General features: G+C 40.3%; 1 protein-coding gene across 1 annotated transcript; it reads right to left on the bottom strand.

The window, feature by feature from the left end:
- Positions 1 to 4184: 4184 nt before the first annotated feature.
- Positions 4185 to 51874, bottom strand: XPO7 (exportin 7). The gene is made up of 28 exons (XM_075556557.1): positions 51781 to 51874; positions 41707 to 41853; positions 39060 to 39153; positions 38172 to 38338; positions 37177 to 37242; positions 34165 to 34269; positions 31741 to 31906; positions 30703 to 30776; positions 28985 to 29104; positions 27296 to 27442; positions 26191 to 26363; positions 23250 to 23443; positions 22438 to 22543; positions 20253 to 20388; positions 19691 to 19764; positions 18494 to 18577; positions 17585 to 17645; positions 17137 to 17245; positions 16108 to 16214; positions 13780 to 13868; positions 13006 to 13113; positions 11159 to 11241; positions 10387 to 10601; positions 10018 to 10156; positions 8517 to 8677; positions 7543 to 7641; positions 6688 to 6815; positions 4185 to 5768 (listed from the first exon to the last, which is right to left on the bottom strand). Exons 1-28 carry the CDS (start codon positions 51817 to 51819, stop codon positions 5675 to 5677), a joined length of 3285 nt encoding a protein of 1094 aa, XP_075412672.1. The 5' UTR covers positions 51820 to 51874; the 3' UTR covers positions 4185 to 5674.
- Positions 51875 to 72089: the final 20215 nt, after the last annotated feature.

Consider the following 72089-nt stretch of genomic DNA (forward strand, 5'->3'; position numbering starts at 1 on the left):
CGCTGGTATTTCAAATATCAGCAGGGTCACCCAAAGTGAACAGGTTTTGGCAGAACTATCAGACTAAGCACAGACTATGTAGAAGGAATAGGCTGTCCACTTTTGGAGGAATGAGCCACTACAAACTCTATGGGTAGCATCAAACCATTTTCAGTTACTGAGAACCTGCTGAAAAGAAGCAGAACATTAAGACAGTGGTAGATGAGCCCCTCAGAGCAGAATGCACTCAAAATATGACCGATGAAGAGGGCGGCCGTCTCAAAGGTGAGTAGCCCACAATGACATGAATGGCGTACAGCTTACAGTAGTAAAGCTTTGGGACCTTCATTTGCTGCTGCTGAGGCACGACCCAAAGTGAGAAGAGCTCCAACCATCACTTAATAAGAACTTGGAATATGTGAAGTACGAATCTGGGAAAAATAGAAGCTGTTAAAAAATGAAATGGAATCCATGATTGACATTCTAGGCCTTAGCTGAAATGGACTGGTATTGGCCATTCTTAATCAAAATCATATGGTTTATAATGCTGGAAATGATAATACAATTACTATTCAAATTTATGCAGCAACCCCAAGAGCTAGTGATACAAAAGTTGACGAATGCTACCAATGTCTTCAGTCTGAAATGTATCAAAGATGCAATCAAGATGCATTGTTAATTATCGGCAATTGGAATGCAAAATTTGGAAGCAACGAGGAAAGATAAACAGCTGGAAAATAAGGTCTTGGTGATAAAAATGAAGCTGGAGATCTCATGATGGACTTCTTCAAGACTTGTTCATTGGAAATTTGCTATAACAAAAGGTGACTCACTATACCATGTGGACTTCTCGGGATAGAATCCATAGAAGTCCAATTGACTATATCTGTGGGAAGACATAAAAGAGAAGCTCAATATCAGTAGCTAACACCAACCCAGAGCACAACTGTGGGAGAGACTATCATCAATTACTCCCATGTGAGTTCAAGTTGAAATGGAAAAATATGAAAGTCCACAAGACCCAAAATACGAACTTGAGTACATTCCACCTGAATTCCTGATTTTCAAGAACAAATCAAGAACAGATTTGATTCATTGAATACTAATGACAGAAGACCTGATGAGCTAGCTGTGGGAGAACATCAAGAATATCATTCATGAAGAAAGCAAAAGTCACGAAGAGAGGAAAGAGAAGATCCAAGTGGATGCCAGAAGAGAATCTGGAACTTGCTCTTCATCACAGAGTGGCTAAAGCCAATCAAAGAGCTGAACAGAACACTTCAAAGGGCTACTCAAGAAGACAAAATGCAATAAAATGAAAGGTGCAAAGACCTAGTTAGAAGAGCAAAAAGGGGGAGCATGCTGATCATATTTTATCTTTTTAGCATATTTTAAACTGAAAGAACTAATGAAAAATCCAAGCCTTGATTCGCAACATTGAAAGATTCTATGAGCAAAATATTGCATGATGCAGGAAACATCAAAAGAAGATGGAAAGAATAGTCAGTACAACAAAAAACTAGTTGACAGAGGACCATTTCAGGAAGAGAGCACATGAGCAAGAACCAATGGTTCTGAAGAAGTCCAAGTTGCACCAAGAGCATTAGTGGTTAGCAGGCTCCAGGAATGAAAGGACACCAATGGAAACGTTTCAACAAACCGAAGCAGCACCAGCTGTACTCCTGTTTTGTGCCAGAAAATTTAGAAGACAGCTACGTGGCAATTTAACGAGAAAAGATCCCTATTTGTGCCCATTCTGAAGAAAAGCGACCTAACACAATGTTCAAATTATAGAACATTATCATGAATAACACACGCAAGTAGAATTTTTATGAAGATCATTCAACAATGGTTGCAGTACATTGACAGGGAACTGCCAGTTCAGGCGAGATTCAGAAGAGGGCAGGGAACAAGGGACACCACTGCCGATATCAGACGGATCTCGGCTGAAAGAGAATACCCAGGAAAATGATTACTTTTGTGGCGATGCTAAGGCACTCGACTGTGGATCTTAACAAATTATGGACAGCCTTGAGATGAATGGGAATTTCAGAATACTTTATTGTGCTCGTGCGGAAGCTGTGCATTAATCAAGAGGTAGTTGTGTGAGCAGAACAAGGGCGTCGTGCATGGTTTAAAATCAGGAAAGGTGTGTCCCAGGGTTGCATCCTCTCACCACAGTTATCCTAACTGTATGCTGAGCAGATCATCAGAGGAGTTAGGTTGCATGAAGAATGTGGCATCAGGACTGAGGAAGGCTTATTACCAACTGAGATTTTCAGAGGATACAACCTTGCTTGCAGAAAATGAAGACATCTTGAAGCATTTGCTGATGAAGATCCAGGATTGCAGCTGTCAGTAAGGATTGCAGAACTCAATGTAAAGACCAAGATCCTCACAGCTGGACCAGTAGGTAACATGACAAATGGAGAAACGATTGAAGTTGTTGAGGGTTTTGTCGTCTTTGGAGCCACAATCAATGCTCATTGATGCGCAGTTAAGAGACCAACAACGCATATCTGCTGCACAAGACCTCTTTGAAATGTTGAAAATCAACAGTGTCACTTTGAGGACTAAAGTATGCCTGACCCAAGCCATGGCATTTTTAATCGCCTCAAATGCATGTGAACGTTGGTCACTGAATAAATAAGACTGAAGAAAAATCAATGCATTTGAACTATGGCGTTGGCTTAGAATTCAAAGTATCACAGACTGCCCGTCTTAGCCAGAATGGTTCCTTTAGAGGCCAGCATGGCAAGACTGTCTCGTGCACTTTGAACGTTAGCTGGAGGGATCCTGTTCCTGGAGAACATCATGCGTGGTAAAGAGTGGGGGCCGTGAAAAAGAGGAAGGCGCTTGACGAAATGTACTGACTGAAATAGTGGCTGCAACAATGGGCTCAAACAACAACGAAGAGGTGGGCCCAGGACCGGGCAGTGTTTCGTTCTGTTGCACATGGCTTCCCTAGGAGCTAGAACTGACAGTGGCAACAATACAAACAAGTATTTGGGTCAGGAAACTAACTAAAGATACAGTCTAAGGCATATGGTGCCCAAGATCGTCCAGAAACTCCTAAATAAACACATTTTGACTGACTGAATAAAACCTCCCACAGGATTTATGAGGAAATCAAAGTATAAAGATAACTGAGTTTAACATTAGGTTGAATTACAGAAATTGCTTATTGACCATTTTTGGCCAAAAACGATGTCTTCTTTCCTATGACCTCCTCGAAGTTGCCAATCACGGAGAACAGCGGTACCGCTTGAATGTCCCAATGGGATGAGGAAGACTTTTCACTAAGGCACCTCATTTGGACTGGACCACTCTCAGGGCTGTACTGACACCTCGTTGGTGAGCATCCTGCCTCCGCAACTGCTCTTCAGAAGAGGGCTGGGGGAGGGAAGCTCTTCTCCCATAATCTCTGCGAGAGCTAGTTTTAGTCTCCTAGGGTTAGACTATTAGGTTTCTGGAGCATATCAAGTAAGCCTCACAGTTTTCTATTTCTGACAAGCTTAGAGCAGAAATTTCACTAAGATAAAATTTGTTTTCCTTCTGGCTTATTATTTTTTCTTGCCTTTGAAATAATTCAGAAGTGGAATGGTTCTAATACCATCCAGCTGACTAGAAGACCTGATCAAGACAGTAGAACATCTGCATGACGCAGACAAGAGTGGCACTCCAACCTCTCATTTAAATCTGCGTTCTGGTACAGATACTTATGTGAACCCCAATGCTTCTCAATGCTCTTGGCTTCTGGACTACAGAGCAGAGGGATCAGTAGTCGTCCCTGTGACCAGAGTGTGGCTTTGCTAAATCTGGGCCGTGAAGTGTGCAGAGTAGGCTTTGAATTTGTTAGGGTCTAATGAGAAATCCTGGCCCACATCGGAGATGTCAGAGCACTGATAAAATAGAGCTTTCTTCAATGACTACGTCTCTGCTGGTATAGCCGTGTAACATGGAAGGTAGTTTTAAAAAGACCAGAAAAGTAGCTCCTTTTTTACAGCTGCAGATAATAGCATGTGGTATATATGTAATATTTTCAAGGTAACTAGGTCAGACTTGTCCAAGGAGAAAGAAGTTAATCTTGTAAGGTTGAGGGACCCCTGCTATCCCCAGGTTAAGAATACATGTTTTCCATATCTTCATGTGTTTGGAGTTAGACATGTCCCTGTAGAAACACTACACTTATTGCTGAAACCAGGTCAGTAGAAACCATTGAAGTTTATTGGCGGTCACAATGCTTACACCGTATGCAGCAAACACCCTTACAAGTCTATCTGCAACCTGATCACGCAAGATAGGATTCACCACACAGTCGCCAGAGAAGGGGGGCGGGTGGGGGACGGGACCCAACAGACTCGTTTCTTGGGAAATAAAAAGAAAACCTAATTTGTGAGTGTCCCATGGGCAAGAGCTGAACTAGAGATGCGTACAACTAGCAGCAACAATTGTGGAAAAAGTACAAGGCAAATAGCTTTCTCCATTAATTTTCCTCTGTAGGTTAATTTTTTTAATATTCAAAACATTTATTACGATTTCCATTTTATAAAAATGTATATTTTTTTAAAAGAGGTGGGATGTTAAATACTTCATGCTAGGCAGACCTTGTTATTAAGAACCCCCTCCACTGTAGTCACTTCCTCCAGTTCATACATTCACGAGTGCAGGGCATAGATAAATATCCACACACACAGCCACACACACTGCCTCAAGGGCTGGGGAAGACGAAAAGTTATTGGCCACACACAACCAGGCCTCTGACGGAAGCATCCAAGATGTTGCCTGCAGAGCAGCTAACGGGCTTACTTTTCTGGCCCCACCTTCTTCACAGAAACAAAGAACCTTACATTTATAGGTTAAAATTGGACCTTAAAAGCATGAGGCATCTGTCTCAGGATAAAAGTGGGAAAGAGGATGAACATCCTAACCCCCAAAACTTTCAGCTGCAGTCGTTTGCCACTGCAAGAGGCCAGGGGACCCAGGGCAGCGTCTGTGGTACAAGGGGGAGGGGCGCTGCTCCCGCATGGCTTAGAGTTCCTAATAACAAGGGTTAATACAGTAACAGGAAGTGATTAATTTCTGGGGCGAGGAAAGGGCAATAAGAAAAAATATACATTTGGAATTTTAACTTTTTTTTGTTTTGCCTCTCTACACTTGTGTCACTAAATATATCTCTGCACTTTCACACATCCTTGTCCAGTAAAGCTTCAGGCCACCAGAATACACATTTTCTTCACTCGCACACACAACCCCTCACATCAGCATTGATGCACTAGACTCTGTAAAAATTTTTCAGTCACACTTTTTGTTTTAAACTTGAGTCAATATAAACCTTGTTCAAAATGTTATGAAAAAATGTACATGTTTATACAAGGCAGGTTGTGGCAGGACACTAGGGGTCTCTCCCCCTTGGGTGGCCCCAGGAGGAGGGGGCTGGAGTCTCATGTATTTGTGTCTCTAGCTCCTCCCACCACCCTTCCCGCCAAATCCCCTAGGAACCAACAGTGCCCTGCCCCCAGTGAGTGCACTCACACCCCAAATCCCTGGGGAAACAGCTAGTTGACCATCACCATCTCCCCCAGCCCCTGGAGGAAGGAGCCAGGGTCAGCAAGGCTCTCTCCTTGGTAATTGTTCACCCCTCTGGGGCAGACCAGAGGGCTGCTGCTCTGTACAGGTAGAGTCCCAGGAGGTGTCAGCTCATCATGTCATTGCTATTCACGCCGTAAGTGGAATTCTTCATCGAGTCGTTGACTTCTCGACGGAATGCTGACAGGTTCTGGGTGAACCTGCAGAAAGGATGCATGTGGGTTGGGGGAGTACGGTGAAGGGAAGTTCTTTGTCTCCAACATTCTTAGCAGAAGTAGCTACCGAGAAGCATAATTCAACTGATGGGCTTTGTTCCTAAAGTCAGTTATTCTCCGTCTTACAGAATAAAAGGGGAAGCTAAGCTAGTTCTGTGCCCTTTCTACCAGATAACTTCTTGGCAGTTAGAAAGCTGGTTAAATCTGGGGCCTTGTGCTACAAATAAATTGCTGGCCCACTGACAGAGGTAGGAAGTCACCTTCACCAAGTAAGGCATTAAGAGAAGGAAGCTGTAGTACCTCTTCTTAATGCCTTAGGAGACCAATGGCTTACTGTACTGTCCAATATAGTAGCCAATAGCCCCATGTGAAGCACTGAAACACTGAGAAACAAAATTTTGCCAACATCCCCGCTGCTCAATCCAGCTACTGGGAAATGTTTTAAGTAGGTTTAGAACAGCTTTAATATGGAATCTGTCAAGTATAAATCTTATGACATCTAAATACAGATGAACTATTTCTAATGAAAATTTAGCATCTGAATTTAGATGTGCTACAAGTGTAAAACACACCCAAGACTTTGAAAACTTAAGTACAAAAAAGTTTGCATTCTGAATTAATTTTATATTAATTACACATTGACAAAGTCATATCCTAGACATATACATTGATTAAATGACATGTATTAAAATGAGTTTTGCCTGTTTTTTTTTTTTTTTACTTAAACATGGCTCCTAAAAAAATGGGAAGCCGCTTATATGGCTTGCTTCTGTATTGGACAGCATGGATTTAGGAGGTCTCCAAATCTGGATACACAGACTTTTCAAGACTCTCCTTGCTCCAATAGTTTTCAACATAACATATGTCCAGGACTTCTTGTCAGGACCCTGGTACACTCACTCACCTATCTCTGTTTTTTGTAAGAAGATTTCGCTCGATGCCTTCCATCAGGTTTTCGAAACACAGATGCATAGCCTGTTGCTTCTCTGGTGGTTGGCTGTTCACGATACTGTTCCTTAGGTCAGAAAAATACTGTGGGGCAAGGAGTAAGAAAAGGGTGAGGAGGAGATGTGAAAAAGCAGCTTGCCCTCCATCAGCTGCAGGATTGAAGAAAATGTTCTTCTCCAAGAGGGTCTATATATAAATTGAAGACTTTAAAAAAATTATAGTTCATTTAGGCAAGTACTTGCAGGAACATCCCTCTATTACAAAAAAAATCCCTGGTGATGCCATGGGTTAGGGTTGGTCTGCTAATCCCAAGATCAGTTCACACCCATCAGGCTCTTGGAGGGAGAGAGCTGAGGCGCCCTCAGACGCCCTGTGGAGGGTGACCATTGCACTTGAGTGCAATGGGGCTGGGTATGCAATGGGTTTAAAAACGTTAAATATTTAAAATTTTAAAACCCTTAAGGGTTATCTGTTCCAAATTCTTCTTTTATAGGAAACACGAGACCTTTTCATTTATTTCTGTTAATGAACAGCAGTCTGGAACTGGAACGTAGCAACTCTTAAGCTTATAGTATTACTCTCACTCTCCTTTGAAAGCACACCCTTTGCTACCCTCTCCTTCCCGCTTTGTCTGACTGCCGCATCGCTGACCTCCCAGCAGTTTTAAGTGATGTGTGCAGTGTGGATAGGAGATGAACAATGAATGGGTCTCTTCCTCCCCTGTCACCATTTTAGGGTGCTTCTATACTGGGTTCTTGTAGTGCCTTCTCACTGCTCCTGGCTGTGGCCATTCGGGATCTTGTTCGCCTACCTTTTCATTTAGGAGTATCAAGCCAAGAAGAGGCCGGGACATAGACCACTGATTTCTACAATCTTCAAAGATGATGATGTTCAGTACCGTTGACAGCATCTGGAATGGACAATTGAGGCAGTGACCTTGGGAAGTGTGTGGTTCAGTGGGTGATAAAATGACAGAGTCCAAATTAGGTGAAGTGCTTTTTTCTGTCAGGTACATCAGAAAAACAGATTATTAAGTTCCATATTGATCTTTTATTTCAAGGTCAGCTTTACTTCTCAGCTGTTTCCTTTCCTGTCTTTAGATGAGTTCTAGAATTTCATCTTAAGTTGGGTTTTCCCAAGTCACCCTTAGGTTTGTGGGGCTGGGTGGGGCCAAGGCGACACAATCTCAGTAGGCAGTGCTGCCCTGCAGTACTGCTCCGGACACTCAACTGAACTCCCCAGACAGGCTTACAATAGTTTGGGGAATGTGATTATTTTACTGCTTTGTAGAGTACACTGTGAACAAATAGGGATCCATTTACTTATCTATTTTTCTTTAGTATTATATTTAAGTTGCCCAGAACTTATTTTTGAAATGATACCACATACAAATAAACTGAAGTCAAGCACACAGTGATTTCCCTGTGTCTCGCACGCTGTTGTCTGTTGTGTGGACGATATTGCAGGCCATAGGAAGGAGGGCCATGGCCAACCTGGGCTCTGTTTTGGGCAGGAGGACACATGCTGTTTTCACGAGGAGAACAATGCTTATGAGACGGGCAAGGCAGAGAGGACGGTGTCTGTGGTTATGTGCCGAAGGATAATTGAGAACACGAGCCCCAGATTTTTCTATTTTTAATGATAATTCAGCAAAATCTAGAAGCCTGCTGCTGTGACTTCACCCGGGTGCTATTAACTTGAGTAGTCAAACTCAGCCACTTGCTCCGAGAGATTTCTTCTGCTGTAGGACGCCTCATGCTGCCTCTGAACCCTCAACTCCCTTACCTGCTGGATCATCTCTGGATGCTGCTGCATGATATGCAGAAAACGGTCACTCTCCTGATTGAGGGGCGTTGTCCTCTTTTTTGTGCTACGTGACAGCTGCTTGAAGAGGTATGTCACAATGTGGTCTAGGCAGGAGCAGCAGCCTGTGCACACCATGGTATCTGGAAGAAAGTGGGGCCAGAATGATGACATCAGGGAAACTGGGCCCTTAAAAGCTCATAGCTGGCCATCAGTTTAAAAACAACTGTTTTCCTACTGCCAAAGCTGCAGCCACTGCCTTTTCCCCACCTGGAGGAAAGAGGGAGGAAAATCCAAGAAGTGGGGAAACAGGCCCATGTCTAGTGGGTCATGAAAACATCAATCTCCACAACCCCAAGACCAGAACTAACGACCAGACTAACTAGAGGGTGCCTGGCTACCACCCCGACTGCTCTGCGAGGGATCACGTTAGAAGTCCTGGATCGAGTGGGAGAAAAACAGAACAACACTGAGAGACTCTGGCCTTCAGGTAGCCTTTAGGGCAACAGCTCAACCCCATGGCTCAATTTCCAATCAACTAGTAAGTCTATAAGGGAAGATATATAGTACTAGGGAGTTTCTACGTGCACACCTTAAAATAAACAACCATTTGAGATAAATAAAGTTTAGAAAGGTTGGGAATAAAATAATTGGAAACGGAATCACAAGAAAGAAGGACGCTAAGTGATACTACATGGTGGGGGGATTATGATTAACAAGATGTAACAAAATGGGTGTGAAGTACTGAATGGGAAACAGATTTGCTTAGTAAACCAACCAATTCACCAAAGTATATAATGTCACTGTGTATTTCCAATATATACTGATTACTACTTTTCAGTTAATTTTACCGTCCTAATTGTATTTTTCTGAGCCTAATATAAAAATTTTCCCCTACACACACATACTCCCTTTTTTTCTCTCTCTCTCTCTTATTGGAGGTAACCTGAAAACAAAACAAAAAAGACAGGAACTAGCTGGACTAGGATGAACAAAATTATGGAGCTATGTGCTTAAAAATCCTTCCACATTAGGGTTAGGGTTAGAAAATTGAAAAAAAAAAAAAAATCCTTCCACAGCTTCCAGTGCCCCCAGGATAAAGTCCAAATGCCGCAAGGCTCTGCTTCATAACCTCAAAACCTGTTCCTGCTCAGTCTCCACAGCTTCATTTCACTCCCTACTAACTCTTCTGCACATGGACTGTTGGCTTCCACTGCAAGTTGTTCTCTCTCCCTCTTTAGTATGTAAGTAGTGTTTGTTTCAGTCCCCAGATAAATAGCATCTTGTGGAAAGGAACTATGTGCTGTTTCCTTGGTGCCGAGCACAGTGCCTGGTACTTAGGAGGAGATCAATCAACTACTTTCTGGATAAAAATGTGCCTATGAGTTAGTTTTTTACTCTGTGTGTCAGCCAACTCCCCAAAGCAGTGATCTAGTCAGATACTGGAGGATGTGGGGGCAGCAACACAAATTCAGATGCTTACCAAGTGCAGTAAGTCCTTCAGAAATGGAAGAGAGAATATACATGATGACATGAGGTTCCAGGCTTGCTATAAAGTTCATATGGTCCTGTGTCAGGACTTCCAGTAATGAGTAATAAGACTGGCTGAGCTTGGGGTAGTCCTGCGAGGGAAGAGGAGAGAGACAATCAGGTTAGGCAATGAGTGCCCTAACAGTGCCGGGAACATTGATCTGAGACGCTCAGCTCCCTTTAGGAAGGGAAACAAAAGTCAGTATAGCACAAAGGATCTGGTTTAGATTTTTATATGAGGAACTCTGGGTCAAGGCCTCGGGTTAAAAAAAGGAAGAGTGAAATGAGGGGCTACATCCTCTCCGTGAAGCTGGAGGCTTACCAGGAGATCACTGTGGGGAATGGAGAGCAGCAGCTTGATGAAGGTCTGCAGAGCATTGTCCAGGGCATCGTCGCCATAGAGACGGAAGACTCCAAAATTGACGTAGCTCCCACTGAGTGCGGCCTTCAGCATGGAGAAGCAGATGGATATGCCCTTGAGTTTCAGTGCATAGACCTGATCCTTTGGGACCTCTCCTAGCGTGAGGATACGATTGCCTAAGTAGATGTATAGTATATAATTAGTATTTAATATATTATCTGAATTTATTTAATCATAGTATACCAGGGGCTTTAAAAAGCTTGTGGGGAAACTCCATTATCTCTCACTCCCATATCCCACAATTTTTTTTGAAGCTTTCTTGTCTACCAAAGGAGTTCTGGATATACAAAGGTACAGTGCTCAGCTGCTAACTTAAAGGTGAGTAGTTTGAACCCACCATTGGGTCTGTGCGAGAAAAACTTGGCAAGTCACTCCCAGTAAAATTCCACCTAGGAGACCCTATGGGGTAGAAGTTCCCGTTCTGTGGAGCTGTGAGGAGTTGGGACTGGCTCAGTGGCACTACCTCCAAGTGTGGACCAACACAACCCTCTGATTTCAGAGGCACACACATGCTAGCAGGCCCTCGGTGACAGCTGGTGCGCTGAGTAAGGAATACAACAAGACCCTGGGAGTGTCATCTTGACTGCAGTCAGGGTGGGTCTGAGACCCACACACGACTTATTAAGAAGTGGTGCCTGAGCCGGGGTCACTCTAGCCATGAAAACACACTTACCATACATGGTTATCATCTTGCTGGTCTCTCGGAATAGCAAGATGCCATTGGGGGATGAGACATCAAACTGCAGTCGCTGCGATCTGGACAGAGAATGAGGAGGAGACAAAGTTAGAGATGGGGTGATGGTATATTGGGGTGCTTCAGGTTTTCATTAGAATACCTTGGATGATTCTTGTGCACAATACCTATCCTAGTATGAAAGAAACCAAATTAGCCAAAGTTATTTAGTTAGTGATGTGCCTTTGAAGATCATCATGCTAGATTTGGGCTTTGCTGCTCAAACTGAAAACATTTAAAGGAACCAAAAAAGACGGCAGTGGATAAAATTTCTTAGAATTTCCTATTTTCATTTGATTCACTTCCTGGTCACACACTCAGCCCTTTAGACTTTAATTTACACCTCACTGTAGGGCTCAATGGAGTGAAGGGAAGAGTGCAAAGGAGATCACTGTTACATAAGAAAACATGTAGCTACAAAGGGACTTGGAACACTACAAATCAAATTTCTTTCATAAATGATCTTAGTGTTGAGTTCCTGCCCATTTGGTAGCGGAGAGCACCCCTTTAAAATGAACTGCATTAAATGGCCTCCAATTTGTAAGCCTTCAAACCCAGGTGGAGCCCTGTTTTTTGTTTCTTTCTCCCCCATATTCAGCCATCAGGGTCTACCTCTAAAACAGGCCTTGGATCCATTCACTTCCTATGTAGTCTCCTAGGCCAGAATGAGGCCTTTACAAAATGCTAAAAAGGAAATTTAAATCTCTTGCTTAAAATAATCCAGCAACTCCCCAGGATGTGAATAAGGGTATAGTGCTCATGACGAGCATACCAAGGTTCTGTTTGAACTGGCCTCTGCCCACCTCTCTGTCCCCAGTCCACCAGCCTCCTTCCCCGTGTCCCACCCCAGTGGCATCTTCCTGTCTTCGAGTCTCATGAAGCTCATCCCATCTTAGGACTCTTGCAGGTGTATTTTGTTTAAAACATCCTTTCTCCTCTACCTTTGTGAGGCCGCCAGAATTTTAGTTACTTGGACCTCGCTGCAATGCTTACCTCAGAGAGCCCTTAGCCTCCACTCTCATGTTCCTCTCGACTCTGTTGCCATGCTTTACTTCACCTGCCCCTGCATTTTACTATCTGCCTTCCCCACGGATTGTAACATGCAAGGGCGCAGAGGTGTTGCTTGGCACAGGGGCTAAGAAGCAGACAGCCCACATTCTGTTTTATAAAAGAATGACTCTTCTCAGGAGGGGCTGAGTACTGCTGTGACTCAACTAAAGCAGTTTAAGTATCAATTCTCAAGAGTCCCATGAGAGATGGGCACATCAGAAATTCTAGCAAAGACAAAGTGCTAGATGTTTCTTTGTCTCTTTCTTGAAAATGTTAATTCTAAAGCAAAGTATATTGCAACTCTTTTTTGTTTTCTTTGTAATCTTTACTGATCTAGTGGCAATTTGCCTAATGAAAACCTTTCTTAAGAAACATGTTAGAATAGATCTCATATCACTCTCAATTGTCCATCTAAATGTGAGAAACATTGCATCATTACCAAATGCGAACTTTTCCATCTGTGGGAAGGGAAATATGAATCTTGGTTGCCAAATGCACCTCTCATAAGAATGGATAGCTTGAGACCCTCTTTAAAATAGTGCTTTCTTTCCTGTAAACTGCTAAGCATATACTGGTATTTCAGCAATAAACACAAGACAGACTTTCAAATTTTAACAGCAGTGAATCTCATCTCCCACAATCTGCCTAAAAGCCTAGATACAGCAAGTCCTCTTAGGAGTTTCTCAGGGAAAAGGGAGGCCCGGCCCGTGCCCTTCGGATGTCTTCCTCTTGCTTACCGATTATGAACTAATTCAGCCATCAGCTTCAGCACAGGTGTGGTACAGGCTGGATCATGGTACCACAGCTCAATTGCCCGCTGGAGGATTGGCATGTAGGATGGGTATCTGTAAGGCAGTAGCTAAGGAGCAATTTCGGAACCTAGAATGGCTCCAAATGTAAAGGTACCAGTCAAGCACAACGATCACATTACAATTCTCTCAATTCCCGTCTCTCTTCTCTTGCTGACCTTGGGGTCTTTTTAGCCCAACGTTAGGAGTGTCCTTTAACCTGTAATAGGAATCCATGAAAACATTTTAATTTCTACAGTGCCTTACGTAAAGAGCACAATGTATTTGTTTGTATTTATCCTCACCCCTTCTGTAATGAATCAGCTATTTCCTTTAACAACTATTGAAGAAATAGTGACACTCAGATTTTAAACTTGTTCAACATGATAAAATCTGTCATAATCTATATCAGACTTTCCTAGTAAAGCTAGGGTTCAGCGGATTTCCTGCACAATAGTCCATATAGTACAGATGCAGAGGCACTGACACCTGGAACCCAAATGTGAAATTCGGAAACGACTACACTCATTTCCCAACCTCAGTGACCAGAGGAGATAACCTGATGTCATTAGACAGCTGTGGAGTGGTGGCTTAGGTGGCAGGCTTTGTCTTCTTTGCCTGGCTATACCTCCTACGTCTCCTCCTTGCCCAATGACTCCATCACCCACCCATCTACATTCCAGCTTAGGTTTGCTGCCTTGAGTTCCTTTTGAGTTAGGATACATCCATTCAAACAGCATCATGAAGCTGGTCTTGGCATTGAAGGCGAAAGCTATCCCTCTCAGGTCTCTTACCAGGCCAACAAGAGTTCTCTGTAGCAGAAGAAAGAAATATGTTAAAGCAGGAGAAAAACAAGCCTAATGGGGAGTTCTTCTATCTACAATCAAATTCTTCTTCCCATGATTTTAACAAACACTCCTTCCCAAATATTCTGAGTCATGATCTTCAGTGTTAGAACAAAATCTATAATAATAATTAAGAAAATGTGATGGTTCCTGGCCCATCACAACAGAACTAGAAGCTGCTAAAGTTTGAAGACATTAAATTGATAAACAAAGATGGGAGTCTACCTGGTACCTGTCCCTCTGCTTACGGTATCAGGGAAAGGACTGAGGCTTTGAGTCTTAGCGCGAGAACCCCTTTTAGAGAAGCAGCGACTAAGATGTAAAGTGCTCAAGTTCACGCTTCTAGGTGGCACAAGGGCCAAGATTAGTACTCCTATCATGAAGACTCTAAGCTCTTTCGTAATAAACGTGTGGGCTCTGCACAACACAGGCCACTCTTAAAAGTCAGTGGTTAACATGCTCAGGGAGGCTGCACATTCGGCATCCTTGCTCATTTATCACAAACTAATGCACGCCCATGCAAACTTCTCCTAGAAATATGTGATAAAGATAATGAGTAAATGATAGACATTTTCAGCTTTTCTCAAAATTTTGGTAATACACATCAGAGTGATGCTCAAGTTAAAGTTAAATGTGAATCTTTTAGACCACATCACCGTAAACACACTGGGGAGACATGCTTTTTTCTGAAAACTCAAAAGGTGATAAGATCCCTTACCCAAAGGGAAACATTTCTCATGATTGTCTACTCTAGTTTGCTCTCATTTAAAATCTTTTAGGCTAGGTTTTAAGCTATTAATAAGTTAATTTTGAAAATTGAGACACACATTCCTGTAGGAATTGCTGAGGTCTTGACAAGCCTTTCTTTGTACTGTGATTTCCTTTTGGTGTATTTTGGTAAGTGAAACTTGCTAACTAATTTTCCACCCCCTTAAAATAAAGACTTTTTCACAATGGAAAAACCAACCAACAAAAAAGACTTGTTAGAGAGAACGTGTCAGAAAGATGGGTGATGGCTGTCTGAGTAGTCCACAGCACAGGTGGGCTTTTTTTTTGGCTAATTCTATTTGCTTTATATGAAACTAATGGGATGGGGAAACAGGGCTGATATTCACTGACATCCCACAATCAAGACCTAGATGCTGATTGATACTCTATTTCTTATGTGCTCTACCATTAACTGTACCTCTGAATAGTATCCATCTGAAACACTTTAAGAAGAAAGAGTTGGACAAAGTGATGCTACTGCCTGATTTCCCTGATGATTTGCAGACGTGAGACAAAAAGTTTTTCCAAAGATGGAAAAAGAACTTTAAACCGTCAGGCACAGTCTAATGTCTTTTTCTGGCAATACCCCCATTTGATGGCCACAGTGTACTTGACAACACTGGAAAAAGTCCTACAAATACCAACATTCCAAGGTCTTCTGATTTTGGCACAGAGAGGAGGTGTGTGTGAAGTCGAAAGAGGAGGAAAATAACATCAAGATGTAACACGTCTGAGAGCCAGAAAACAATAACCAAAAAGCAACTTTAAAATCTCGTGCATACAAAAATTGAACAAATCCTTCTAAATCATTATTGTACCAAAGAAATCTTAATGAAAATTAGAAAATGTAATGAGCTAAATAAATGAAAATGTTCTACATCAAAGCTGTAGAGCACACAAACAACCAAACTGTAACGCACCATAACGAGCTATTTAGTCTTAAAAAGAAGCGCTGAAAAGTGAGCAAACTGCAGTAACAGAATAACCCCAAGGAAAATATAATAAAGGGAAGTGCAGAAGCGAATGAAATAGAAAACATATACAATAGAACTAAAACAGAGTCAATGTGTTTTTCTCCAAACAGTAGTTAAATTGACCAATCAGAAAAAGCATTATTAAGTACGCAATATTACAAATGAAAGGGGGATATAATTGGGAGGAAAACCATGAATCAGAGGCAATGAGAAAAATAACTTTACGTTACTATATATGAAAGATTACACCAAAAAAATTCTGAGCTTCAGGTAAACTTTTAACATATAAATAAGATTTTTGCAAATCTATACGGTTCCTTCTATTTAAAAATCCTAGAAAACCAGGAGATTAGATCAAAAGCTAAACCAGTGCCTAGTTTAGTGAGAAGCACAACATTAGTCACTCCTATCTTTACCAGGGATTACCCTCAAACACTGATCATCAGTGGCAGAGAAAGACTTACCTTTGCCTCTTGCTCATTGAAACTATTAGTGCTAAACAGCTGGGCGACAGCCTCAAACGCCGCTGTGAGCGGCAGCATGAACTGCTCATACTGATCCTCATCTTCTCCTGGAAAGGAAGACAACCCAGAGTGTGACCCCCACATCCAACACTCCATAATACGTAAGCGTGGTAAATACAATGGGATTAAAGAGTGACCCAAGGATAATTCAAAGGCATCACTTTATTATTTCAACTGGTATTAGTAGTAATTCAAGACTAAAAAGTATGTATACAGCTATTTTTTAAATGAAAACAATTTAGTCTAACACTTATTTTTCAAGTGTTGAACTCCAAAAGGGCCCTTAGCAAGTTTAAAAGGCCCGGTGCAGTAGATGCTCTGTTCTCCCCCACCCCCCTTATTATTGGGCTATAACAACAGATTTATATTAAGGCCATTGATCTTTTTTAAGTGACAATTACAGTGAGTTGAGATACTGTGGAATCTGGGATATGAGAACTAGATGAGACTCAAACTTGAGCAAGGTGCTTGTAGGGATTTTACTTAAACTCCTCCCTGTGACCCCTAACATGCCCTTCATAAACCTAGATGGTTTTATGTTACTTTCATTGGAGAGCAAATGTTTTGAGAATGATGAGGTCAACAAATGTACAAATGTGCTTTACACAATTGATGTATGTATGGATTGTGATAAGAGTTATATGAGCCCCAGTAAAATGATTAAAAATATATTAATTCCCTCCTGATTTGTATGTGCTGGTGAGCAAAATTCTATATCTGGGCAAAGGAGAAGGGGAAGAGGGTAGAGGGGTATTTATCTGGATTATCAGGTACAAAGTTCAGAAGAAGCATTCCATTTTTCAGTTATAAGGACCACGCTATCAGGATCTGGTCTTGAGATCAGATTGCTTCAGATCGCTTTGTTACTGCTGAATCAACATAAAAGACCTCTCCTCAGTTTTCTAATCGCAAATAAAAATGGAGAGCAGTGTCAGGTTATTCCATGAGCCTTTAAGATATTTGCACTACCTAAATCCACCATGAGGAGACGCCCAAGTGCCGTGTAGAAGGTAGTCCGACACCGCATGTCTGTCAGGTTGGATTGATTGTTAATACCCAAAAATGAAAAGTGCTCACTCTGTTGGAAAAAAAAGAGAGATAAAAACACGTCAAAAAGGTATAAACGTGGATTAGAGGTAGAATTACTGAGCCCACTCTCAAACTAATGGCCACATGATCCTTTCTCAAGGACCTGAGAATTCCCGCCCCCATTACCTACACGTAATGCATCTGAGGTATCAGGTGCCTTCACCATTAACACAGACAACTGGGGATCCCAAGGACGCACAGACTAGTAAGCGTAAGTGGCAATGACAGGGGTTAGAAAGCAGCAAGCCCTCCATTAAAAATCTACTTGGCACACAAACGCATATGTGTGCGGCTGGAGAGTAGAGCCAGAAAGGAGCAAATCACTCACCGTGTGATTGTTCAGCATGAACTGGACTGCACTAAGCTTCACTAGTTTCCTTACACTACTGTATGTAAAACAACAAGCGAAGGTCAAGGAAAAGCGAGACCCAAACAAAACATATTTAAGGTAAATGGAAACGTTCCAGGATAAAGTATATTTATTTCTTCACTATGAATTCCAAATCCCCCTATCTAATTTTTATTAATGGCTTGAGTGTACCACTGCCAAGTAGAAAAAAGCCTGTTGTCTTCTATTTAACTGACCAGTAAGAAAATGCCTATGCAGGGGGTGTGGGAGGCAAATAAAAAAAGAACAGAAACCACCTATGCCAAACTCAGATTTGTAGAATAGATGAACTCTCCCAAGAATCACGGACGTCTTACAGTATTGTTGAACAACAGGTGTCACAAGAGAAAATTAAGTCCTCATCCTTTGTGTGTAATGGGCTCACAAAACATGCAGAATGCTACTAGTTTTATATAATTTTGGGGAGAATTCGGAAAAGTTCCTTAAATAATTTTCATAGGGTTGTCACTGGCCGGGGAAGGAACACTGGACCTACTCAAATGTTATGGCAGGCTTAAACCCAAGGCAAGAGGAAGTGAACTGACTCACTGCTTGTATGGCCAAGCTTCTAATCAGAATCCTACCAATTAGCCGATAAGACAAATCAAAGCCGTCTTTGCTTCCTTGGAGGAAGCTAAACTTTTGGCTACATAGAGTATGAATACCTTTGAGACAGATCTGTTTGACCTAAGAATAGTGAGAAAAAAGTCTATAGTAAATTACTAGGTGGTGTGTGGGCTCACTGGAAACGGAGTACTTGAGAACACACTAAGATGAAATGGACGCAGCCATGACTTCTACACTGGCATGCCGATGTGTGCTGTCCACACGAGCACGCTCAGAAAAGGATATCCAATGGACAGGTCATTGAGAAGCTGTAGTGTCTTGGAAGTGATTGGTTCACAACGGCCCCAGTACTTCAAGTTGGTGATGCTGAAGGACAAAAAGAACAAAAAAAGGCAAAAGACACTTGATTTCTCTGGTTTCTCTGAGGGTTGGAAGAAGAAAATCATTCATCATAAAAAGTCACCACACATCTCCATCACCAATTCACAGACATCACGACCACAAAAAAATGGGTATAAAATCTCCGTACTTACATTTGGTTGACTAGAAAAATTATCCTTCAGATAATCTTCACTACTTGGTTCCAAAGCTACACTGGCCCATACCCAGGCCCTTGGAATTCTGGGGCACTCCAGGGCTGATTTCTGCAGCAAGGGTAAGAGATTTCTGCGGCAGTGACAACATGCAGACGTATGCAATTCTGCACCTGCACCATCCACTGTCAGCTGCAGAATTCTAGTAGCCCTTGCTTCTGGACTCGTGGCTGGGAGAGTCCTTTCGACCCCTTTGCTTTATTCATCGTAAATTATTAACCAGCTCTTGTAGGCGAGTGCTTACGGTTGGGACAGCTGGAGTGGCAAGGAAGCAAAATGTCACTCTGCACACAGCCCTGGGTAATAATATATTTGGCTTTGGATGTGTGCTTCAATAAATTGAGCTCCTACAAAGGGGGAAATTAACCAAAAGGGTATAACTTAAAAGAAAAAGGGCCAATTAGGAGATTCAACTTTAAAGACAATTCAAGCAGTAGGACTAGTTTTTGGAGACTCAAGACTTCCAAAGGGTGATGCTTGCTGAGAGGCAGAAGCCTGTCTGACGGCGAGGCTCAACTAGTCGGGCACCGCCAGTGCCCGTCAGCACCAGAGAGTGAATGCCTACGCTTGCCATCGTTGGCAGCACGGTGATCAAATGAGAGGTCCCGTTTTGCTAATGCCACAACAGAGGTTTCACCCATGACTCCAGAGGCTGAAGATGAGACTCCAGAGAATAAAATGAAATCCTTGCCTGGACAAGCCTGGAATGCTCTGGGGCCGGGCCATATCTCTATGCACAGCTCGTCACACACTCAAATGCACAATTTTCGGACGCAAACGATCAATGCTGGAATACCAAGGCGCTGGTAGCACAACGCCAAGATTACAGTTTACAGTTACAACAGGGTTGCAAGGGACTCTTGCTGATGGCAAGTATAACACTTACATTTTCCCGATAAAGACGCTGAGGACCATGGTCTCATCATTCAAGCCCAGCACTTCTGAGAGTCGGCGATACAGCTGGTGATATGTGAAGAGAAAAAAAAGTAAATAGGAAATAAAGATAGGAATAATCACACCCCAAGGGGTAAGATATTGGAAGAAAATGGCCAACAGTGCTGGGAAAGACATTACAGAAGGGATGTGATACTTTCTAACTGTTAATGAATACTGGATAGACACTGAGCTAGCTACCTTACTGGCCCTTTTCAATCCTGAAATTACAAAACTGCTGTTCTCAACATAAATTCATGTATAGACTAAGAGTTGCCAAACTGGAGAGGGAATAACAGATGTTTTGACTGGCCATTTCTTAAGCATATGAAGCATTAGAGAGATGAACCCAATTCTTGGGCGCGTCTTGTAGAATTCTACAGACTGAGATATGTGGCCTATCCTGACGGCTAAGATTTGGAAGTTGCATCTGGAGTGTTATCAACCACTTCTCTCAATCAGCAATTCAAGTGAGAAGTGAGAACTAAATGGAGCCAATTGAGAGTCTCTGTTACCTTAGAGGATTTCTGCACCTGGTCCCCAATGTAGATCTTACGAAACTGCTCAAAAAAGCTCAGCATGGCCAGCTCTAGCTTCTCGTTACCCGCCTGAGCCAAGCGAGAATCTGTCAGGTTCATCAGCTGGAGCACCCTAGAAGAGGAGGAGCAATGATTCTCTCAACAGCAGGATATCCTACTCACCCTAGAAAATCCAACCTACCCCAAAGAGTCACGTGCGCCTTCGCTCCCCACCTACCCTGCTGCAAGCCACTTTTTGTAGCACAAGAGTGACTAGTTCAGAGATTTAGTAATTCTAGTCAGTGAGACTTGGCTCTGACCAACTAAGAAATACTGGAAAAACACCAGTCTGCCTGAAACCTATCAGGCTGTAGGAGAAGCAATTTTCATTTTGCGTACCAGTTTTCTCTAAAGTTAGGGAAGTTGGCCTAGATCAATGGTTCTTAACCTTTATTCCTACAAAGCCATAAAAGGAAGGAAGGAAGAAGAAAGGCAGGCAGGCAGGTAGGCACGTGAAAGAGGATCCTCACAGGCAGGGAACACTTTCAGGGACAAAGAGCAGATATGCTAGCTGTGACATCATCCCTTTTTCTGTGGCCTCTCCTCAAAATAAAGCATATTGAATCCAACTGAGTGAATATCCCGAGTGACGAGTCATCGGGCCCTGTAGTAAACAGTGTTTTCATAGGTAAAAATCTACTTGTGACATTTGTGAATTAGAGTCAATCATTAGGTTTCAACATTCAAGCTGAGAACCTGTCAATAAGACTCTAAATTTTATATTGTGACACATACAAAGTATCAAGGCAGGCAGGAGAACCAGAACATGAATCACTGTTCAACCCTTCAAAGTCGTTACGGAAACTGTTGTGAGGACTAAGGTAAGTATGGGTAACTGGGATAAGCAAAACGGAATGGGGAAGAAATAACTGAGACTTCTGGAGGGAGAATCAAAATTATTGCTCAATCTTGAAGTGAGATGCTTCAAAACCTGTTGCCATTTCAGCAGAGTCCAAATCATGGCGCCAAAGAACTGCCCTCACAGACTTCCCAAGGCTGTGGCAGCTCGTGGGGTCGAAATGCTACTGGCAGTTGAGTGCTTAACAACTATGTTACCAAATTCTAAGGCATCGGGTTTATATGTGCATAGTTCTAAGGGATGGAAGTAGCTGAAGGGTTATAGAATCCATGAGGGCAGTCGTTCTGTGCAAGGCCACAAAACCAATTTTATATTAATACTAAGATACTATTTGCCCTTTCCACTGACACTATCACATACAGGTCTAGTGGGATTCTCCAAAGGCTACAAAGACCGGTGATGCCAGAATACAATGATGCAGAAGCAGATGTGAGACTCCAGAGGCCTTTTATTAAGCTAAACAATAAAACACACTGTCAAAATGCAAAACAAAGAAGCTCTGTTCATCAATGATTTTGTGAAACGATAGCTCGCTCTTCCCTTATAAAAACATGTTAACATATGATAGAATTATTTTATATGATAAACATTAAAACTCAATTTTATTTTTTTAAAGAAAAAATTTTAATGTGGAACGTATAATCCAGTAAGCACCACAATCTGAGGGCTCAATGTCTTGAAAAAGAGTGACATAGGACTGAGACCAAAAGGCTTAGAACCGTTACTTTGGGACATTAAAAAATGAAATAGAGGTTTTCATGAGAGTTACAGACACAAAATTAATTTGAAATCTTGTATAGAACAAGTTTATGGCCAAGAGATTTGAAATGCTACTGGAAATCTAAAATTCTACCTGTGGAGACATTTAAAGAACGACCATAAGCTTCTCCTAGCTTTGATTTGATTTGGAAAAAAGCAGTCCACATTTCACTAACTCTGAGACACTATCCTTCAAACAGAACTAAAAGCTATTCCTCACTTTCATTTTCCTATTTCTCTAGTCATTATTATTATTTTTACAGAATGACTGTAAATGCGTTATAGAAAGCAATACTGTGAGGTAGAATTCTTGCTATATTTATGAAAGGCTTGAAGTTGAACCTATATTAATTAATCCATGATTTCCATTGGTTATCATTACCTTCATGGGACTATGTTCTGTGACTGGGAGGGAAGCAATTATGGGGCCTATCTGACCCTCCGCGATGCAGGACTCACAGGGGGCATGGCAATGAATGGAAACCCTTTTGGGGGAGCATTTACCGACAAACAAGCTCGCCATCCATAGCATCTTGCTCATCAGTACTGGCAAAAGAAACCCGGCCACCAATCACTGCTCCAATAATGTAAACCAGCCACGTCAGCCTTCCTGAATCAGAAAGAAGATCCATCAGTGATCATTTTGTGAAGAAATGATTGCCATTGAAGTTAATTTCTTACTATGAACTTCCTTACTCTTCAGGGCACTATGGTAGGGGGGAAAGAGCTCTAGGGAAAAGCCACAGTCTTAATTTTCTTAAGAGTCCAGCTAGCCCCCTCTGCTCTGGTAAAATGGTGAAGGCTAACAGCAGAAACATATTAGGTAATGCTAATTCTGATTTCAGATAAGATCATTATTTTGGGGGATAGTAATTTATTAGGGAGTGCCGAGATGGAGAAACGGCTAAGTACTTGCCTACTTGTCAAAAGGTTGGTGTTTTGAACCCATGTTGTGGTGCCTTGGAAAACAGCCCTGGCAATCTACTTCAGTAAGCCCCCCGCTGTGAACACGTCACGAAGCTGTAGGACTGCACCCAGAGGATCACCACAACTTAGAGCCAACTTGGGGCCAACTATCAACAACACTTTCTTTAGAGTTCAAAACACGTATTGCAGATATAATTCTAATTAGTCTTCTTCCCTAGTCCTCTGAAATAGTCACTCACAACATTTGTGTGTGCGTATACACGGGAGTGACACATGATGAAAGACTCTTTGTGAGGGAGAGGTAAGAAACAAAAGGTGGCAAGGAGTGAAGGGGCTCGACGGCATCTGCCTAGGGTCACACGGTCCAGACAGAAGCGCGGCACACGCACCTTCCTGCACGGCAATGTCCATGGGGCTTGCGCTGGCACTCTGCAGCAGCTCCTGATAGGACTGAGCCGACTGATCAAACAGCTGCACCAGGAGCGCACACGTCTTCTCATACTCACAGCGTCCAATTGTAGACAGCTGGTCTAACTGCTGTTGGACCAGGCCTGTGTCTTCCAGAGGATCTTCCAGTCCGTCTCTGTTACCCACGGAAGGAGGACAGCAGCTCTTAAAAAAGGCCCAGTGCTTTTCCCAACACAGCACTTCCCTTTCTTCATTAGTGACAACCACCATTTACTTCCAGTTCCAGAAGCCCACATCCTGACACTTCTTACCAAGGCAAGGACACAAAACACATGGAAAACACATGCCTCTGCCTTAGTCGATACTCTGCTCATTGGCACAGCTACAGTATCAGTCCCTTACTATTGGTCTGTCTTGTTCCTTCAGGTCCATGGGTCTCATTTCTGTGAGATCTTGGTTCTAAGTCTTTGGCTTGTTTTCAATGTAGCACACTTGGACTTACAACAAGTACACATAAACTTCCGTATGTGAAGTCACTGGGGTCTGATGTGTTTAGGAATTCAGAAATGCTCAGATTTGAGGATGTTATTACGATGCCTTTACTATGCTAGGTAAAACTCTCAATGGGCTTTGAAGCAGTATCAAACACAACATCCCAGAAGCAAAATGTGTGCACATCATGAATGATCATACGAATAAGGATTGACAAGACTATAAATGGTCTCATGCCAGTCTATGTCAAGTTTTGTCACCAAATGAGTTTTGGTGCCAAATTTAAAAGACAATTTGGTCTCATGCTTTCTGTAATTGCAGATAGAGAACTGTGGAGCTACATCTTTAGTTGTTAGAGGTTACATACTACTGCTACACTGTAGTATAACACCAGTAGCAGCATCAGCAGCACTACCAGGAGTTAATCGTTGTGCTGTTACCATGGGCCACTGCTCCAAGAGACATTAACCCTCATAAGGACCTGATGAGTTCATCCTATTATTAACTGTATTTTACAAATAAGAAAATAGAACAGAAAAAAAAAAGGGAAAGAAAACTGAGAATCTTGCCTAAAAGCACACAGCTATTAAGGGGCTTTCTGGCTCTAGAGTCCCGCATCTACGTAATGAATTTACAGTACTCCTCATTAAAGCAACCAGGTCCTCAGGCACAGAAGCTAATAGAATAACAGCTTTCGGTGAGTTTCAGAAGTTTCAGATTTTGAAAGGATTCAAGTAATCAGTTGGTAAGACTGTAGCTGTATGATGACGAAAGGACTAAACTTGAGCAAATGATGAACTCAAGTTGTAAGACAAGCAAACACCCCTGACTTTCATGAATGAATACACTCAAGGTCAATTAAAAAAAGCATACACACACACATACACCAAAGGTATAAGCCCACTTTACACGAAAGGTTCTGACGTTTCCTGAGCTACAGTTTTCTGGTCCAGCTAAAAGTCAAGGTGATTAGAAACCATGAACTTGGTGGTTTAGCTTAGTAATTGAATCAGTGATCACTGCTAACATTAAAAAAAAATCATTTTATGAGGGCTCATATAACTCTTACCACAATCCACATATACATCAATCGTATAAAGCACATTTGTACATTCATTGCCCTCATCATTCTGAAAACATTTGCTTTCCCCTTAAGCCCCTGGCATCAAGTCCTCATTTTTCCCCCTCCCTCCCTGCTCCCCACTTCCTCATGAACCCGTGATAATTTATAAATCATTATTGGTCATATCTTAAACTGTCCGACGTCTCCCTTTACCCACTCTTTTGTTGTTCGTCCCCCAGGTAGGAGGTTATATTTAGATCCTTGTATCGGTTCCCCCTTTCCACCCCACCTTCCCTCCACCCTCCCGGTATCGCCACTCTCACCACTGGTCCTGAAGGGATCATCCGCCCTGGATTCCCTGTGCTTCCAGTGCCTATCTGTACCAGTGCACATCCTCTGGTCTAGTCAGATTTGTAAGGTAGAATTGGGATCATGATAGTGGGTGGGGAGGAAGTATTTAGGAACTAGAGCAGGGGTCCTCAAACTATGGCCCACGGGCCACATGCGGTCCGCTGAGGACATTTATCTGGCCCGCCGGGTGTTTTTGCCGCCGTTGCCTGTCCTGCTTAGCAGGCGACTCGTCCACTGTGCATAGGAATTTGTTCAGAGAGTTTTAAAAACTATAGTCTGGCCCTCCAATGATCTGAGGGACAGTGAACTGGCCCCCCGTTAAAAAAGTTTGAGGACCCCTGAACTAGAGGAAAGTTGTATGTTTCATCGTTGCTACACTGCACTCTGACTGGCTTGTCTCCTCCCCGTGACCCTTCTGAAAGGGGATGTCCAGTTGCCCACAGATGTGTCTTGGGTCCCCACTCTGCACTCCCCCTCATTCACAATATGATTTTTTGTTCTCATGATGTCTGATACCTGATCCTTTCAACACCTTGTGATCACACAGGCTGGCTAGCATTCTTATGTAAGCATTAGAATTCGAATTGATAACTGGACTGTGTAATTGTATTTGTTCACTTATTTTCTAGGAACTCACACTACGAACCTATAATCTACATGGTATTTCTTATCACCTATGTCTTATAAAGGTTTCTCTTCTATTTCAAGGAAATCAATGGCTAGGACAAACATTGGTTTACTGTGTACTGATTATGAACAGGATGTTAAAGACAATTCTTTCAGACTTTATGCTCTTATCTGCAATTTGGCTGACAATGGAAATAATGATGAGGGGGGCTTCAAAAGTTCATGGAAAAATGGAATTAAAAATCAATGGAATTTTTCTACACTCTTTTTGAAATCCCCTTGTCTAAAAAGTATTTGATTCAAAGAAGCATGTCTGAACTCTGGTGCATCTGATACCAGACAACTGGGGTGGTGCTGATTAATGAAGAAGGCCAGCTCTGTCCCCTTACCTCAGAATGATGTGCACGGATTCCAAGCGGGATGTGATGTATGCTTTGGTAACCTCAGGAGTATAGGTTTCCAGCATGTGGGGCTCTGTGGCTTTGACATATGGCACAGAGGCTGCCAGCCGTTGCCATAGGCTCAGGAGATAGTGCACACTATTTGGGGCAAATTCCCAGTGCTAAGGAAAACCAAAACAACAGTTTTTCATTGTGATACACAACACAGTAGTCCCATGCCACTCAGTACAAAGGACTATTGCTATCAGGTACCCAAAGACGGTTTTTTTAAAGACACACTTTTTTGGGCTTTGTTTTGAGCGTGGCAACGTGTACTACGTTTATTCCCCATGTTAGAGATCAAACATCTAATGAGAAGAGCTGTTCTAAGCTGGGTGTACAAACTTTGCCATAGAGAAAGCCTTATGTAAGTGGCTCTCAAATGTTAGTATCCACTTAAATTACTCAGTGCACCTGTTAAAAACCTATGTGCCTGGGCTCCATCTAAGACCCCACAAAAAACAAACTCACGGCCATCGAGTCAATGCAGACCCAAAGCAACCCTAATAGGGTAGAACTGCTCCTGTGAGTTTCCCTGTCTTTCTCCTTTGGAGAGGCTGGTGGTTTCACACCGTGGACCTTGTGGATTGTAGCCCAACATGTAACCACGATGCTCCCAGGGATCCACCTAAGGCCCAGCGGGTCAGAAATCTTGGGGAAAGGCCCAACCACTTGCAGCTTTCACCAAGCTCCTGGCATGATTTTCCCACGAGCCATACAATTTGAGAACTCCTGCCCGCTTATCTTACATCACGGATAGAGGGAGAAGCTCTTCACCCTTCCGTCCACTTCCCTGGTCTAATACTGACTCCTTAGGGGCGATTCTGTGGGAACTCTCCATCTCCTGAATCTAAGCAGTACCTCTGCATGCCCACCTGCTCCTCTAGTCATTCATTACCTCACACTTTGTAAATGCACGTCAATAGGCTGAAACAGGGCCCTCATATGTTTACATTCACTGCTGCCAAGAAAATGAAGACTACGCTTATGAGGTTAAAATAAATCAAAGAGGTTCTGATGCTCAGAAGAAAAGGAAAAGCAATCGAAGGCAAACCTGTAGGCTGGTCACTGTGAAGTTGGCTATCAAGCGGATGACGTCAGGGTAGTTTTCCACCTTTACCAATTCTCCTAGTTGGTAGTTACTTTTCAATCGAGCCAGTAGTCTGCAAAACTCATGATAATTGTTTGGGTCTGATAAACTCTGGCAACAGTATAAGAGGGAAATGAAATGTAAACTGTGAATTGCACACAGCGGAGAAATCCACTTTGAACCTTCTGGAGTATAAATCATTCTTCTCAAATGACCCATCGGTATAAGGCTTAAAAACAATGTAAGAAAAGCTCACTCTCTTTTCTTTTTTGTGTGAAAAGCTGACTTTCAAAAGGGCTGTCATGTCTGTTCATAACCGTCCTATGAGATAGGATTATTAATGCCAACTAGAAAAATGTGGAATGAAAACCTAGAGGGATGACACCACTTGCTGAAGATTACAAAGCTGATTTATGGGAGAAATGGAGCACACTCCAAGATGGGAATGATATGTTTGCTTTCTACCAATCAAAGAAAAATTATGGAACTTTAATTTACGCGTCAAATTTATCATTAAGGACAATTAAGATACAGTCTCACAGTTACCCAATGTTTACATATTTATATAATTACTCTAATGAATGTACTCACCAATGTTGCTATATTTAGATATTTGTTATAAATTTATGTAAAACATGATTAATTTACACCCTGTATCAGATTATTTAATTACATGTTTATATGTATCTTTGTCTATTAGGACAGGAGAGCCTTTGTCTAGTTCGTTACTATGCCTTCTGTCCTGGATAACATTAAGCACATAGTAGCAGGTGCTCGATACAATGTGTTGAATGAAGAAACAGGATAAAGCTGGGTATATTTAAAATAAAACTGCTTTCAGAATATTTCACTGAATTGAGAAGTGGTACTTGCCAAATCTTAGAGACAAACTGCAGAATGAATATTTGAAAGAGAAATCTCTCTCTTCCTAAAAGCAGTCTATCCACTTAGGTTAATGGTGTACATTTAAAAACAAAAAAGAAAAAAAAATTGTTAGGCTTGGTTTCTTGGGAAAAAGACTAGCTCCATCCTTACGTTCCTCTGTCAAAGTCATCACTTTCCACAGTTCATGCAGTACTGAAGCTGAGGGAACACACGTGCTTTATTGAGCAAATACTTGCAGAATTTGCAATACAGAGTTCACATAAATTGTCCTTCGACTGAACGACTTGCTTGGATTTCTGCCAAGTGTGGCCCTCGGCAGATCTTCTCCTAGTCTCCGCACACGGTACCAATCGGCACTCTAGCATACATGGATATGCTGTAGTTAGCTGCTACGAAGTCAACGCCAACTGATGGCCACGGTGTGTGCAGAGTGAAACCGCTCCACAAGGGGTTCTAGGCTGTGAACTTTTGGAAGCTGATTGCTAGGTTTTCACTCCAAAAAGCCTCTGGTAGGTTTGAGATTTGCATCTTTTAGTTAGCTATTGTGGTTGCTGGGTGCAACTGAGTGGATTCGTGGACTCACGAGACAGAGTAGAACTGCCATGTAGGGCTTTCTTGCCTATATTCTTTATGGAAATAGGTCTTTCTCCTGGGGAGCTGATGGGTGGTTTGAGTCACCCACCTTTTGGTTAGCTGACCCAGTGTGCCGTCCAGGGACTCTATAGGCAGACACTAATTCTACACTTGTACATAGGGTAGTCAGCTCACCTGTGGGTTTTCCAGTATTCTTTTAACACCATCAACAAGATGAGAGAGAAACTTGGCCCTTTCGGCATTGTTAAAAAGAGATCTTCGGACTGAGGCAATCTGTACTAAGCAGGATAATACCTAAAAGCCAGGACACAAGCCCAACAAAAATTATTAAAATGACGGCACAAATATTTTCACCAGACCTTTAGTATCCTGTAATCCTCTTTCCTGTATGTGGACAATTCTATTCTGCTCTTGCTACCAGTATATGATAAGATCAGTGGGCATAGCTTAAGACATTCCCAAACAGCTAAAAATACCCTGCCCCCCCCAAATAGCCCAGGTCCAAATTGATCATAACAATTAATTAGATTAAGTTTGAAAATAAGCAGGCATTTTTCTTTGACCACCTCAATGGCTACTTTTGTTCTTAAGACACCTTATTTACTTGAGTATAAGCCAAGGCAACTAATTTTACCACAAAAATTGCATTAAAAATGTGCTAGAACGCTCGGCTTATACTCGAGTGTATACATATATACAGTATATGTTTACTGCTTGAAAACACCAGTTGAAATACCTTAAATTTTTGCTTAAAGGTCTAATTTTTTTCTACTTTATTAAAGCCTCTTGGCTTTGCAAGTGCTATCATCAAATTGCCACATCGACCTATATTCTGACAACCCAAACATGCCAGTTTTCACACAGCAAGCTCACATCGTGCGTGGAACCCATGCAGGCAGACTTTCACGGACAGGTCCCCTCGCCTGACTTCTAGTTGGCTTCAACTAATGCAAAGTACCAGGACGTGACTGAGCAGAAGGAAAGAGGTACTCTCTGCCGTGGCTGGGCTGTGGGCTCTTTACTGATGGCCATTGCTCCTGCTACACAGCCCTCTCCGAAGCCACGTGTTCTGCCCGCTCCACTTTTCTTCCATCCCTGAGAAGTGCCCCATATTGCCATTTTCCTACTTTTGTTAATTTCCTTAATTCTTCCTACACCTTTGCAACAATCGTTTCAGTAATTATCCCTCTTGTAACTTTAAGTGAAGGTCTCCATTAATGTGAAGAACTACTACAGTGACCAGGGAAATGAGTTACTGCAGGAAGAACAAAGCAAAACATCTATCACTCTACTGTATTTTTTATATCCTTTATGTACAACAGTTTTAAAAAAATCATTTTCCTGGGGCTCTTACAGCTCCTTTAACATTCTATACATCAACTGTATCAAGCATATTTGTACATAGGTTGCCACCATCATTTTCTAAACATTTACTTTCTAATTTGAGCCCTTGGTTTCAGCTCCTCTTTTTTCCCTCCCTCCCTCTAACAGTATTTTTTAGGCCACCAATAGATTTTGTGAATCTGAGGTTAATTACCACTTTAAAGGAGAATCTGCCTTCCTAAAAGCTTTCCAATGTACTTTAGATAAGTATGCAAATTTGCCTGCCCACTGCAGCTTCTATTCATCACTTCTATAGCACGGACCCAAGATTTTTCCAAAAATTTGTTAGGAAAATCTTAAAGGGTCGATCAGACACTACCTTGAACCCCCACAATCTAGCCTGTGGCAAATGTCCATTAGAAAGTAATCAGTTGGAAAGAATTCACAGTGGAAACCGTTAGTGTGTCAGCTACACTTCCAGGATGCTTTTATCGAGAGCAAACTCAGGCCCATTCACCACAGTTACTTTCTACAAAGTGGTCTGCTGTAGGACTGCGGTCCTGACTCACCAGAGGTGAAAATGAAGGCGGGATGGAATGATAGAGGTCAAAAAACAGCTGCAGTGTCGAAGAATCCAGGAAGGCTGAAACAAGACCAAAGACAGCACTGTGTTGGGTGTGTCTGCACCTTGCTGCGGGTGGGCTTCTAACACGGTACACTAGGAAACAGTCTTCTGCATTTTCTGACAGAAAATGGTTTTTCCCTCACAAGATGATTAGTTAATAGTGGCTTTTTGCCCACCCCACCTGTCCTCTTGTTGTCTTTAAAGTACTAGTTTTTAGCTCCTGTAAGAAACATTCTTTTAACTCTGAGAGAACAAGACAATTTGGACAATGCCTATAGCAGGATTCTCATGTTTCAGAGTTTTTATTGTGAATTGGGTGAAGGTTTACAACAGCACAGATTGGCTTTCCATTCGATAATTCGTACACATTTTGTTTTACCTCAAGGACTACAATACCAACAATGTAACAACACTGGTTCCAACCTCCTTCTTGTGTTTTGTTTCTATTCCTCCTCTTTTTCTAACCCTTCTGAACTTAGTAAATGAGGCCCCAGAGTAGCTAATTTTTAACCCTAGGAACATAAAGATAAACAGAGGCACAAAGTTTTTAAAATTTAATTGTTTTTAAAGATAGACATTAACTCAAATGAGTGACTGATAACAAAAGTTTAGAGGCTGACCAATCCAAGAAAATCACATACTAATGAGCGTGCTGTTAGGTGTCATTGAGTCGGTCCGACTCACTGTGACCCCGTGTACAACAGAACCAACACTGCCCAGTCCTCCCCATCCTCATAAACATGACATCTGAGCCATGTGTGCTGGTCCCTGTGTTAGTAGTCATCAATTATATGTTTTCCCATGCTGACAAAAATCTGAAAGGTTTCCCTAATAACTATTTCCCCTCCTTGTAGAGATCGATGCTAACATTCAAAATTAACCCTCAAAGGGAATCAAAGCACATCCAAGGAGTCACTTGGGGCCGTCTAAGGGTCCCGTGTGACGCGTGGCGCAGGCCGACGGAGGCGGCTCTCTCTGTTACCTGACCGCCAGCTGGTGGGGATCTGTACTGTGCAGAGGTCATCTGAGGACTCGTCAGCAGATGTGCCAATGAAATCAAAGTTCAGGCAGTTATGAGTGAGTTTGAGCAACTGCATGAGTAAGCCATGTTGACTTTCATCATTCAAGTTTAGATTCTTCCCTGAAGCCTGCAAAAATGATCATTAAATGAGCCCCACACACTTCTTTCTTCCCAGACTCATAAGAAAGCTGTTACAACAGAGAAGGCAAGCTGTATTTCAATTTAATAAAGACATGCATTTCCCTTTTAAAAAAGATGCTGCATTTATATCACCTCAAAATCACTATGCAAATAACTAGTTCCTCAGTTTCAGGAAACGTCATTAGTTGTTCAATTTAGGTAAACGCTTAGCTAGCAAGACATTTTGTGGCTTGGTCAGTCACCTGCTATTAATAAATTCTGCCAAGAACTAGGGGGGTAAAATGAAGAGAGGAAAAATATTAAGACAATGCGGGGGATGAAAGAGGGCCATTGATGTGTAATAAATGCTTGTTAAATGGAAACCGCATCTGTTTAGTTAGCACTTGAAGAACAGGTGAGGGCCTCCCAGCAGTAGAAGGTGATAAAAAGGGTCAGATAAGAATAGAGACTCAGAATAGTCAGACTGCTGGAAGAATAAGGGATATTTTGCATGCTCGTTAAAATTAATTTTTAAGTTATTATTTTATATATTACAGACATAATGAGCTCAGGAAATTCTCATGTAACATGGAGTGAATGCTTTTGGGTTCATATGCAGGTAAAATCCTATTTATTTCTAAACAGGGCAAAGACTGATGTCTGTGAAAGAGTTCTGAACAAGTTCTACATTCTGCCTAACCTTTTAAACACCCATTAAAAAAACACAACCATCTCAACTAGAATTAAAACGAAAACTAAATGGAATTCATTTATTTGCAAAGAACCTAAGTACAGCTTAATACAGATGTACAGCTGCTGTGACTATAGATTCAAAGTTATACCAGCCATGGCTTCGATGACTAGCTGGCTGACAGAAACGTATTTCTGACAGTATCGGCGATGAGGGTTCAATCCTAGCTTTCCTCAAGAGCTTTCCGTTCTGGGGGGTGGAAACCTTTGACAGAAAGCTTGCTCCGTCTGAGGATTGTTTGGAAAATCCAAGGTACATAATTGAGGGACAGAAGGAAATCACTAACTGGAACAGCAAAAAGAACACAAACTTGGTTCTAAATAAAACTTGGGACTAGCTGGAAGATCAAAACAAACAAAAAATCTCCAAAATGAACAAACTGTGGGAGGCTAATATTTATAGATGCCCATGAGCTTTCCTCAGGGCCAAAGCATCTAGACCAGTGATTCTCAACCTTCCTAATGCCCCGGCTCTTTCACACAGTTCGTCACATTGTGGTGATCCCGCAACCATAAAGTTGTTTTTGCTGTTACTTCATAACTGTCATTTGGCTACTGTTATGAATCAGGCGTCCCCTGTGAAGGGGTCATTTGACTCCCCCAAATGGGTGGGGACCCACAGGTCGAGAACTGCTGAGCTAGATCAACGTTTCCCAAAGTGAGTGACGATGTCTCTCGGGGAGAGACGAGTTGCAGTCTCGGACACACACAGGGTAGTCCTACTCTGCCCTACAGGGTTGCCAGGAGCTGCCATCACCTTGATGGCAGTGTGTGATAGGTTACAGGATGAAACTTTTTATTTGCTAGGGGAACGCTGAGTAATTTTTTTCTGAAAAGGAGGTACTAGGCCAAATAAGCTTGGGTACCTATGGTCTACAGACAAACATTCTTACCAATGCACAGGTCTCTTAGCTTAACATTTCTTTCTTCAACTGTATCAATAAATGCATTGAAAACACCAGTTTTCCATTTTAAAACAAGTAATTTCCTTATGCGACACTGTCTACTCTTTTAGGTTATTAAATCTAAATGGGTGTTAAAAATTCAAAATCTCCTTTCCTTACAGATGCCTCTTGTTTATTTGCTGCTTTTAACTCAGCAGGGGACAAGGAGACTGCCTAGCTTTTGTATGCTAACAATGTAGGCTGAGCCTGCTTTTAGAGTACTATGGATCCAAACACCGTAAAATGAACATGCTTTCACTCCACACAGGAGGGTTTTATGTGGCTATAAAAACCAAACAACACCATTTCAAACTCCCATGGTAAACTGGATTCCATTCAGACAGGCACATGGGCTATGTGTTCATGTTCTGTTCTTTACCTCAGGGAGCAGATCAGAGATGGGTATATCACAATCCTTACTCCAACTTCAATGATCAATCTGCTACGTTTCACTAATGCCTCTGACATTCTCTGAAGAAGACGGTGATAACGGGGTCAACATCTACCAAGCCCTGCCTCATTCTTATCTTTTCAAATGAACCAGGGAGCACAAACCAGACTGCAATCTCACCTGTTTTAGTAAATTGCAGGAAAGTGTGAAGATATCAAATAATGATGAATCTCGGAAAGAAGAGGCGATTTTTCTGTGCTTGGTCAAAGGATGGGTTGTGTCTGCCTGTGTGAAAAAGAGCAAAATAATGGAAGTTGTATAACTGATTGAGAAGAAATAAAAATTTTCCAGTAGTGCTCACATAAACAAGGATTAGTAACAGTGACACTTAGACCCATTTCTAACATTGTTACCGGTCAACCACATATGGCTAGAGTACAGAACACAACAAGCTGAGAACAGCTACACAGGTATCACTTCCCGAAAGCTTAGAAGAGGGAAGGAGGTGGAGGGATGCGGATTTCCACCTGCAGGTTTTCATTTTATTTTGAATTCAGGCAAAATGTCCAAATTGCTGGCAGGCAGACATTGCTAACAATTACTTTCATGTCGTGTGTAGCTTAGTCACAAAAACAGACAAGGTTTGGATTTGATTAAGTAAACCACCCCAGGCTGAAGTTACTGCCTCATCCACTCCCATCGAGTGGACTACTTATCACAGTGATCCTCCATAGTGTGTCTCCACGCTGTCCATCTTTATGGGAGCATCTTTCTCCTTGGAAGCAGCTGGTGGTTTGGGAACACCAATCTTGCAGTTACCCAACACCACCAACAGGGGTTTCCACCAAAACCAAACTCACTGCCATTGCCCTGACGCCAACTCAAAGCAAGCCTACAGGACGGAGTAAAACTGCCCCTGTAAGTTTCCAAGACTGTAACTCTTTATGGTGTAGAAAGCCCGCTCTTCTCGGAGTGGCTGTTGGTTTCAAACTGCTGACCTATCAGCAGCCTAACATTTAAACACTATATCATCAGGGCTGGTATAAAACTACCCAAATGGACATTAATGAACAATCATGAACTTAAGTAAGATAAATGACCAAACTCGCTACCATCAAGTAAATTCTGACTCTACAGGGGCAGTAGAACTGCCCCTCCATTTAGGTTTCCGAAGCAGTAAATCTTTACAGGAGCAGGGAGTCTCATCTTTCTCCCACAGAAGAATCTGTGGGTGGGCTCGAACTCCTGACCTTGTGGTTAGCAGGCCAACCATCCATCATGCCATCAAGGGCTGCTGGATAAATGACAAAACTCAAACTTACTGCCATTCAGTCAATTCTGATAGTGGTCTCTAATGCACTATTCCTTCTCCGATGCTGTCCACATACAGTTCCTCTCGCAGATAGGAGCACTCGGTTGAGATGGTTGTATGAGAGGGTTTCAGAATTTGTGGAAAATTTTCATGATCTTTAATTCTATTTCCCCATAAACTTTTTAATTAGTCTCTCATTTACACTTCGTTTCATTAGTAAACCTTACGGTTGGCATACAGTAGATGCTCACAGTGATATAAAAAGAATTCCAATGTCACAAAGCTCAAATTTTTCCTATTTACTCATCATTTCATCCAAGAAGAGCTAATTTTGCTGTTATCACATTAAAAATAACACACTGAGATTTCTGATGGACAATCAAGTTATGGATGGGCCTTGGTTTTTATCTCTAAGCTCAAACAGGAAGGGTCACATAAATGTTTCTGATTTAAATCCAACAATGAAAAAATAACAGAAAATTAAGGTAGAGAGGCTCAGAATATTCCCCAAATTCAGCCTAATGTGCTGACACAAATGTAGAGAATAAGACATTGCTGATTTATATTTCAATCTACCACACTGCTCATGCTAATCAGTATGTTATATACAGCTCCACCATTTTTTAAAGAAAACAAAGTAGACTTTTGGGATATATATATATATATATATATATATATATATATATATATATATATAATGAATTTCTGTTGGACTAGGAGTCAAAGGGACTTTCTTCTGAGGCACCTCTGGGTGGCTTCAAACTACCAACCTCTTGGTCATTAGTAGAGTGCTTAATATTTGCAACATCCAGGGATACCATGATTACGGCAACAGGGGTTAAGCTGTATGTCTATCCTCTGGAAAAGACCACCCCAGATTCAAATTCAGATACTGCTGCTCATTAATGGAAATCTCAAGGGAAACTCCTTACATTCTATGCCCTACAGCTCCCTTATCCAGCACAGGAGATAAAAATAGTACCTATTTCAGAGGATGGCTGCGAGTCTAGAACGTGTTAAAGAAGGATACTTACAACTGTGGCTGGACAGAGTAAAAATTCCAAAGTATAAACTATTAGGAATTTGGCCAATTACCACAATGAGGATTACATTAATAGGTTATTAGCTAGCACATTTAAAACTAATACCAACTCCTAGTTAAAATTTCTCAGGGTTAATGTCTGCATAATTATGAGCAATAGCAATAGTGAAGCTAATATAATTAATATGCTGATAACTCAAGGCCGAGGTGTTACACTATTATTAATTTTGGTCCATTGAATAACGATAAAGTTTTAGCCGGACAGAAAAAGTAAATGAAAAAGTAATAAAGTGCTAGGAAGCCAGTGGTGTTTCCTCTGTAGTAACTGTGATACCAATGATTAAAACGGTTTGGTTTAACATGTTTCATGCATTCTGAAAGGAGTACTAGAAAAATCTTTAATAACAGGACATGGAAACTGATTTTTAAATGACTGTAAACATTTATTAATGGACACAGAGAGGGCACACAAATGATGCTGGCTCCACTTTAATGATTCAGTTTTGGGGACAAATTTGGCATGCTCTTTCTTTGGGCAAGGCTGTATTTCACTATAGCTTTGATTTAGGGCCATTGCTCTTATCTGTAAAGATGAGTAAGGAAAGCCAGGATGGGAGGAGATACATTCTGGAGCCACACAGGGGCCAGGGCGCTGGGAGTGAAAGAGGCTGTACTTGCAGAGGAAAAGCCAACGGAGCTACCTTGTTTCAAAAGGGCGTTAATCACTTACCGCAAAAGCACACAACTGCCAGAAAAGAGCATCCCCCACACAGCAGAACACACTAATACTCAGAAAAAATACGGCACTTACTTCAATGAGGAAGGCGGTGGCACTTACTTGATTAATTTCATTGGTTAGCTGAGATAAAATTGTGACGCCAATGATGCAGTATTCAACACTGTCCTAGAAAAAACACGACACGGGTCAGTACACGTGGCTGGACTTCTGCATTTGGGAGGAGGTCAGGCTTCTGAAGGACAGATTCTTATGTCACTAGTGAAACAACCGAGAAAAGTCGTCGGAATTATTGTTTAAAATGGTTGCTTTTCAGGCATACAACCTAACTGTCATAATGGAAGAAGACTGGTAAATCTGACTTCAAAGCTGTAAACTTTGGATTTTAGAAACTGCCATAAGTATTATACCATAAACATTATAAAAATATAAACAGAAAACCATTTTTGTAAAAAAAAAAAAAAAAGAATAATGAGGTATCGCCTTTACAAAGACAGTATAAGCAAAGGGAAAAAGGCAGAGCCCAATACAGGAATGTATATAAGATATGAAGAGGAAGATCACAGAAAAACAACGACCATAACAAAGTACCAAATTAACATAAAAACGTGTTTAGCCTCACTTGTAACTCAAATAGTAAGACACAATTTTTTTTTTTAACCTTTCAAATCGGAAAAATAACAAGTTTAGCCTTAGGGTACAGGGAACAGAATCCCCTACAAGCTACCGTCAGAATGTTCAGTGGTGTACATTTTGAGGGTAATTTGGAAAAATCCTTGAAGGAACGAAAGAGAATGTACATATATACACAGACAGCTCCAAGGCTAGGAATTCATCTAACAAACACACTCATTTAAAAACTGAAAACAAACTAAATGCCTAACTATAACAAGAAATGAGATACACAAATGCTATGTTGGCATTAGGAAGAATGATACAGGGTTCGCTTGCGCTGAGGCAAACATCCCAAGGACGCATTCAGGGTAAAAAGATTGAATTGGAGAATTTTGTGTGATTTTTAAAAAGCAAGTAAGTAGATGGGTAAGGGACACATTTTATTTCTTCCATTTTGACGACGTGAAATATGTACATCATACCTGCAAAAACCTCGTGACGTCTGCGATTGCATTTCTGAAGACATAGTCATCCTTCTGGCAGTCGAACCAGCCCAGCTTCGTGATCCTGGCGTATAGCTGAATGAGGGCTTGTGTCACGAAAGCAGCCAGCTTCGGCCGCGTGGCAAGGTAGTTGAGCACATAGTTTCCTAGGAAACGAAGACAACCCCAACAGCTCTAACAGAGAAGTGTGTTTACTCTTTAAATATGCAAAACAGACACACTATTATCTTATTACCCTAAGCTTTTCTCAGAATATAGTTCAGAATTTTGTTTTCACAATGAAGAGCAGGACTGAATTCTACCCTGTATTTACAAGTTGCTGTTGAGTACATTCTGACTCATGGTGACCCTATGTGTAAAACTGCTCCACAGGATTTTTGAGGCTATGACTTGAAAGAAAATCACCAGGTGTGTCTTTCAATGTGTTTTCTGAATGGGTTTGAACGGTCAACCTTAGGACTAGTAGACATTTGCTAAATAACATGCAGTGACTAGAAATAAAAATTCTTTAACAATTTCTTAGCTATTAGTGGTAGTAAAGACTGAATGAAAGAAGCCGATGACAACAAAAGGGATGACTTAAACTTCTCCCACAAGTACTTGAAACCGGACCCTCATTTACTGAAAACTCCATGGAACACAGTTCTGCTCTGACATGCATGGGCTCGACATGACTGTAATCCACTGGACGGTGGCTACTCGCTGGCTCACTTCCCTAAACGCAGAGTTGTGGGAAAAACCTGCACTCAATCTTCTGTGCATTGAGGAGTTTCAGAGTATTATCCAATAAGCACCTACATTAACTGCTAGTAGCACATCACTAAACAAACAATTTCTTTAAAACAGAACAGAAAATTCTCTACTTACGAATATCTACCCGTTGTTCCAACGGCAGGGGGTTGTTTGTGCGCGATACAAGCTTTGTAAGGCATGTAGCTGCCAGCAACTGGGAGTAAGATGACTGTGAAAAGAGAGAGGGTAAAGGGTCTATCATCAAATATTATTAAGCACACGAGTTGTAAGACTTTTAATTTGGAGACCTGTGCTTGGATGACCAAATAGAAATGCTTTGTTCTATTTGATCTGCTAGGTTTTAGAGGGCCTATTGTTTTATGGAAAAAAACAAACAAACCCAGGTACCGAGAAGAGCATACGCTTATACAACTGACTGCAATCACAAACAACGAGCACGCTAAGGAAATGGCAGGGCCGAACGGAAACCAGTACAGATACCTGCATTGGTGTGAGAGCTAGATGCCACGAGGGATACTTTCAGAACGCTATCAAGGTCTTTGGAAGAAAAATATCTTTTCTTTCATGTAAACAAAAATTGTTCTCCCTGCAATATCATAATACTGCTAATAATAGTAAAATAGTATCTCAAAATATTCTCATACATATATCAGAAAGAAAAAAGAAATGTTAGGGAAAAGTTACCACGTAGTTAATCTCCAAATTGTACCTTTCCATCAGCACAGCTCTGGGGAGTGTATATATTAGTTTAAAAATAAAATTAGTAACAATTATTTTCAAGAAAGAAAAATTGTACCCTAAGCAACAGAATAGTATTATCACATTCTTTCATGCAACTTTTAATAGTTTAACTTACTTGAGAATCAAGCATACTATCTGATCAGAATGTATAAGAAGGACGCATGCAAGCATTCCTACATGTGGCTTTATTATGTAATGTCATATTAAAGAAAGGCTCAGAACCATTAGTGATGATTTAACCAAGGTCAAGGATAATTTTCCATGGAACTAAGAGTTCGAAGACAGTAGGCCATCTCTGATAGCATTATATAACACCACCAGGGATACAAACATCTACATTAAAAATAAATCTACAAAACTGACTTTGAAAACTAATAGGGCTTTTAGTCAACACTTCTGGACATGATTTAAGTTGGTTAGTTAGAGCAAGAGTGTCAAACTAGTATTAGTGGGAACAAGGCTACTTTAACTTAGACACCATGGTTTTTATACATGATTCCAATATGCTTGCTAAGTCACAAAGAAGTCAACTTTGAGATAAAAAGTAAGTAATACACTGAAACAGGAGTGCAGGACGCGCAGCCCTCAGGTCGTATGCGGCCCATGAAATCGTCAACATCGCTAATCACCACTCGCCTCACCAAGAGGCAGCAGTTCCAGTCACCGTATTAGAGGAAAGCTAATTCAATGTGTGACCAGCATGGCCTACGAATGTTATAAATTTCCAAAAGGCTCTGTGCAGAAAAAAGTTCCCCATCCCTGCACTGAATGAACTCTTACTATTGTATCCGTCCTATTTTTCAGCTTGTTATAACGCATAACTGACATCAGTGAGGTCAGACATGATCTGCAGAGCTCCAGAGTCAACTGGAATAGCCACATGAGAGTCTCCTGTAAACATATGAGATGGCTTTAAAAAGCTCAAGGAAACAGAAGTGAAAGAGAATGGAGAGAAAGAGAATAGTTTTCCCATGAGTTTTTTAAAGTCCCTACATATGTGTAAAACTTAGAATATAGCACCATACAATCTCTGACCATGATCTTGTAACCCTCTGATACCCAGGAAAAGATTGGATACCTCAGCTAATAAAGGATCATTTTTAACCAACTTTATTCTGTTTAATGCATATGCAACATTGTAACAATACTAGTAACACTTTTTAAACATTATCTGGAATTCTACCCTTTCAACAAATTAACTGCTTCAATTATTTCCCCCTGTATTTCAGTATTAAGATTAGGAAATGACATTTAGTAAACAATGCTTTAGGGATTCATTATTGTCCAGGATATGAAACAGCATGGTCACGTCTATTTTTAACTCTACTACACTGATAAACAGGCTGATACTTGTGCTGTGTGCTCCCCTTCTCGTTTATCTGTGAAACCTGTTGACAGGGACACGTGCATGGAAAGCACTTTGAGTATTAGAAAAAATATCAGGGGACCAGACTTAGTTTTGTTGCCACTGTATCTAGCAACGTGCAAGATTCTAGAGTCTAGCTGGTATTGTGGTTCTGGCGATACCCTTCATGTAATACCCACGCCTAAACACATGAATCAAATTATACTTCATTAGCAGCATTATTTGACCTAATGTCCAATGTAGTTTGGAAGAGGCAATTTTTAAAACTAAAATTCCTCGTACTTTTCCTTGTCAGGATAATTTCCTCACTAAACTCCTAAAACAATAAGAAGCAGCTGTGATACACAGGAGGATTTCCCGGGCTCTTGTGTAACGTGTAACATGGAGTTTGAACACAGAAAAGGAGTACTATAAATTAAATTAAAAAATGGAAAATGACAGGACAAAAACATATGCTCAAACAGATTCTCCTGATGAGGTTATGTGGACCTTTTGGCCTCCCTGGCTGATGTGGTGCTTTTAAAAAGTGAGATTAAGAAATCAGGGCCATCTAGAAGAATCAAGGACAAGACGCTATGCGAACCATCCCTAATCTAGACAGGATCCAGTTCCCCATGTCACTACTATCCTTCGGGGTTTTCAAATCTTACGTACACTTCCTCTCTCGAGGAGTAGCTGGCACTTGCTCAAGCAATCGGGGCTGTTGGTGAATTCGACCAAGGCTTTCTCTGCCTGGAGCCGAGTGGTTGTATCTGTTGTCTCATACAGCTGTTTGCACAGATTCTCTAGCTGGGCCAGGCTCTGGAAAAGATCAGTCAAAAACAGAAATTAATCCAATCTACTGTATACACATGGTTCTGAACTTGAAATGACAGAATTACTTTGCTACACTGAGGAGAATCTGGGTGACCTTGACCTAGTAATAGCCACCTGTAATTCTTTATTTGACGTAGCACAAGACAAAATGATAGAATGCTTAAGTTACTTTTTCATCTTTTCCCCTCGAAGACCAATCGCAAAGTATTTTCCTTGCAAAACCCATCCACCTCATGTTTTCATATTTAAGACTTTCAAATAAAAATTCAAATTTTACTTCTGTTATCACTTTCCAAATTATGAACAAAGATGCTGCTGCTAAAATTAAGCAAACACAAATATAGGTGCCACACATATCTTTATATAGCCTAAAATATTTCCCCTTTTAGTAGTAATTAGTTGATAAATACGAGTCTGCTTAGGAAATAGCTACCTCTATGACAAGACTGCAGAGTGCTGACACATACCTTCCTCCCTGGGTCCCTCATGTTTAAAGTTCAACAGACTTCCTTCTCTGCTTGCACTTTAAACTCTTCACTCTGGTCTCAAGTTTAAATGGGTCAAAATAAACTCAACCCGAGCATATGCTCCCATAGAGATAAGGCAAGGAAACGCCCCCAGACAAACCTCTCCAAATCTTGAACCAGGTCCAAGGAGAAAGGGTGGATATGGGTGTGTGCTTTGGTCAAACCCAAAGGGATGCAAATCTACTCCTACTTCAGGTAGTACTTTAAAAGTGAAGAGGAAAGGAAATGGTTAAGACTACATTAACTACCACCTCTCATTAAGTGAAGGAGAAAACACTGTTTGCTTTCAAGGGAATGATTTGAACTTCAAGAAGAAAAAAAAATCTCAACCTAATTTCAGCAGCAGTGAGTAAGGAATTGGTCTAAGTAGTTTGAGGGGTCCTACTATTAAAAATGAAAAATTTTACAAGTCCCTCCCCCCACATTGCAGTTATTAAACAGAGCAAACTGGGTAAGTTACCTAAAATACATTACATCATTAGGCGCCTAAGGCTTTTTATTTCATTGGGCTGTGACCTTATAAATCTCAGCTTTTCCACTAAGCAGGAGTGTCCTGAAGGCAGGGTTCCTATTCTGGTCAACCTGTTTAACACATTTCACACCAGAGCTTCCATGCAAAAGAACAAAAACATCAATCAAAACAAAGTCAATCACTGGGCAAAACACCATGGGGCTTGATTATGCTTATGCTTAATTTGCTCCTCTCTTGAGTTTTCAGGGAGCCCCACTTAATATCTTCCTCAAAAACACAAAGCGAAACTTGCAGTCAGATACTAAACAATGAAATGAGCTTAAAAAGCCAAAGACCAAGAGAAATTAATTTTATATATGTTCAATAAAATACATATAAAAGTAATTTTTATGCTTGCCAATACTGGCTCAAGACTACTCACAAATTAAATCTTCTCAGAAAGTATTGTTTCATCACAGACCTTCAAGTTGTCTATTATCCAGCCCTCCTATCACATTTTTCATTTAATTTAAAAAGGGACACATTAAAGAACACATTACACAAAGGTATCAACAGGTTACCTAAATGGAAACGAAAACTCTTAAATCTGCTATTAGGCATCAACAGCGAGCTGTCTCATGGGCTTTCTAAGGCACACACTTTCGAGTTTTCCAACAAACTGAACAGACACTTCCTCAACAGTTAACCTGCTTAGGTAGAATGAGTCTCCTTAAAGTCTGATCGATCCGTTCCAGTATCTCTTCCAGTGAAACTCTTTATGTTTAAAGCAGTAAAGCTGTTCACATGGCAATGGTGAAGCATCTGTCACCAGCAGTTGCCTATTGCTAAAAACCTATACTAGGTTATGGTGAGAGTTGTTGCTGCTGCTGCTTTGTTTTGATTTGCTTTCATTTAGTTGAGAAAACATACTGCAGGGTAAGTCTGGTAATTAATTAGTTCTCAGCTCAGAAAACAACCCAGTTTAAAAACCAAACAAGTAATTTGACCATTTACACAAACAGTTTGAGGAACTATATAGCTCCATGTTTCTACAAGAACAAATGGGAAACAATTATGTTTTCCCAAACAATTAGTGAAAACAGCTACAATCCACACGGGTTTAATCATCATTTTATTTGGGTTTCCCATACTACTCATGGAAGAAGGCTACAAGTTACCTTCATACTCCTTGGATTCCAGTGTTCCCAAGAAAATACAAGGGTTAGAATATTCTCTATCACCGCCTGCCCTCGGCCTTTTCTGAACCCAGCATAATTTATTCTACCAATCATTTGATTAGTCGATAAAACTTCACGTTTCCAGTGTGGGAATAACATGCCACGGCATTTCCTCCTTTGCATGATAACCCCTTCTCCTTTTCTCTAGTTCTCAGTAGGACCATTTGTTATATGAGGCCAGTTGGGTCACAGACGGGCCTCCAGAAGAATGGCTCCTCTTCTGTCTACAGAGAAACTTCTCTCTAGTCTCTCTGGGCAGATAGATGAAGGCATGTGGTGATGCACCACATCAAACTGGAAGAGGGCCCTCTACTAACAAAACACCGCTGCAGGCCAGGACATGCTCATGAAATCCCAAACCGGGAAAGGTACTGTTTTCACAAACAGTCACAAGGAAGGCATTAAAAGGATGCATCTTCTTTAATATTTCCCACCAGTTTTTATAGTCTTTTAATCCTGAATCAGTAAAATGCAGCCCAATTATTCTCCCTTCAGGATAAGGTACAATTCTTGAGATGTTTTAAAATCTGAGAATCTTTGTTCTTTAGTTTGAACATCACTGCATTTTAAAGAGCCTAACATGTATACTTTTACATTAGTTATACTTTTACATTAGTTTACAATGTATACTTTTACATTTAAGAAAACCAATTTGAGATTCCGAATCAGAGACTAGCATTCTGGCTTTTAAGGACTTGATGACATCCCCAACAATGCTGAGTACCGAACTGGAAAACAGAGCACTTGGGTCATCAGTCAGACCTGCCCATCAATCACATCCTTAATTTGAATGACATGATCTGCTATGACCAGAAGTCAACATTACGTCATGAACTTCATTAATTTGATGCCCTTAGCTGATTTTCCCGTGTACTAGGAAAACATGGATGCTGACGCATCTCCACTCTACGTGACAGCGCGGGACTGCTCTGTAAGATTTCTAAGGCTATAAATCTCTACAGGCTGCCACATCTTTGGTAATCAGTTGAGCAAGTTAAGTACCACCATAGCGTTCCATGACACATACTTAGCTGACCAGAAAATGAGCCATTTTTAAGGACCAAAAATTAAGATTAAGACAATCAATAAGCTACTTGCATTTTATTTGGAATCTATTTATTTAGGGAGACCCTTAAATGAAGGCATTTTCATTGCCAATAACCCAATTACCAAAACAACAATATAGCTCCTAAAAATTCAATAGTAACAATCCTCCTAAACGAAACTGTAAGCCTTTATGGTAGCAGTCCTCTTTTCTGGAGAGCAGTCGGTGGGCTTAAACCTCTGAACTTACATAGAGTATATTATACCATGTGACATTTGTTAGGAAATGTATAGAAAGAAAATTTGGGTGAACAAATAAAAGTTAATAGACGTTATATCTGAGGGGCGAGGTTATGAAAGACTTTAAATTTCTGTATTATTTCTATAACTTCTATTTTTGGCCATGACCATATAAAATTGTACTAGCAGAAAAATAAAAGTTAAAAGATCTAACAACTACACGGATAAATAGCTACATTTTCTCAGATTCTTCCAAATTGTAAGGTTTTTTACTAATAACAGTTGATTCTGTTCATAAGAATTCTTAAGACAAATTGCTATGAACAAAAGGCAAACAAGTTTGCACTCAGAACTGTTATTTTGATTTTCCTTGCCAATAACAAATGCTGTCAGTTTCACAAAGTAACCTGGAAGGCAATCTTGTGGGAAGAAAATCATCTTGCTTTCACACATACGTGTGGCAAGGGCATCAACAGGGTCTGCTAGCCCTTTTGGGGAGAATGTTTAGATATACAAACTTACTATTTATTTTAGAAAGCCAGTTCAAGAAAAAGAAAGGCTTACAAGGCCATGAAAAAGGACTTGAACAGGTATGAGGATATCCAAATTAGCAAACAAGCAAATGAGGCTTAAAAAAAATTAACTAACAATCAAGAAAGATATATTTACACCACAAAATTACATCCATCAGAATGGTGGTGGTGGGGGGGAGAGAATGTCTGGATCAAGTGCTGGCTGTAATGTAGAACAAATAGAACACTTTCTGTTGCGTCCAAGCTGCTGAATGATATGGTCATTCTGAGTGTGTCAGAGCAGAACTGGGCTCTGTAGGATTGCCAATGGCTGATTTTTTTTAGAAGCAGACTCCCAGCTTTCTTCAGAGGTGCTTCTGGGTGAACTCGAACCTCCAACTTTTTGGCAAGCATCCAATAGTCTTAACCATTTATACCACCTAATGACTTATACACTGCTAGTTCAGTTGAAATGCTTCAAATAGTTGGGGAAACTACTTCACAGTGTCAGTTAAGCTAAATATATGGATACCCTAAGAAGCAGTTGTTTCAATCCTTCATATACATAATACTTAACAGAGGTGTACATTAATTACACATATTCACGTCTATCCTAATTGTAACAGTTCCCAAATGGAAATAAGCCTCATCTACCTAGAAATAATAGTTATGCTTACTTTCTTATCTGGGTGCTGATTAACAGGATATTCACATTGTGAATATGCATTAAGCTGTACACACACACACACACACACACACACACACAAATCATCCTTTCATAAGTTTTCTTGTTTTTTTTTTTTTTAAGAGGATGGATGAAGGTCACAAGCATTCCAACATTCTCCAGGTCTTTTATGGGAGAATTTATCTATTTCTTTCTGATCTAAAGGAAAACAAGTTTCTTAATAACCTAATGGGAATGCTTTGGTTTTGCATCAATTCATGCTTTTTGAACCATGACTCCCGTTATTTTCTCAGGAAATAAGTTTCAGATGTTTGGACACATTTAGGGGCATTCTATTGCTGAGAGTACTGAAGAGGGCGAGAAAAGCTTTTTGGCTATAGATGCTGTGTAATGTCTATGGCCGTAAAACAAGATAAAAGACGTATTTCAGCCAGTGATAATGCAATGCCAGAGTCTTGCAGACATTAGATAAGGACAGCATGTCTACTAACACATGAGACTGCAAAATTCTACATTTAACCTCAAAATAGCAATACGTTGTAACTCATAATAAACATGTATGACTTTATAAACTGTTTGTCTCTCGCATGCCTTTTATGGAATTGGATCCTGCCATGCTGACGGTATTAAAAGACCAAAGCAATGGCTCAGCTATGAAATAGTTGAGTAAGAGAATAGATTATGTAGGCCAAGCAAATCACCCGAGGAAAGGAAGCTAAACACCCAGGTATTTGGAAAGTCACACGTGCAGTCTGAAATAATCGCCGATGTAAATTCATAACCAAGTCCCTATAAGTTGCAATTTAAAAACTCCACACTGGAAAAATAATCCTGTAACAAGTCAATATTACTGCTAAGAGTGTTAATAAGGCTAAAAATTTAAGTTGGTATGATTCTGCTTACTGATATTTTCAGATTTCCCCCCCTTACAAATGGAATAATGGTATTTTTTCATTTAGCCAACGCTGTAAAATAATGAAACTAATGATCAGAAAGTGATGGCCTATTTATTCAAAGGAACCAGAAATGTTAAGTTGTACAAACATTTATTTTATGCAAGCTTCAAAAAAGTTTATGCATGTTACACTGTAGAGTGGAACTGCTGGGCCAGAGTACCTTCGTTATTTTAAACATATTAATAATTAAGTTGGTAAAACATTCAAATTTAGAACATTAGAGTGTTTTCTATAAAATCATACGAAAAGTTTCCATTTAAACATGGACTTGTACATAATATGGCAAAGAAAGCAACCAAACACATAATCACTAAGCTTCATCATTATTTTACAATAAAAAGAATTTAAGATACAAGTACTTACATTTAGCTTTATTAACAGATTAGCCCAATAAATGCAAACTGACCTAGACAGAATTCAAGCAGTTTCAGGAACCTTAAAGTGCTCCACTACTCTTTTTACATTACTAGTTCTTTCAATTTCCAAGGTTAATAGTACTTAAATGTAAATCAAAATCATATTCGCCAGTTTAAAAAGTCTCACTCTGAGAATGATGAGGGCAATGAATGTACGAATGTGCTTTACACAACTGATGTATGTATGGATTGTGATTAAGAGTTGTATATGTCCCTAATCAAACAGTTAAAAAAAAGAAAGTACCACTCTTTCTATAGCCAACCAGAAAAGCTAGTCTCCCTCCTGATTTCCCCACCTGTCTCCCACTCGATCCAGGATCTTTCAGGGCACCATTTAATTCTTCTAAGACTCAGAGTCACAGATACTGACGCGAGTTCAGTGGACTAATTGTTTTCATGTGCCTTCGTTCGCCATCATTCCTTACTCTGGATAGGGAGACATTCGATGGCTCCTTCCAAGCTTTGGTAGCCCTGGTCTTGACCTGCCCACACTTTATTTTAAAACCCTCTGGTTTACTGACCATGTTCTATAGTAAAACATGACATTTTATCCTAGCTTTCAACCACTTGACAGGGCAAGGAAATGGTTACAGTATTCTAAAACACAGGTATTCTAACACTGTTAGTCATGTTTGAGGATAATGTAATTGACAGGCTCTGGAGATATAAATTCCAGTCTAGTTATACCTATCTGGTATAACATTTTTCTGTTAGGCTCCATATAGGAAAAAAATCTTCAAAAGTTTGATTTGTAAGGTTATTTAAAAAGATATGTATGCCTAAATGATCTATGTTGCATTTCTAAATCATTCCTTAACCTCCAGATATTTGCATCAATACAGACAGGTCAGCAAAATATATTTTGTTTGCCTTATGGGTCTCTAGTTCTGCTCTGATCTCTTTTTAAATCTCCACATACAATTATTTTGTATATGAATAGATGACTGAAAAAAGCAGTTCTTTATAAACTTCTGCAGCTTAAACATGAATTTGTTCCCATTAAAAAAAAAAAATCACAATACCCACTTCACCCAAAGAACAAAATTGATAGAAAATTTTAGATTTGTCACAGCTAACAAAATTGGCAATTAATAAAAAGTAGTGTGTACAGCGTACCAATTAATTGATTTCTGAAGTCATGTTTTTCATTCATGAACATTTTCTGAGAATGACTATAGGTTATGTCCCCATTTCTCACACTTTAAATTGGCATCTCACCAGGGAAATAAGTCAACCAATTTGCATTTGGTATCTTAGAAAAGGAGGGAAATGACATGCTAACATCAACGGGAACTTTCCAATAATGTGGCGATGGTACTGGAAGATTTTTATTTAAAGGGTGGGTTATTACCAATCACTCTATTTTTGATGGACTGCTCCCTATCACCTTTGGGCTGCCTAGCATCCAAACAGCCTCAGGAGCTTCTCTTTTACAATTAGCTTAACAATACTATACAATATATGAGAAAGCTTAAAAAAGCTTGTGGGAAAATTCCATGATCATTTAATGCATTTTTCTATGAATGGCTTAAGGCCCTTAGAATAATCATAATTCCTATGAAACCTAACTGTAAATATATACCCTAAATATTCTTCCTAAACTTCTCCTAAATAATCAGGTTGAGAACATGGACATTTGAAAAATATTAGCAGTAGTTGGAGATACTTATTAACAGAATCGATAGAACACCTATATGGTTACTGGTCTCTGCAAGTGTGACTGAGTGCTGACAGGTGGCAATCACATCGAAGCTAAACGAGCAGAAATGAAGACTAAAGCATATTGACCTTGAAAGTCAGGAAAGGAGGGTTTTACCTGGTAGTACTACAAACAGCTTTGCTACAGAATATTTATGTGACTCTGGAAGTCCCCTTAACTCTTGAATGTCTATTTTATCACAAGTGATACAATTAATTTTCTCAGCAAACGTAAGTACGCCTATCATACACCTAGTACTACCTAAATGCTTGAGACACATCTATGAACAAAACAAAGACCCAGGTGTCTTGCTGGAGCTGATGTGCCAGTAAGGGAAGATGAGAATTGTAAATCTAGTTAATTAATTAAAACCTCTCACTGACATTAAGTCAATTCCAAGTCACAGCCACCTATGTATAGAGTGTCCAAGGCTGTAAATCTTTATGCAGCAGGTAGCCTCATCCTTCTCCATCAGAAGAGTTGGTGGGTTTGAACCACTGACCTTCGGTCAGCAGTCCAACACTTATTTAACGCTACCAGGGCTCCTAATAGAGCATGTTAGAAGTTAATAAAATAAATACTATGAAAAAGATTAAAAAAGAGTAGGGTATAGAGAATAAAATGTATATATGAAGGTGAAGAGTCCTCACAAGTGGTGCACTGAGCAGCAAGCTCAGCTGATAACTGAAAGGTCAGAGGTTTGGTCAACTCAGAGAAGTCTCAGAAGAATGCATCTGAGTGGTCTACTTCTTAAGTATCAAGCAATGAAGCACCATTCTCATCTGACACACACCTAGGCAGTCAGAAATGCCTAGATGGTAATTGGTTTCGTGTGTGTTGTGAGGGGTGGTGGCACAGAGTAAAAGTTGCAGTACTCAATAGGGTAGTAAAAATTAACCAAGACTTTCAGAAGGTGAAGGTATTCTCCAAGGAGACCTTGTGGTGTAGTGGGTTACATGTTGGGCTGCTAACCATAGGCCAGCAGTTCGAAATCATCAGCTGCAATACTGGTGAAAGACAAGGCTTTCTACTCTGGTAAAGAGCTACATTCTCAGAAACCAAGTAGGGTACTTCTACTCTGTCCTAAAGGGTCTCTAGGAGCCAGAATAGACGCAATGGCAGTGAGTTTGGGGTTTTTTTGGACCTATCCTTCCTAACAAGGGCATTTCATGATTACTGTTCTTGTTAGATGTTATCAAATCAGTTCCAAATCATAGTACCCTATGTACAAGAGAATGAAGGCTGCCTGCCCTGCATCATCCTCACAATTTATGTTTTGTTTGAGCCTGTTGTTGCACTGTCAACATCCACGAGAATCTTTTTAAAAAAAATCATTTTCTTTGGGACTTGTACAACTCTTATCAAAATCCATCCATCCATCCATTGTGTCAAGCACATTTGTATATTTGTTGCCATCATTTCCAAAACATTTTCTTTCTACTTGAGCCCTTGGTATCAGCTCATTTTCCCCTCCCTCGTCAACTCTTGATAATTTATTAATTATCAGTCATGTCTTATACTGTCTGATATCTCCCTTCACCCACTTTTCTGTTCTCTGTCCCCCAGGGAGGGTGGAGGGGATTATATGTAGATCCTTGTAATCGGTTCCCCCTTTCTACCCCACCTTCCTCTTCCCCTCCTGGTATTGCTACTCTCATTATTGGTTCTGAGGGGTTCATCTGTCCCATATCCCCTGTGTTTTCAGCTCTTATCTGTACCAGTGTACATCATCTGGTCTAGCTGGATTTGTAAGGTAGAATTGGGATCTTGATAGTAGGGGGAGGAAACATTAAAGAACTAGAGAGAAGTTGTATGTTTCATCGGTATTATACAGCACCTTGACTGGCTTTTCTCCTCCCCATGACCCTTCGGTAATGGGATGTCCAGTTGCCTACAGATGGGCTTTGGGTCTCCGCTCTGCACTCCCCCTCATTCATAATGATATGATTTTTTGTTCTTTGATGCCTGATACCTTATCCCATTGACACCTCGCGATCACACAGGCTGGTGTGCTTCTTCCATGTGGGTTTTGTTGCTTCTGGGCTAGATGACCACTTGTTTATCTTCAAGCCTTTAAGACCCCAGACACTATATCTTTTATAGCTGGGGATCATCAGCTTTCTTCACCACATTTGCTTACGTACCTGCTTTATCTTCAGCAATCGTGTCGGGAAGGTGAGCATCACTTCATAAGGATCTTTCTCACTTGTTGACCCTCTTCTTAGCCATATATATGGATGCACCTGTTTGCCAGTTTGTTGAACTGCAATGACTGCATGTTATTATGATGCTGGAAGCTACACCACCAGTATTTCAAATACTGACTGGCAGGGTCGCCCATGTTGGGTGGGTTCTAGTGGAGCCTTCAAACTAAGACAGACCAAGAAGAAAATGAGCCAGTGAAAACCCTATGGAAACAAACAGAATATTGCCTCAGATAGTGTTGGAAGATGGGTCCCCAAGGTGGAAGGCATTTGAAATAATGGCAAAAAGCTGACTTCTCAAAGTAAAATCTACCTTAATGATGCAGCTGGAGTAAAGCCATTGGGGGGACCTTCATTTGCTGATGTGGAAAGACTGACAATGGGAGGAACAGCAAATACCCACTAGGAAATGGGATGTGGAATGTACAAAATGTGAATTAAGGAAAACTGGAAAAGTAATCAGAAATGCAACACTAGAAAAGCCAATATCCTGCGTGTTATCTAGCTGAAATAGACTGAAGTTCATTTAAAATCTGACAATATGGTTGTTTATGCTGGGAAAACTATATTGAGGAGAAACACCATATGTCTATAAGGATCACTTGTCAAATATTATCAAAGATACCAATAATGAAGAAACCGATGACTAAAAACGGTTATACCGTGAAATAGATCCAATGTATTATCAAGATGTATTGATAATCCATTAATAATTACTAGTGATTTGGAATGCAAATGTTGGAAACCTGAAAAATGACCAATAGCTGCAAAATATGGCCTTGGTGATGATGGAAACACTAGTGATCCCAGGACAGCTAATTCATTGGAATGATTTTTCTTTTTTTAATATTACTCATAATTTATTACTGAGGAGAGTGTTAGAAATTCAAGTTGATCATGAAGTCTTTCAGCTGCTTTTTTTTTTAACAATTTATTGGGGCTCATACAATTCTTATCACAGTTCATATATATACATACATCAATTGTATAAAGCACATCTGTACAGTCTTTGCCCTAATCATTTTTTTCTCTTTTCTTTTTTTACATTTTATTAGGGACTCATACAACTCTTATCACCATCCATACATATACATACATCAATTGTATAAAGCACATCCATACATTCCCTGCCCCAATCATTCTCAAGGCATTTGCTCTCCACTGGCAGTATTTTTCTTAAGGTAACTTTAGATCTTGGTGGCTGGAGTACACAGGAATCAAACTGACTACACAAGCAGAAAGAAATGAGAGAAAAGCTTCACATCATCAGTTAAAAGAAAGTAAGGCACTAGGATCATTAATTGTTCATGTGTAAATTGAAGCTCAAGGAAATGGAAACATGTCTATAAAAGTCAAGGCACGATCCTGAATACATCCCACTTGAATTTAATAAATTTGACACAGTGAAGTCTCATGACTGAAAAGAAGTGTGGGAAGACCCCAAAAACATCACACATGAAAAAAGTTAAAGATTATTAAAAAGACAGCAAAGACAAGAAAATATCAAAGTGTGTATTAGGTAAGACTCTAAAAACTACTCTTCAATTGCAAAGTAGTGAAAATGAATGGAAGAAATGAAGAAGTAAAAGAACTAAACAGAAGATTTCACAGAGTAGCTCAATAAAATATAAGGCAAAGTATTGTGAGGAAATATGTAAAGAACTAGAGTTGGAAAACCAAAAGGGAAGAACAGCATTTATCAAGCTGAAAGAACCAAAGAAAAAAAATTCAAGCCTCTAGCTGCAATCCTGAAGAATTCGGTGATTAAAAACGAATGGAGAACGAGGATCAAAGTTGAGTGGCCACCTAAGGTACCACTAATGTGCTGCTCTACTCCTCTGGAGCAGAAGAGCAAGAGGAAAACCCAAGACCCATAGCAGGGACTAGTCTACAGGACTGTCTATGTGAACCATGGCCTCTTCTACCTGAGACCAGAAGAACTGGATGTGTTGCTACCACTATTGATTTTCTCATCAGGACCACAACAGATGAATTCTGATAGAAAGGAAGAAATATATAAAACAAGAACTTCGTTTTCATTAAACAGCTGGTTCAAAAACCAACCAACTAACCAAGCCCAACTTCATGGCCGTAGAGTTGATGTTGACTCATAACGTACCTACAGGACAAGATAGAACTGCCCGCTGTGCAGTTCTAAGACTGTTCCTGTTTATGAAGCAGAAAGCCTCGTCTTTCTCCCTCCGAGCAGATGGCTGTTTTGAACTGCTGACTTTGCAGTTAAGTACTGTGCTTAAAAAAAAGACAAAGTGAGTCCAAAGAGCCAACAGACACTGAAGCACAGATGAGAAAGCCGGACAGGGGGAGGGGAGACTAGGGTGCTGTGAGCCGAAGTTTCATGTGAAGACAACCACCAAAACAGAAATACAGAATTTTGATATGACGAAGAATGTAACTGGTATCCCCAAATAATAGGTTCTTGGAAAAATAGATTTAAAAAAGTAACTTTTCCAGAATTTCCAACTCAGAGAACAAGAGACCTTTAGGAAATTACTTTGAGCTGTGGAACCTTTCATCGTCTCAGTGCAGGAACCCTAGCTAGCTCTTGCCGGGAGAAACCCTCAGGCCAGAGGAATTCCTTCCTGGACAGGACCCAAATAACGGAGGACGAGCCCGCATATCCAGCACCTTGAACTCTAGTGGTAACAAGCGACTCTTAAAAGGCGCTCTCAAGCGGTTCCTTTGAAATAAGTTATACTCACTTCTAGCCTGAAAATGTGTCGTTACTTTGTGGTGTGTAATATGTTAAACAGATTGATGAAGTTTTTGGCAAAGCTGCTCAAATAAGATGTTGCATTTTGGCCTAGCAATATTTGTTTTTTTTTCTGGGTGAAGGTGAATAAAATGATAATAAACCCAGGAAAGTCTAACTTCCCCCTTTGTATTAGGTTGAACAACAGAAAAGTACCAAATATACAATCATTGTTGACCTACAAAATGGCAACTGCACATGGTTTAATAACCTAGTACATATAAAAACATACATTATTTTTACACTCCTTTAAAGCACTTTGAAATTTGTGTCCTGCTTCTAAGTAAGGGTTAGATTACTTTGTCAATCAATTAAGGTGTAATCTATTACAAATGCAATAAATAATCTGCCTTCTCTCTGCCTATTCTGAATCCACTAACCTTCAAATCAGAACTGTAAGCAGTTCAAACCCACCAGCAGCTTCGATGGGGAAACTGAGGTTATCTGCTCCCATAAAGATTTACAGCATCAGAAGCACTATGTACAATTGCTATGAGGAAGAACCAACTTGATAGCAGTGGGTTGTTTTTTTTGGACCCCCTCCCCATCAAGAACTGAGTGAAAAGTTTTTAACCATAAAGGTAGATTTGTACTTTGGCCTTCATTTATTAGTTTTTATTTGCTAATACAAAGCCATTTCATCAGGAGTAACATGAGTTGAATGTTAAGCTACTTTGGGACTCTCTTGATCACTAAAATACCTCAAATAGTTATACCATCTCCTACATTATGAATCGCTTTTCCCTTCTTAATGGTGTCTGGATGAACAGAAATTCCCAATTGAAATTTAGTCCCGTTTATCATTATTTTCCTATGATTAGTACTTTGTCCTATTTTAATGAAATGCTTTACTCTCCTAAGGATTAAAAAAGAATTCTATTTTTTTTAAGCAGTCATTTCATTTACCTTTGGATCTAAAATGCCTTTTGTGTATGATGGATGCATGTGGGGAGTGAGTAGGCTGTCAGCTTTTATTCTTTCTATATTATTTTCAATCTAGTTAGAAAACTGGCTCTATTTTGAACTGTAAATTTTTATTTGTTCTTCTTCATTTGTACTATATTTGTTCTGTTTTTCTCTTTGCCCTTCCCCCTCCCTTCAACTCTTTTTAGATTTAAAATAATATTTTGTTTGCTTGTTTTAGGATTCCATTTTTCTCTCTATTCTTGGTTTGAAAGTTATATACCTGTGGTGCAGTAAATTACTTAATATGACCCATCTACCCACAGCCTTTGTGACTCTCACAACATGACTGGGTAGGACCATACAAGTAAGCTGTCTGTGGTCCACCATGGGGACTGGGCAGCCTGCTAAGAATGTAAAAAGCATGTAACCCCTTGGGCTTGTAACCAGACAAAGAAGGTATCTGGAACCCTGACAAAGGAGTTGGTCAGTTTTGCCATCCTGCCAATTCCAGACCAGAGAAGGGACCTCATCTCATTCCCATTAAAAAAACAAGAGGTGGGTCTCTGCCCATACTACCCTGAACTCACGTGATCTTGGGAAGGAGGGTTGAGCCTGGTTAGTACTTGGACAGGAAAAAGCAAGAGGAAGGAGTGAAGCATATACTTTGCACCTGGGTTCTGAGTCAGAGTGAGAGTGAAAGAGAATGAACTGTTACCAATGGAGAAGGCATGTGGGATGGTGAGATGCCACAGCACAGAAGCAGAGAACCAGGAGACCAGCAGGAGATGGTGCAGGGCAGAGCCCAGGCTTGAGTGGGGCTGAGGTTCAAGAGAAACTGACACAGTTACCTTGCACTGAAGGAGACTGCTTATATGCGCCTTGATCCTGATCCAAAATTATTTTCCTAATAAACCACTAACTGTAAGTAGAATTTGTGAGGTCCATGCTCACTGCAACCAATTACTGAAGCCAACAGAGGAAAGTGCCATAGAAGGGACAGCTGAAGCCAGAACTGCTGTAAAAGGCTGGAAGATGGAGTTGTGTTTGAGCTCCGCCTGGGCTTGTGCTGATGATTGATTTCCCCATCGCATGAAGTGAGACAAGCTCAGACGTCCCTATCCCATTTTTACACTGTATACTAATGTCACACTTTCCTGTTTGCTTAGCTATATCTTCTATAGTTCCTTTAAGAACTGCTGGCGGCAAACTGTTTTTAATCTAACACTAACTTGCATATTTCCTTCATTTTTGCAAGATCATTTTGTTGGTTATACAATTCTGGCTGACACGTAATTTTACTTGTTGTATCCTTTACCTTCCAGGTTACCGTTTTAGGTGTCTCTTATCAGCTGATCTTTTCTTGACAGGGGCATTTATTTTCTGATGTTAGGTACTTCTCTGTCTTTAGTGTTAGTTTTACTATCACTTATTTAGTGCGGATTTCTTTTTACTTATTTATCATGCTTGGTTACATACACATACTAAACTCATTTAACTGCAGTCACAATTTTCTCAGTTCTAAAAATTCTCAGCCAAAAATTCAATTATTTGACATTCTTGCATTCTCTCATTTTGCTGTTATAGTTCCCATTCTCCCCATTTTCACGCCCTGTCTCCATGTGTTATAGTCTTTATATATGATTTCCTTCGGTCTTCTAGTCATCCAACTCTCCCAGGTACGGGTGGTGCACTTGGAGTGCTGACTACAAGACTGGTGATTTCGCCCCACCAGCTGCTCCGAGGGGCAAAGATGAGGCTGTCGGTTCCTGTTAAAATCCACAGCCTTGCAGAGTTCCACTTACCCTCTCTGGTGGCTGAGTCAGAACCATCTCAGTCACAGTATATTTTTGTTTCTCTTTTAAATCACCAATTACTTTGGGGTGCATTCTAGTAGGATTTTCAGGGTCTACACTATCATACTGCTGGAGAATTTAAAAGTTTTGTTTTTAAAAATACCTGATTGTTAAACTAGAGCTCTATTTTATACCTATATGTAAAATCTTGCATTAAATTTTTTATCTTGCCAGACTTTCTATTGTCGCAATCTATGGAGTTTTCTTTAACGTCTTATGATCAAATAATGTCCTTCCCATCTGCAGTGTATGCACAGGAGCAGGCTAAAGTTGCTTTCCTACAACTACTTATTTATATGGCAAGGTTCTGTTTTGTTTTTAAACTATCCTTTGAGATTAAGCGATAGGATAAATCTTATTTTTTAGGGCATGCTGGATATGGAACTCACAGTAATATTTGATAGATACATACTGAACGAGGGTCCTTCTGTAAATTACTAGCAGCAATACTGACTAGGACACACAAAGGTCAGAGCCTTGAGCCCTCCTACAGAACTAGTTCCTAGCTGTTAAGAATCCATTGATATACCACTCTTGGGTATAGATACTCCACTACTTTACTCTGAGTCAGCAAATATTTGATAGAGTATTAAGTTTTACATTTTAGCCCATTATCTGCTACCTTGAAGGGTATTTTGAGAGATTGTGCCAATTCCTTTGCCGAACTCAAGACATATTCTTCCTACAGTGCTTTCCTTTCCTACTAGACTCCGTAGCTTGTCTGAAATTCCTCAGGGAGCTTTTCGATAGCACATTGCTCTCTCTGGAGTAAGTTTGAACTTGGCAATACAGAATTCTACATTTAACCATATGCTGCCTTATTCTCTTTGACTGTTTAATGTAACGAGTTTATAATTTATCATCTCATAACATTTAGCACAGTGCTGAATACATAACACAGTCAATAAAGAACTGCTTTATTATACTAATTTCTTTTAAATGTGTGATACTGGGGAGAAAATGAGAATACTCTTGTCTTTCCACTCTCACTAGAAGGAGAACAGGAAAGACACAGATTCTGTATTTAATTACCCGTAAAGGAAGTAAATAAGAAAAATAGTATATATTTAATAAAACAGTATCTTAAACCTTATAATATTGAAATCTACTATTAACTGCCATACCACCCCCAACTGAAAGCATTCTAAAGGAAATGCCATAAATTCTTGAGGAGCCACATAGTATGCCAATTCTTTAAAAGGCAATAAATTGCTTTGTCTTAAAAAAAAACAAAAACACCAAAGTGAGTGTTGAAGATCCAAGTCATTATCATACTATATCATGATTTGCCTTTTTCACTTCATTGATATTTGCACAAATGGTGCACCAATATGCAAAGACAATGGGTGAAACTGCTAGTGCATTAGCACAAATCAGCAGACTGTAAAGTCATTGCCCTCTTCAGTCATACACATACACATACCATGCACGCGCTAGGATGGAGTAAAAAAAAACAGTTACGCTTATGAAATCACAATTTTTAGGGCCCATGTTCTTAACATTCTATGTGATATAATGGGAAGTATGCATAAGAAGCCTCTACTGTATACCAAAGGAGCTGACCAGAGTTAAGGTAAATTCAGATACTGTTTCAGATTCCACAATACAACTAACTGGATGAAACAAACACTTGTCAAAGCAGGAACAGAGAATATCTACAATTATCTTGGTCATACCTGTCAGTCCAAACATTTGAATGGAGGAGTAGCTAAGAAACTACAGCTACAGTCTATTAAATCACACTGAGATTTTCAAACAACTGTCAAAAACACTACTCACTAAATCTGTTTTAGAATTTTTTTCATGAAAATATTTATAGTGGGTTTATGATTGTTTTTTTTAAATGAACTGAACACATTAAGAAAAAAGCCTTTAGTTCTTAATTTCTAATATATAGCAAATGTTGTCGATATATCTCTCATAAATTAAACAAACAAAGCAAAACTATTTGGGGTGCTCAATAACATTTAAAGAGTGTAAAAAAAATAGGGTAAAAGAGGTCCTGAGACCAGAGTTGAGAAATGCTGCTGTAGCTGACTGATCAAAGCTATCACCACGGGCGTTCACTACACAGCAGGACTTTGAACTATCAAGTTTATCATGATTCAGAAACTCTTTTCTACCTGTATTGCATCTGGTATACTGCAGCATATGATCTAGTGAATTATTACAAGTGAGCATCACCCAAGTCCAGAAGCACAACTGTGCCAGCATCCAGAAGGTACTTCCACGTGTCCCGCCCCAATCACAATCCTCTCCCTCTCTTGCTCTAAGTAACCAATATCCTGATTTTTACAGCAATCTCGTCCTTGCAGTTTTCTTTTAATAGCTCCAACAGCATGTTTTTCCCTAGCATAATTAATCTTGTCTGCTTTTAAAACTTTTATGTTTCAGGTCTCTTTATATGGTTTCCCCTCCATTCTCTTAGCTTCCTTATAATTTATCCACTGAAGAACCAGTAGTTTCCCAGGCTTGGACTCCGCTGACTGTACCAGCTTGGTGCAGTTCAATTTCCCACTGTTTTAATTATTTCCTGACAATTCACAAATGAATGTAGAGATTGGATCAGTTTCACGTTCCACCTTCCTGCAGCAAGGCCTTTCCCTCCCAGGTGCCACAAGGTAGCTTCTGCAACACGGTGGCCTCTTGTTACAGAACGGTGCTCCCTACATCCTTCAATGACAGAGGCTCAGCAGCAGTCTGCCAGGGGCACCTTTGAGTTAACTCCAACCTCCAACCTTTAGTAGGATGCAGGAAGAAAGGCTTAAGACGGCATATAATGCCTGACTGTCTCTTTTTGTGACCCAAGAAGCCAATAATGTTTCATGCCTGCATCTATAGAACCAATGTAATACTTTCACATAGCAAATGCCAAGGAAACAATATTATTTTCCTGAATCAGTTTCCTATCATCTTTGAAAATGATCTATGAAACAATGCAAAATAATAACAATTTATACATTATCAAGGGTTCATAAGGAATGGGGGAGTGGGGAGGGAGGGGAAAAATGAGGAGCTGATAGCAAAGGCTAAAGAAAGCAAATGTCTTGAGTAATGATGGATGTATGTGCTGGACACAATGGATGGATGGATTGTGATAAGAGTTGTTGTACGAGCCCCTCATAACATGATTAAAAAAAGGGAAAGTGATCTATGATTTTTATTATTACTTTGAATATCATCAAGAATTCATGGATAGAGGGAAGTGGGGAGCGGGGAGGGAGGGGAAAAATGAGGAGCTGATGCCAGGGGCTTAGGTGGCGAGCAAATGTTATGAGAATGACGAGGGCAATGAATGTACAAATGTGATTTACACAATTGATGTATGTATGGATTGTGACCAGTTGCATGAGCTCCTAAGGATTAAAAAAAAAAAGGAATTCATGGATTAAAACATATTTGATTACAGTCTGCCAAATTTTCAAGCAGCACTTTTCAGCCACATGTGATTTAGCTATGTGAAGATCTCTGGCACATATGAAAAGGAACACCTTCACAGTTAGTAATTAGCTCTTAAATATATGGCAGAATTCAGGGTAGTTAAAAAACTATTTTCTTGAACTATATAATAAAATTTTAAGTTTTGATAAAATTTAAAAAGACTATGGTAATTTAGTAAACATTTGCTAGTTAAGATTTAAAAAAATTTCAGCAACTTTAAAACTTCATAAAACTATCAGACTTGGTACCTGTCACACTTATCAAAAAGTTCATGGAAAAATAATTGTACAATTATTGTAGAAGAATTTGACTTATTTAACTTAGGTATTAAAAAGAAGACTCACTTGTCAGAATTAATTACTCTAAGTCTATAACCCCCCCCCCTTTCCCTTAAATTTATTACTTGGAAACAGTGAACACATTCTATAGGTAAAGCCAACATCAATCTACTTTAATGCTACAAAGAACATAAGAAGCAAAATAAAAACACAATGGTGAGAAATGAATTACCTCAGTGGAAAAAACATAGACAAAAATCTTATTTTACCAAAGTGAGGTAGAAACAAGATTTTCCCAACATGTTATTTCTCAGCAGGGTAATTGTCTTGAACATTTAAAAGTATAATGAGAGATTTAAAATGCCGATGGCTCCCCCTTCCCATTAAGAAGCACACAAACAAATCCTTACCAAAAGGTAACAGTGCTTTTCAATTTGGAATCCTTAGTGCTCCTTAGGTTCTCTGTTAGAAGTTTTCCCCCTTCACTGTTATGACTGATTCATATTCTGGCTCATATTACTGATCACATCTTGATTTCAGTGCTCAAATTCCTTTTTATGGAAATTATGTACTAGTTAGTGCCGAACAGTTCCATCTGAACTACTGAGGCTAATAACAAAGGTCCTTGGATGGAATGAATGGTTTGCACTCAGACCCACCCAGCAGCATCACAGAATAATGGGCTGTCAAGATGACCCTTGATAGGCTGTAAGGTGGCCAGGCGTCTGAGTTGACTTGATGGCAATGGGCTTGGCTTTAGGTTTTGGATTTAAAAGGGAGCAGAGGTAAACTTGTGTAAATTTTGCACACTACCATTTAAGAGCAGCTTAAATTATGAATAAAGATTTCGTAGTCCTTTAAATGTAGAAAACTGGTGGGAGAACTGGGTCATCACTTGGAACACAGCCACATGGCACGCTCAACTCAAAGAACTGCAAGTGACTGCTTAGTGGGTAAAGGGTCCTGAGGTGATGAACATTTCCTGGAATTAGGTAGTGGCTGTACAACATTGTAGGTACACTGTATATCAATGAATTGTAAACTTTAAAAAAAGTTATAGCACAGTAGTCATCTCAAAGATACCATCATCCTCATCTAGCATATTAATGTATGTTGCTAATCTAAATTCAACTGGTTTTGTGTTTATTTGAAATTTGTAAGTTTGTTTATAGCAGCTTTTAGGGGGACAACCTGAGGAATTTACATTTAGTTTTGTTTGCTGATACCTGCTACATTACAACAAAAATAACAAATCAGTACTGGTGTCTCACAATATATTTAAAAGGGTACTGTATTTTAAAAGCTGGGAGAAAACCTTAAATGAAAGACTCATAAACATAATTCATATCTTATTTCTCTGAAGGTTTAATAATAAGAGTTCAATAAAATGGGAACTCAATTTTAAAAAAGGAACTTAACGCAAATTTTGATTTCTCTACAAATTAAGTTCTTTGAAGACTGTCATTATAAATCATTATAAGAATGACTTGGACATTCAAGTTCTATATTCTAGCCTGGTTGAGTAGTGTTTCAGGTTTTAAAACTTGCAAAAGAGAAAGAAGAAAACCCAAGATACAGAAAAGGAAACAGACTACTTACTGTATATACTTGAGTATAAGCCAACCCGAATATCAGCGGAAGCACCTAATTTTACCACAAAAACGACACAAAAAATGTGCTGGGAAAAAAATCGGCTCATACAGGAGTATATATGGTAAACCAAAACCAAACTCGTTGCCATGGAGTCCATTCCGACTAATGGCAACCGTACAGGACAGGGTAGAATTGTCCCTGTGGATGTCTGTGGTTGGAACACTTTATGGGAGTAGAAATCCTCATCTTTTTCCCATTGAGAGGTTAGTGGTTTTGAACTGCTGGCCTTGAGGTTAGCAGCCAAATTGTAGCCATTAAACCACCAGAACTCCTAAGAAACTAGACTACAGGAAGGTCTGTATCAGTGTTTTCCAAAGTGGGTGATACTCCCCCCCCTAGCCCCCTGGAGCGACTGGTGGCTTTGGAATTGCAGACCTTGAAGAGTGCAGCTCAACACATAACCATTATGCCACTAGGGCTCCTCGGAACGAACCAAGGGGACTGCATAAGAGGACACCTAGGAGCTGTAAGAGCCTCCAATAAAATGATTTATTAAAGTAAAAAGAAGATACCCAATGGAGCCCTGGTGATGTAGTGGCTATGAGTTGGGCTGTAAGCCACATGGTTGGCAGTTCAAAACTATAGAGCTCCTTGGGAGAAAGACTGGGCTTTCTATCACTGTGAACAGTTACAGGCTTGGAAACCCACAGGGGTAGTTAAGAAACTCTGTCCTGAAGTTCCAGGGCGGCAAATGACTAATTTTTTCCTGAAAAGGGGGGTGGTAAGTCATGTAACTTTGGGAATCTGTAGTCTGCATTACATTACTCACAGCTTGGCTACCACTACCAATAATTCTGATCATAAATAGATGGGTCCTGATAGAAGGTAAGAAAAATATAGACCAGAATCTCAAATTGCTGTAAAATCCAGATTTACTGGACCAATTGAGACTAGAGGACTACTTGAGTCTATTGCCCTGAGATACTCTATAAACCTCGAACTGAAACTACAGAGGCTACCTTTCAGCTAATTAAAAGATTGTCTCATAGACTAATTGAGTGGAATACTGTGCTTCTCTATGAACAGCATCTACACGAGACCAAATGGTCAACAATGACTTGAAAGCCAAGATGAGAATGGAAGGCAGGGAAACTTGATGACTAAAACAAATCCACCAGAATTGAAATAGTAACTGTTCGCACTGTGAAGAATGTAAGCAAGCAATGATATTATACAATAATGCATAATTTACACAATTTATGTATAAGTTGTTGGACGGTATCCTAATCTGTACTGTATACTTATACCAAAAACACTAAACAATTTTTAAAAATAGTAGCTGCTCTATAAAAATACATGGATTGACTTTAATGTCTAATTATTTCGGCAAACCTTTAATAATCAATAAACTTAAATCTCTTCCTTGTGTTCAGAATTAAGGAGCCCTGGTGATGCAGTGTTTAAAGTACCTGATCACCAACCACAAAGCTGGTGTTTGGAACTCACCAGCAACTCTGCAGGAGCTTTGGAAAGTTTGGGGGGCAATTCTCTGTCTTCTGGGGCCACTGGGAGTCAGAGTGAGGGTTTGGTGCGGAAAACTAGGAGCTGTTACAGACAGGGATACTGTGGTTAATAGGCGCAGTCAGGGGGTAGAAGGAAAGGGAAGGGCTACACATGGCAGGAGGACACCAGTCTGTGTGATCACAGGGTGCTGAAGTCACCAGGTGTCAGGCACCAAAGACCCAAAACAAAAAAATCAGATGGATGAGAATGAGGGGGAGAGTAGAGTGGAGACCCAAAGCCCATCTTTAGACAATTTAGACATCCCGTTATAGAAAGGCCACAAAGAAGAGACAAACCAGTCAGAATGCAGTATAGCACCGACGAAACATACAACTTTCCTTTTGTTCTTTAATGTTTCCTCCCCGCCCCCCAACTGTCATGACCCCAACCGATTCTACCTTAGAACCCTGGCTAGATCAGAGCATGTACACTGGTACAGATAAGAGCTCGCAACAGGGGACCCAGGACAGATAAAATCCTCAGGACCAATAATGAGAGTAGCAATACCAGGAGGGTAAGGGGAAAGTTGGGGGAGAAAGGAGGAGCTGATCACAAGGATAGACATAGAACCACCCCCCTCCCCCCACAGGGCCGTGGGCAACAGAAAAGTGGGTGAAGGAAGACAGTGGTCAATGTAAGACATGAAAAAAAATTATCAAGGGTTTCATGAGGGAGTGAGGAGGAAATGAGCTCATATCAAGGACTCAAGCAGAAAGAAAATGCTTTGAGAATGATGATGGCAACATGTACAAATGTGCTTGACACAATGGATGGATGGATGGATGGTGATAAGAGCTGTGAGAGCCCCCAATAAAATGATAAAAAAAATAATAAAATGATAAAAAAGAAGAAAGAGCCCTCAATAAAATAATAAAAGAAGAAGAGATAAAAAAGAAGAAACCCTAAAAAACTAGACAAGCACAGTTTGAAAGTATATTAAACTCAGTTCCTAGGGAGTCAGCCAGTAAAACGCCAATTAAAAGTCTTTTACACAGTACTGAGAAGTTCAACCTTCTTGGTGGTAGAGAGATCCAAAGTGCTTTAGTCTAAAATGTTTTAATCAAGATGTTTTAAAAAGCAAACAAATAGTTCAATGACTGACCTCAAGTTTGTTTTTGAAATATTTAATACCCATCCCCCCAAACCTGACTCATTCATTCAACAAATATGAATCTGTATATTTTATGGAGGTGACATTATAATCTACTAGTGATTACGGAGTAAGCTAGAGACCTTATTCCAAATAATTCTTAAAACACATTAAAAATTCCAAACAACATGCAAGTTTGAAATTTTGAGTTCAGATTGTTCCAGGCATTTAAAAATATAGCTTTGGAATTCATAGAGTTAACTAGTCAAAATCTGAATCGGTCAAGAATGATCTTAAGGTTGCTGACGAGTCATTTGTGAGTAGGAATACACCGTTCCGACGGCCAATGGTGCTTTGTTTATTTTAGAAGCGGTAAGGGAATTCTGTAGGCAGTAAGGAGCCCAACTAACATCAACGTCTCAAGCTTCATTTCATTCTCAAAACCATCCTACAGGAAGTACGTTATTACTTCCATTTTTCAAATGAAGAAACAAAATCTTACCCACAGAGCACTGAGTTTGCAGTAACTCTTAACAAGATCACATGAATCTGAGAACTCCCAGTTTGGGAGCTGTCACAATAAATTAAGTCAAATGCATTTTTAAACAGAAGAAGCTCCAAGAATCTTCAGTTTGCTAATGTACATCATGGATTTCTCAGAAGATGGCATGATATGTAGTTTACAAATGTCTTAGGCCAAGTTATCCTTTATTCTTGTTGCTGGTGGAACAACTGATAGATCGACAAGCTGTAAATTACTTTGGAAATGGCACTATCACGACAGCCCCAAATCTGGAGATTCTTCAAAGTATGGGGATTAATCTTTGGAAACGGTCACAGACAAACACCAAACCGCCTCTGTGAAACAGAAAAAAAATCACATCTTCTGGCTATAAAGAGGGTCCATGAAAAAACAAACAAACTCAATGATTCTTAAATGGCTGTTATTTAGAATTCTTGAAGTTCTCTTTTAAATTTATTTATTTATTTTTTTGGGGGGTGTGCTCTTAAAAAACCAGAATGCCACAACGATTCTGATTCAGTAGGCTGACATGGGATCCAAGGTGATTCTAAGACGTAGGGCTAGAAAAGGGTGGGGGTGGGGAGGTTAAGGCATCTGACTTTCCAGAGGATAAACTGGAAGGGCAGACACCTCCAGTTGCCATCTCAGAAGGGAGTGAAAAAGAATGTTAGACTGTGATAAAGGTGTTTGGTAACCTTTGAACCTTTAGCATTATGTGATTGGAATAGTTCAAATTTGAGTATTAATTCCTGCCCCCTCCCCAAATTGTTAGTTGTATGAAAAGTGGCAAGTTATTTTATAACTTTGTGCCGTAGTTTCCTTGCCTCTTAAAATAAAATTACAGCACATATTTGATTGTGTAGTCATGAGGTTTAAATGAGATAGTGCATGTAAAGCACTTAATAAACTGCATGATGTAAGAGCGCAATAAACACTGTTATTGTTCTGCCCAGTTTTCCAGAAGCAAGTAGCAGTTAGAGGAATTTGGAGGGAACATTGTACAAACATATTTTGGGGTAACCTCAGAGTACAGAATAGACAATGGCAACTACTGAAAATGAGGAAAGCAGATTGAGCTTCTAAAATTCCAGAGATGAAAGAATGCAAGGGGGGTGGGGGTGGGAGGGAAGAGAACACCAATCAACTGACCCCAACTAGTAGATATTTGGTCTCACTTAATAGCTTAGCCTTTTGATTCTTTCACATAGATAAAGAATCTTCCCAAAGTTTTAAGAGCATACTTTAATTAGTAGAAGGAACATTACACTTAAAGCAGGATGTAAGTTTAAATTCATTTATTAGCAATGTGACCTTGGGAAAATAATGTTAACCTTCAGACCTTCTGTTTTGTTTTATGTCTGGAATTTTGGAGTTCTTACACTGAAGCTTCCCACTAATTAAATCCATGCCCTTCTCATGCACATGTATTTAGTGGAAAGTGATTTTGGAAAGAGCCTTGAATTTAGTTAAGACTAGAATTTTAATCAATACTCTTCCCACTAGTTATTGACTCTGGGCAGAAAGTAGAACTTCCAATTCTTAGCATGTTCACTAAGCAAATTAAGCTTACTTTAATTAAAAAGTTTGTCGTAGTAGCTATGTAAAATGCACTTGGTAATAAAAATACATGCTGCATATGGAGATAATTTATTAACTAAGTTCAGACCTCTGGTTCTAAGAAAGCTAGTTGTTTTCAAACTACTTGTAATTTTGCTATCTCCTGCCACAAATAGCTACAAAAATCCTTCTAAATGCATGGCTAAGCTTGCGAAAGAGGAACCTAGGCTCCAAACTAAGAGAGAATCAAAAACCAGAGCAATAACCTGGAAGCTAATCTATGACTACCCAGTGGAAGTGGGAGCGTTGGTCCTTGATCTTCTTAATCTATGATTTGTGTTTTAACCTCTGTGTAAAAATAAGAGCAATTTTATTAAGCATCTCAATAACAGTCTAGACTATAATTTCTAAACTCTTACTTAAAGAAAAAAAGATCTCCTGAAAATTTATAACCAAGGACTGATGTCACACTTTGGCATGTGTGTATGACATAGAAATTGCCTATGGATCAAATACTTCTGTGGCACCAAGCATAAGTAAATGCATATCTGCTTGAAAGAGGGTATCAACATAAAGGCCACAATTAGACTCCAATAGACAAGACTTCACTGTAGTTTAGCTCAAATCTAAGCTTCAGAATACAGAACAAGAATGCCTTGAGTATTGAACTTTTTATACCTACCAGTCAATCTCAGGAGAAGATAAACAATCACTCATGCCTACGTAACGATGACCTAATAGAGGTTTCCTGGCTCTCGAAACTGATGCACAAGGAAGGACAGCACATCTTATTTTGGGGGCATGGAAGATCCACAATGGACACTCCCAGCCTTCACCTTAGACATCTGGTTTATTTGTATCCTTTTTGCCATAATAAAACTAAGTGTAAGTATAGCACTTTGAGTCATCCTAGTGAATTATTAAACTAGTGAACTATTAGTGAGTAATAGGAACCAGTAGGTCAGAAGTGAGGAGAGAGCCTGGAAAATGAGGTAGTAGTGTGAAGCCCCCAAATTTGTAGCCTGTAATCCAAAATTAAGGGTGTCATGGGGACATCCCCCGCACCCCCAAGCTTGAACCTGTGGCTTCTAAAGCTTTGATTTCCCATGCAGCTTGGTATCAGAAAAGTGGGATTCTCTAGAAAAAGTCTGACTCATGGAAGGAAAGCATGTAGTTTGGGACGAGAAATAATAAAATGACCAGAGATAATGAACCTTTGATTCTTAGGAACGGTTTTAGTCACTAATTTTGTAGTAAGGATCAGCAGGAGTTCACTGCTCAGAATGTGGGCATAGAGCCTCCCACATCACCTTCCCACCTCCCTCTCCACCCTCTTTGTCAGTAACCCCAGGGCCCACTCTCTCTGACCCTCACCAACTAAAGGTAAGTGAGGGCTCACAAATTAAAAGAACACTGTCCTTCAAGCTGACAAATAGGCAGACACTAGCTACAAACAAGTCTAGGGATGGGGCTAAATAACACCTATTTCTTTTGACCTGCTAAGCCACAGATTTGGGGCTGGTTTCTTACAATCCTTCAAGATGCTCAGTGTGCATAAAATACCCTTACTTTCTGAACTGCTGGCTCCCACTATCTCTTTGGCTTTGATAATTCACTGGAACAAATCACAGAATTCACAGATTATGTAACACACTTAAAACTACAGATTTGTTGAAGGCAAACAAAAACAATTTACTTTCAAGTCAATTCTTACTTACAGAGAGCCTGTAGAGCAGAGTAGATCTGCCTCTGTGCAAGCCCCAGGCTGTAAATCCTTACAGGCTCAGACAGCCACATCCTTATCTTGTGGGAAGAATGGTGACTGCAAACTGCAGGCCTTGTGTGAGCAGCCCAACGAGGAACCCGCTAACCACCAAGGCTCCTTTATTACAGCCCAACGAGATACAAATAAAAAGACACACAAGTACAGTCTGGGAGGGTCCCCAATGTGTAGATTCCATATCCCATGGGATGCACTACCCACTTGAGGGCAGATCTGCTCACTAACCAGGAAGCTTCCTGAGCCTTAGTGCTCTGAGCTTGTATCAGCCAGTATTGCATTATATGCTAAATCATGCACCCCGTGTGAATCTTTCCTGGTCTGCCCAGCCCCCAACTACCAGCAAAAATCCTCAGGAGCCAAGGACAAAGGCCACCTTAGAGTAAAACTAGGCGTTTTATGCCACACCCACAGTATGAAACTGGTTACGCTGCAATCAGTTACGAAAGGTGAAAGGTGTCAGTGGAATTTAGTAATGGCAGACCCAAGTGCCAGTAGACATACCTCCCAAGAACCTGACTCACTGGATACATAAGGAAATGCAAAGCAACAAGAAAAAAGTGAAAGTTATGTTACTTATATCAGCTAAAATGAAAGAATAATGAAGTAGATCATGATACCATAGCAAGGCCAGGTTTTGGCTAAACTAAGCCTGAGGGCTGCTACAAGAGGGAGAAATGTGAAGATAATAGAAAGTTCCTTTATGCAGGAAAGTAAAGTTAGGTTGTATGGCTCTTGTCTCCAGTCTTTGTAATTCCCACCAAAAGACTGAGTGGGATGCAAATAAGGTACAGAAGACTCAAAGGCAGGGACTGGTGAATTTTACCATTCCTCTGGGTCTAAGTAAGCAAGAAGAGAATTCCAGAACCACCAAGTAGAGCATGCACGATCCTGACCTCACTGGTGGATGCAGCAGAGACGGCAGCAATGACACAGTGAGGCAGGGTGGTACCCATACTGATCCACAGAAGGAGTACAGCGGAGGACCTCTGGACAGGAGGCTGGCTTGAGGAGTGGCATAGGACAACAGAGACAAGTGCCTGCTAGCTTGAGAAGAGGCACTGCGACAGACAACAGGACTGTCTATCTTTATAATGCTTTCTAAGCCTGACTTGTGGCAACCTGCTAACTTTGGGATCTGTATTATCAGCTTCCTGAGAACTAAAATGAAAGAGAGTGACTAAACAAACCAACCCAATGCCATCAAACATATATAAACCATTGCCATCAAGTTGATTTTGACTCACAGCAACATCAATGGACAGAGTAGACTGCCCCTGTGGTTTAAGACTGTTAATTTTTTTTCCCCAGGAGCCTCATCTTTATCCCTAGGAGCAGCTAGTGGTTTCCAACTGCAAACCTTGTGGCTAGCAGCCCAAAGCATAACCCACAACACTACCAGGGTGTGAGTATTGTCATTAGAGTTCTAGTTTGTACATGCAGGGGCAATGGTGCCAATGCCTAGGGAAATGGTCTGGCGAGTTAAGATCAAGGCTGAGGAGAGCTTGGGTCCCTTTGGCTCAGTAAGATGTACAACAAGAGACCCAAAGCCTTATACATGAGTGGAAAAAACAGTCAGGTGTGGAATACTGAGAACCTTGAAGGGAGTGTATGCAGCCTAATCTCTGCACTAGTAACCACAGAGCAGGTAAGATGGGCTCTAACTAGAGAAAGATCTCCACAGTTCTGAGACAGAGATGAGGTCAAGTACACTATCTCGACCGAAAAACACAGTAGTTCTCTATCGAGGTTCTATTGTAAAAGATGTCTCATACTTGCGCCTGGCTGCTCACTATGCTCCCTGGGGCTACCTGCCTTTAAGAGCAATCAATTCTCTCTCTTGCCTGTCCCACACAAAGTGCAGCAGGCTCCCTTCTGATTAATAGACTGTTCTCCTGCAGAGAGCTCAGCGACATCCATGGTTAAGCAGTTGACTCCCTCGATTGCCTGTCCACTCTATTACGTGTGTGCCTGCTGGAGGCTTGCAAGCCCTATGATTACATACATCCATTGAATAATACATTCACTCTCTTGATCCCAACATCGAGAGGAGCCCTTGTGCCTCTCTGTTCCATCTTATTTCCCATAATTGCACATGCCGCTCCTAAGGACCCATTTGAGTGTGGGGCTTGATCCCATAGTCCCGGGGTGACAAAAACACGTTTCTGGGAATCCCTTGAAGGTTGAGCCTGCTGTATGGTGATACCCAAAGCCTTTGTTGAGGTCTTAAGGGGACTACATTTAAACTGAGAGGATAAAGAAGTACAGGAGTGGGTGGCACTAAAGTGAAACTTTGGATAACAATAAAAATGTTTAAGCAAGCTTTATACAAACTGGCCGACTCTCTACCTGAATTACAAGGAGTTGGGATTATGTCTGACTAGAAAACATTCCTATCTAGGACTGAACACATGTATTTACATTTATCTAGAATTATAAAGCTCTCAGGTTCATTACCATTAAAACAACAAACAAAAAAAAACAGTTGTGGTTGATTCCAACTCTTGCCAACCCGATGCAGGTACAGAACTGCTCCATGGATATGGCCTATTGGAAGCAGATCATCAGGCCTCTTGGCTAGCATGCCTCTGCGAGGGGTTGATTGTCAACTTTTTGGTTAGTAGTTGTACGTTTACCCTTTTGTACCACCCAGGGACTCCTCAGTTACTGAGTTAAGAGAATATATGAATGCAGCAATCAATGGGATTAAGTCTTTGCATGAATTTACATGAGGATAGATATTGTGCTGGGTTTCTAACGGATGGTTGGGAGTTCAAAACTGCTCAATTAAACAGATGACCATATGAAGCATGACCCTAAGGGAATTTGAGGGCTGCACTAAAGTAGAACTTACTTGACGCCCATCAGAAGAACCTCCTTCCAAGACTGGAAATT

This window comes from Tenrec ecaudatus, chromosome 8 (genome assembly GCF_050624435.1).
Source record: "Tenrec ecaudatus isolate mTenEca1 chromosome 8, mTenEca1.hap1, whole genome shotgun sequence".
NCBI lineage: Eukaryota > Metazoa > Chordata > Mammalia > Afrosoricida > Tenrecidae > Tenrec > Tenrec ecaudatus.

Bases quoted from the DNA above. Each gene is read 5' to 3' on its own strand.
- XPO7 (XM_075556557.1), bottom strand. From the start codon at position 51,819: ATGCTCACCTTCCCGACACGATTGCTGAAGATAAAGCAG. The intron at 38,339-39,059 runs GTAAGTAGAGAA...TTCGTTTCCTAG, and splicing joins GGAACAACGGGTAGATATTC to GAAACTATGTGCTCAACTAC. The intron at 23,444-26,190 runs GTAAGGGGACAG...CGTGGGTAACAG, and splicing joins TCCGTGCACATCATTCTGAG to AGACGGACTGGAAGATCCTC.